Source organism: Myxocyprinus asiaticus, chromosome 1 (genome assembly GCF_019703515.2).
Source record: "Myxocyprinus asiaticus isolate MX2 ecotype Aquarium Trade chromosome 1, UBuf_Myxa_2, whole genome shotgun sequence".
Classification (NCBI taxonomy): domain Eukaryota; kingdom Metazoa; phylum Chordata; class Actinopteri; order Cypriniformes; family Catostomidae; genus Myxocyprinus; species Myxocyprinus asiaticus.
This window is the reverse complement of record NC_059344.1, coordinates 20,482,580-20,554,668: the sequence shown is the minus strand read 5'-3', so window position 1 is coordinate 20,554,668 and position 72,089 is coordinate 20,482,580. Positions and strand designations below refer to the sequence as shown.

At 38.5% G+C, this 72,089-nt stretch overlaps 5 protein-coding genes and 1 non-coding gene across 17 annotated transcripts in view; 2 read left to right on the top strand and 4 right to left on the bottom strand.

The window, feature by feature from the left end:
• LOC127440899 (RNA-binding protein 4.1) overlaps positions 1–2,528 on the bottom strand; it is a 4,251-nt gene extending 1,723 nt beyond the window's left edge. For all 3 annotated transcript variants that reach the window (XM_051698009.1, XM_051697996.1, XM_051698003.1), the window contains exons 1-2: positions 2,340–2,528; positions 757–1,199 (exon numbers count right to left, since the gene is read on the bottom strand). In XM_051698009.1, coding sequence (XP_051553969.1) covers positions 757–1,168 — 412 coding nt within the window. In that variant the 5' untranslated portion in view covers positions 1,169–1,199; positions 2,340–2,528. The remainder of the gene's footprint in view (positions 1–756; positions 1,200–2,339) is intronic.
• A 124-nt stretch (positions 2,529–2,652) lies between these two features.
• Positions 2,653–8,475, bottom strand: LOC127440934 (RNA-binding protein 4.1-like). The gene is made up of 4 exons (XM_051698022.1): positions 8,391–8,475; positions 7,332–7,762; positions 6,212–6,964; positions 2,653–3,900 (listed from the first exon to the last, which is right to left on the bottom strand). Exons 2-3 carry the CDS (start codon positions 7,741–7,743, stop codon positions 6,231–6,233), a joined length of 1,146 nt encoding a protein of 381 aa, XP_051553982.1. The 5' UTR covers positions 7,744–7,762; positions 8,391–8,475; the 3' UTR covers positions 2,653–3,900; positions 6,212–6,230.
• A 759-nt stretch (positions 8,476–9,234) lies between these two features.
• On the bottom strand, positions 9,235–13,407 carry LOC127440943 (RNA-binding protein 4B-like). Its single transcript, XM_051698034.1, has 3 exons — positions 11,573–13,407; positions 10,837–11,482; positions 9,235–10,460 (listed from the first exon to the last, which is right to left on the bottom strand). Exons 1-2 carry the CDS (start codon positions 12,033–12,035, stop codon positions 10,866–10,868), a joined length of 1,080 nt encoding a protein of 359 aa, XP_051553994.1. The 5' UTR covers positions 12,036–13,407; the 3' UTR covers positions 9,235–10,460; positions 10,837–10,865.
• Positions 13,408–15,953: 2,546 nt separating this feature from the next.
• LOC127441006 (TRAF-interacting protein with FHA domain-containing protein A-like) lies at positions 15,954–17,744 on the top strand. The gene is made up of 2 exons (XM_051698122.1): positions 15,954–16,094; positions 16,539–17,744. Exon 2 carries the CDS (start codon positions 16,569–16,571, stop codon positions 17,145–17,147), a length of 579 nt encoding a protein of 192 aa, XP_051554082.1. The 5' UTR covers positions 15,954–16,094; positions 16,539–16,568; the 3' UTR covers positions 17,148–17,744.
• A 13,527-nt stretch (positions 17,745–31,271) lies between these two features.
• On the bottom strand, positions 31,272–31,344 carry trnak-cuu (transfer RNA lysine (anticodon CUU)). The gene has a single exon. It is a non-coding gene; the product is annotated as a tRNA-Lys (tRNA).
• Positions 31,345–47,750: 16,406 nt separating this feature from the next.
• LOC127446335 (uncharacterized) lies at positions 47,751–63,960 on the top strand. 10 transcript variants are annotated; one of them, XR_007898202.1, is made up of 9 exons: positions 47,751–48,911; positions 49,872–49,991; positions 50,200–50,347; positions 59,667–60,065; positions 60,138–60,812; positions 60,903–61,425; positions 62,061–62,196; positions 62,802–63,246; positions 63,381–63,960. XR_007898202.1 is itself a non-coding variant. In XM_051707258.1 (9 exons), the coding sequence occupies exon 1, from the start codon at positions 55,505–55,507 to the stop codon at positions 56,588–56,590; it is 1,086 nt and encodes a 361-aa protein (XP_051563218.1). In that variant the 3' UTR covers positions 56,591–56,961; positions 57,040–58,283; positions 59,667–59,732; positions 59,982–60,065; positions 60,138–60,812; positions 60,903–61,425; positions 62,061–62,196; positions 62,802–63,246; positions 63,381–63,960. The 10 variants fall into 10 exon arrangements, 9 of the variants coding, with proteins under 9 accessions (XP_051563218.1, XP_051563211.1, XP_051563194.1 ...); XM_051707258.1 differs by lacking the exons at positions 47,751–48,911; positions 49,872–49,991; positions 50,200–50,347 and adding exons at positions 55,505–56,961; positions 57,040–58,283 and having other exon boundaries at positions 59,667–59,732; positions 59,982–60,065; XM_051707251.1 differs by lacking the exons at positions 47,751–48,911; positions 49,872–49,991; positions 50,200–50,347 and adding exons at positions 55,505–56,961; positions 57,040–58,682 and having other exon boundaries at positions 59,667–59,732; positions 59,982–60,065.
• The last annotated feature ends 8,129 nt before the right edge of the window (positions 63,961–72,089 follow it).

The following is a 72,089-nucleotide window of genomic DNA, read 5'->3' as shown; positions in this document are numbered from 1 at the left end:
CATAAATTTAGACTTTCGTTCCAACACATCTATCAATAATCCCCCACCACTGGAGTTCAATTGTATAATTTAAAGTCAAAGTGAAACGCCGTTCGCAATTTATTTTATTAATGTAATCAGACTCATTTCTAGGTGGGGAAAAAAAGATGTTCATTGAGCAAAAAAAGTACGGCAGAACTTGATTTTATCCTTCTGGAATTAACAGGAACGTGAAAAGTTGCCGTTACATAACAGAAAGGACTGCGGTGGTTGAAAATGTATAGGGATTTGTGATGTCGCCGAAAAGAAATGTTGTTTCCAAGGCGGAGCAAGTAATTTTACTTTGATAAAACATTACAAAGACAAACCATTTCTTTATTTGGAATAACATGTACTAAGTGAATCTTGCACACTAAGACTCTGATTTCATGTTGAATTTGTGTGGTTATACCATTACCCGATTTTCATTTTCTCATAAAATGTCTCAATTTTTCTCACTTTTAAGGAAAAAGAGACACTCACACATGATAGAAAAAAATCTGTATCCATTGCCTTTTTAGGATGAAAATAATTTCCATGAGGATTACTTTCAATGGAAATAGCTTATGGACATGCCCTAGTCTAGTGGATTCCATAAACAAGACTAACAGCAGTCCTCCACTCCTCACTTACCACTTTTTCTACTTACCAACTTGTAATGAGACTCACTTTTGGCACAAATATGACAAGATAAAAAACAATTTGGGCTACATTAGGCAAAGGACCATACTGGTTCACCTTGGAAGGCTGTGTTGTCCAAGCCACTGATGGCCTCCATAGCATCTTCCACTCGCTCCATGTGAACAAATGCATAATCCTTGACTATGTCACACTCAACCACGGGACCATACTCCTCAAACTTGGCCCTAAGTTCTTGGTTGGTGCAGTTACTGCTGATGTTGCCGACATGAAGTTTTGTAGAGGTCTTGGGTTTCCCTTTGCTCATCTCCACGTTCATGGCCAAACCATTCAGCATGTAATGGTGAAGATTTCGAATAGCTTCGTCTGCCTCAGCTTTGTCATCCATATGCACAAAGCCAAAATTTTTCACTACGTCACACTCTGAGATCTTGCCATACTGAGAGAATAGGGAGCGGATATCATCCGCTGTAGTGTCCGGTGAGAGGTTCCCCACGAAGATTTTCACCATTGTAGAAATAAAATTAAAAAAAAATCAGGCCCTGTTGCAAGAGAAAGGTAAGGATGGTACATTACCTATGTTATTGGGTCAATGATGACACACTTTTTTTTTTTTGTCTGTATCTATCAAGTTATTCAAATATACATTACAAATGCGATTCACATAAAACAATTACTTGAAAACACCTCTACTATGATGAACATGTTTTTGATATTATTTATTTTTGTTTCATTAAAAGCTGATTTTTTATTTATAAAAAAAGAAAAAAGAAATGTTGATTTAATAAGTTTGTAATAATATTTTATTATTATTTAATAATAAAGACCAAATGGAAAACATTATATTGTCGTGAAAGAAAAACCAAACAAAACAGAGTGGACCCTTTTAGACCCACGTGACTTTTTTTAGTAGTAGGAAAAAAAAAAAAACAATAGTTCGGCATTTTCATGAAAGGCACATTTTGTTCAGGCCAAATGGACTAACCCTAATAAAACATTGATTTTTGTGACAAAAATAGTGTTTATATATATTATATACACACAAAAATTACTGTAACAAATTAAAATAAAATTAATGATTGTGTACACTCACGTGTAAATAATTCTTTTCAAATAAACGAACGAACATGGATACAAATAGTACATTTCTAAAAAAAAAAAAATTATACGTGTTTTAATATAGGTTTTAAAATATTATTATATCATATAATTTGTATCATCTCCGACCATCTTAATTTGTCATCGCCCAAACATTATATGACAAAACAGCTAGACTGATAGATGACATTAATTTATATATAAATAGTCAAAATATTGGGGGAAAGGAGGTGCATGCGGGATCACCGCATGGGAGAACAATAGAAATACACAATACATTTGCTGTGTACTTATTAATGAGCTGCGTGCTACCAGAACTACTAAATCCACAATATTAATACATCAAAACCAAAACCAGGCGCAGTATCTACCATTACAGACACTAAAGCATTCATTTGACATGCTTGATATAAAGCGAGTAGGCTAGCACTGCAACTAGCTTAGCAGTGACACAAAACAGGGGACGAGTCAACGAGGAAAACCACTTAGTAACTACACGCATTTGCAAAATAATTACATGGTTCGTAAAATACAGTCCTGAGGTTATTGCGATATTTTTATGCAGTGTTATGGAGATGGCATACCTTTTCAGTGTTTGCAGGAGCCGGCGTGAGGTGAAATGGCGTCACTCTCGCATCGGATCAAAGCGAGGCTGGTTGGAGAATAGAAACGGATCTGCCCATCCCCTTTTCTGTTCTCCATACTAAAATAATAGTGTAATAACTGGCTGCTGCAGCCTTCAGATACTCTAAAGCATCACGTAGTCAGACAGACTGTAAAAGACATAATATACCCACGCAAGCCATTTCAAAATCATGTAAAAAGTGGGTATTTTTTTGGTTGTACATTAGTCATGTATAACTCAAAAGGAAATACTTTAAGATTGAGACACAGACATGTTGTCACCAAAATATTGGTTTATTACAAAAGATAATTGATAAAACACACTCCTGACTTCTGTAGGAATTAAACAAACTACAGAAAATCAAATTTATAAACATTTTCACAGAGCTTCCCAAGGCACCCATAGAAAAGAAACGCCAGCAGTCTCAAAGGTGAATAAAGCCCTGAGTGACAGTTGGTCAGCACATATTCTCTTGCAAATTCCCACTTTATTCCCGTGTACAGTCCGCAATTCCATCTTCATACATGAAGGTGCTTCTTACAACCTAAATATTCCTGACATGAAATCATTGGCGAATACAGAATAGAAGACCATTCAGTGCGCATCCCTCTGAAATCAGGTACGTGTTGTTCACCTATATCACATGAGCTGCCCAACAACTTTAAATCACATTGTTTTAAATGACTAATACATCTGTCAGGGGGTTACAATCAAAACTCCAAAACGTAGGTTGCCAAACTCCCAAATCTAGGCTATACACAAAAACAAACTTACATTGGAAGGAGCAAAAGTTGTCTCTTCTGTTGAACGTACCTAGTAGATACAGCACAACTACCAATTCAACAAGCGTCATCTTTGAGCAAATGTAAAACATGCCATTAAAAAAAAAAAACCCAGCTTTAGTGGATGGGAATAAAAGACAGAACGGAATGTTAATTTTCCCCATCAAGCCTTTTTTTTTTTTTTTTTTTAACAGCTGTAGGATTAATTACAGATTGCCACTCCCTCCATATACACAATCCTGACATTAATCACCAAAATAATTAACCCTATTGTCCTCACAAAACATAAATCGAGGTTACCAAAATTAATCACAGAACTAAGGCGGACCCAACAGCTTGAGATAAAACTAAGCATCACAAGTAAAATGTGAATAGAGGACAGAAATAGACTGAAAAATAAAACTCAAAACATCATGTTTCATTGCAATTAATAGCAACGTTTAAAAATTATGCTTAGATTAGACACAGCTCCTTACCTCTGGACAAAATTGAAAGGCAAAACCCAAAAATCAACATCAACAAATTTTGCACGCATATGTGGAAGACAGAAACTGACTCCATGGGAAAGGGGAAATTAAACAGTAGTTTTTTTTATATAGGTAAAATAATAATCATGTGCAGAGATAAGCATACTGATCAATACATGTGCCTTCTCAATCCTGCATCTTTTGAATCCAGCACAGCGTCTTCGTGGTAATATCATGTAGGTGGAGGGAAAGTCTCGTGACTTGAAAAAACCTAAAAAGGAGAACAAAAATTAAGAGGGGAAACATTTTACAGGCAAACGTCAGACATTTATACTTTCTAACACGAGTAAAGCGGCTGCTCTTACTAATGACTGACCTGCCCTGATCCACTCACTGAAATGCCTGTCAGTAGGGCTGTCACGATTATGAAATTTGGCTGACGATTATTTGTCAAACATAGTTGGGATTATGATGATTAATTGTCCCTTTAGGGCTTTCACGATTAATTGTAATATGTGCTTCATACATCTACATTTTTACATATTTAACTTTAAATATATAAATCAAATAATAAAATTGGGATATAAGATATACTTTTAAGGCTTTTAAACTACATGAATGATATTAAAATGTTTTTAAGATATCAAAATATTTCTAAATTCTTAAAATATGTCTCTTTGGTCAACTTTAGTTTTACATTTACACTGTTGTTTTTGGAACATATAAGTGCTGGGAAATTTAATAGTCTGTTTTAACATGTAAAAACAAATAATAAAAATGTACCAATTGATGCAGTATCCCCCCACACCTTCGTGAGATGGGAGAAAGGTGTCTCGAGTTGTTACTGGCAGGCTACTCAGCCTTACTGGCTCCATTTGGTTAGGAAGAGGGTGGGATCGGGATCATGGCACCTGTTGCTGTCTGGAACAAACCCAGGCACCTTTGTACAATGGGTGAAACTTCACTAATGTTTTTCCACACTTTGTGGCTAATTGGGATATATACATTTTCAGGAGGTACACACTCGACACGACTGCACATCCTAGCACAGAAACAAACTGTGTGGAGCAGTGCATGTTTCGTCATACACAACGCATGTCCTGGGCATTACAAACACAAGAGCAGATTTACTGTACGGAGAATGGAGAATTTGCATGAACCAGGCATAACGGGCAAGCTGCTGTATCTCTTCGCATCGCCTATAAATGTGCAACTGCAGTCGTCTGACCAGTTTCAAAAGCGGAACCGCGAAAGAGAGACCACGTGTGCGCGTGATAGTGTTGCCGTTCAGCAAGCTGCAGACAGGTATACTAGACTGAACCACATCCAGAGAAAAATAAGAGATTTTAAACTTCAGCAAATTAAACTTAAGCCTTCAATATGTTTTATATCTGTATACTGTATATAGTGTCTAAGATTGCATTGGGAATGTAGAGTAGACTCAATTTATCTTGCCAATAAAGCTTGATATGAATTGAATCTGCCCATATGTTCCTATTATTAAACAAAGTCCACAAGAAAGGCTAGAGGATTTTGCTCTTAAAAATGCTTTCCTAACAGTGAGGAGCAATCTCACTATAACAATAACCCTAAGCTGTCAGCATGTTGACAAATTTTATGTCATGTACTCTAAGATTAGTACCTGTGAAATTGTCTAGCGGCAAAAAAATAAATAAATTTGTATTTCATTTTAATTAAATGACTAACCAATTTATTGCGAGTTCAAGACAAAGCATAAAAATATTTGTTTTTTTTGTTTGTTGTAATGTATCATGTACCATAATTTACAATTACAGAAAATTGTCTACAATGTGTGTGTGTATATATATATATATATATATATATATATATATATAAAAAACACACCCACCCACATATAAAATTTAAATATATTATTTATATAATAGAATATTGTTAAATTTAACAACAGTAAAATATTACTCCATCAATTTCCTTCACTTTGATTTTAATGCTCTTTGATGAAACCCATAAGCCATTATTTCTCATGAAGAAAAACCTTTGAGATTTAATTTCATCATTTAATTACTCCAGAGAAATAAAGCGTGGGTCACCTCCTCTGTGTCACTATGTCATTAACAATGTGTGAATGAACCCACTTTGACCTGGAACATTTGCCATTACCCAGTCGTTAAATTAAAAGTGAAACCTATCAACATTTACCTTTGTTCATTTATATTTTTGTGGGAGATTGGCATGAGCCTCTGCTGACGGTGCAAGCATCAGAGCGTTTGAGAAGCATTTCACACGCTCTTCCAGACAGGAGCTGCTCTGGGTTGATGTCCGCGGTGCGGCTCAGTGGCGCTCGGAGTTCAATTGAATAACACACAAACGCAGTGTTTGTGGCATTTATATATTGGTTTACAATTCCCTTATTTGGGCATTAGAATGCGATTGGAATTTGAAGTGCACAATAATCGCGGTCATCTCAAATAACCACGGTCAGATTACATAACCTCAAGCAAGATTATTTAATAATCGCGACAGGCCTACCTGTCAGAACACATTACGCTGACATATCATCTCATCAGGATCATCAATGGTAACGACCCGCATTCGCTCACCTTAGCATGTGTGTGTGGCTTAGAATGCGTATCGAACCCGCTCGGTGTAGTTCTCCCTGGCTCGCGGCACAGCGTAAGATGAGCTCCTGGAGACCGGAGAAAGTCGCGAGCGCTCGTACGAGTAGCCTTCCGCACCGGCGCCCACACGTCTGATCGGGCTACGGTCCCGCGCGAAGTACGCCGATGCCGTGGTAGGTGGGGGCCCCAGAGGGCGTCGTTCATAGGGATCATGTCTGGGGGGAGCCAACCGCATCCTTGAGAGAGAAGAAGAAGAGGGAGGGGGAGGAGGAGGGGGAATAGAGAGAGGCCTATCCTCAAAAAAGCTAGAGCCAACCGGGCGAGCCCGATACTTCTCATAATAATCAATGCTTCCATAGCGATCCCGGTCAATTGCGGCCGACCTCTCTGGATAGGCAGCCGGTGGCCTGCTGGGGTACCGATCTCGAGCATCTGCGCCATACTCGCCATAGCTGGGACGGCGGGTCATAGGTGGGGGAGGGGGGCGTGGCCCTGCTGTGTAACCTCTACTAGGAGGACCTCCAGGGCCACCCATGCCATAACTTGGCCCACCCCTCGGGGGACCTCTATTGCCGCGGAATCCCCCCATGCTTCCGCCATAGCTACCATTCTGACCACGTCTGCAATCTTTGGACCAATGGCCCTGCTCCCCACAGACGAAACAGCCAGTTTGGTCTCCCATGCCGGGTGCTGTACGGAGGCGACTCGTAGACAGTTGTACTTTGACCAGCTTGCCTTTTGGGAGGAAGAGAACAACACGCAAAACAATGTAAAATTTTCTTCCGCTCACGTCACCGTATTAAAGAACATCATTGCATCACAACAGCCAAAGAGCACTTACATGCTAAGATCACTTAACATCTAGTAGCAAAACTTGTAATGAAAGCAGGCAAGCAGTTTCAGTAAATTGTGAAAAAATTAACCTCAATGCAAATGTAACTCCCTACAGAAAACATTGTCTACTGCCAATTGTTTATATATGTTACAATTACAATAAATTAAAAGGGGAGTTCTATAGTCTCCCCGTGTTCACTTTTACATTCAAAGAGTAAAATATAACCCTGGGTAAGCATGTTTTCCGCCGTCTTTTCTTATTGTTCACCTTGGAAGGCTGTGTTATCCAGCCCACTGATGGCCTCCATGGCATCCTCCATTCGCTCCATGTGTACAAAGGCATAGTCCTTGACTATGTCGCACTCAACCACTGGGCCGTACTCCTCAAACTTGGCTCGAAGCTCGTCAGTAGTGCAGCCACTGCTGATGTTGCTCACATGCAGCTTGGTAGACCCCCTGGGTTTTCCTTTGCTCATCTCCACATTTATGGCTTGACCTTTCAGCTCGTGATGGTTGAGTTTTCGGATGGCCTCTTCGGCGTCCTGCTTACTTTCCATGTGCACGAAGCCGTAATTTTTCAGCACGTCGCACTCTTTAACTTTGCCATAGTCAGAGAAAAGAGAGCGCAGATCTTCCGCGGTCGTGCTTGAGGATAGGTTGCCAACAAAGATCTTAACCATCTTTATTGCCGTTTATGTCCTGGACAAAGGGAGCATAGTTGCGAAATGCACGTTATTTCAAACGACGTTTCTTTACATTACTGTTGTGCTGGCCTACACAGCAAGAGATGAAAACTGAAAGAACAACCCAACCCTAGAACTGATCATACGCGTGAAAAAGTGTGTTACTTCAGGCTAAAATAATTTAAACACGCAGTGTATAACACACTGATAAGATCTGGTTAAAATGAGTCAAATGAGAGCTCAAGTACCGAACCTATTTTCAGCGGTTGGACTTGATGGCGCAGCTGAATTAACACGCTTTGCTAGGCCATGCCTCGCCGCTTCTCCGCGGGGTTTTGGAGCATGATACCCGAATTACCGAATAAACCCTTGCGTTTATTATCATCATTCGACCATACATTTAAGGGTTAGTTACACGACTTAAGAGCACCGGTGACCGTCGGAGGGTAGATTCGTATGATAATGCGTCGGCCAAGTGAAGCTAAGCTAAGTCAAATTAGCACGGCAGCATGGTTACCCGAGCTGTGGTCGCCATGTTACGAGACAAACTACATTATAAAAGCTTTTAACGTTATACTCCCCGCTTATGAAATCAAATGTGTAACACGCATGTAAAGTGTTGTGAAAGAATAGCATTGCCTTACCGTAGCAAGAAAGCAACCTCACCGCCTGCAACTGCTAAGATGAATGAAACCTAAAATGGAGTCTCGCGCCTCCTCAACAGTCAACAGCACTTCCGGTCTACGGAAACCCACTTCGAAAACAACGTCGAGTTGAATCATTTGAATTTTTAGCTTAAAACAAAAAAATCCCAAGGCCTTAAACTCTTATCAGTAAAAATAATTAGAGATGGAGACCCTACTAAGCACTGGTCATTTAAGTATAGAAGAAAGTTAATGTGTTATTATATGCATTTATCTCATGTGTCGAAATCTCTCCTCGATTTTGTGCAGATTATTTTGAGGATGTTCTTCAAATGTAATATGTAAACCAAGGCTGCGTTTCCCAAAAGCATCGTAAGCCCAAGTAGATCACAGAAACCATTGGGGCCAATTGTCTGTACGATCAACTCAAGCTCGCGATGCTTTCGAGAAAAGCAGCTCTGGTCTGTATATGTAATGGATACATTTTATAAGATACCCCAATTACTGATACTGCACGTAGTCGTTAAGTTGCACTGCAGTTAATTATCAAAAGGTTTCTTATAGAATATTTTGAATCATATTTTACCAAATGAGATGATCACAGCTCATTTTAAACCCGTGTATCACGTAATATTTACAGCACAACTTTGTCGTAAAGCTTTAAATGCATTTTCCTGTAGCTTCAGTTTGTGTTCTCCCTGGTTGCTTTCAGTTTAATACAATCATTCATTCGTATGTATATCTTAATAAATCTTTGTCATTGAAACATTCCAGTTTTATATTATTTCCCATCTTCCAAGGTTTGTCCCAAGAACCAGACCTTAACCAAAACAAGGAGTCATAATTGCCAAATATAAATGTTTTATTGCAAACTTCATACATGGATGGGGAGAATGCATAGAATTGTGCATGAATTTCAAACAGAACTTACCATTAAGTTTCACCAGAGGTCATCATGAAGTGCAACCAAAACATTTGATATAGATTGTTTATCAAGAGAGATAAATGTCTGTACTCTGTGACTGCAAGTCTGGGCAGCATTAGGTGAACAGCTGCACCATGAAACAATCAAGTTGCCAGCAAGAAAAAGGCATGCTGCGGTGAAGACATTTAATACATCAGGGGACTTACCTGGTTCAAATTAAACCTTTATAGATTAAGTGCAAACAGTCAAAAAGGACCAATGATTGATAACATTTAAAAGTCTATCCAATTAGTGATGTCAAAATGGCAAATCAAACTGACAATGTACACAGACTAGGAATGGTAATACGAGTTATCATGGCGCTCGTTTAAATTTCGCGGCACAAGCAGTTCTATGGCTGCATAGCGATATACAATCACTAAAATGTTTTGAAGTTTTACTTTCATCTTTAAAAAGCTTGGCAAGTAAAACGACGCACCCAATTTCCAGTCTTTATTAAAATGTTTTAATCAAGTGTTCTTAAGAAAGAAAAACGGTACACAGTTCTTGAATCACTATACTCTGCAATTAAAATTCAAACTAAAACACAATTTCACAAAAGCCAGTAGACTAAAAGTTATATTGCAGCGGAGATATTTATACTTGCATGGCGCACGTGTATCTGCTCATTTCAGGCTTTAACAAAGGCCTAATAAAAACAATTCGGTTAACACAGATGTATTGTGGGCTTTGTACCAAAACCAATTCCTTGCGCTCGTTATAGTTTAATAACAAACGATACGCTTAAGCATATTTATAAAAAACAAAAAACAAAAACAAAAAAATACAGAGTAACACAGAAATTTGTTGAAAGAAATTTTTGTATACGTCCCTTTAACAGCTTTGACCAAACCACCAAGTTAACCTATTTTTTTTTTTGTACTCTTTACCTTTCAAAAACTAAAACACAAGCAGAACAAAAAGAAATGCAGAGTTAACAATTTAGCAAGAGAATGAATTTTATGCGTGTAAAAGCGTTTGTTTTGTGCAGTCCGCGACAGAATTCTTCCACTATGGTGCGCAGGCGAACGAAACGCGCTCTGGCAGACAACGACGTATCGCATCACGGGCACCTGGAGACGACGACGATCTGGAATAATTTACACCTGGAAAGAGAGCAAAATCACATGAGTCAAAAGGTGCCACCTGTGATTACTGAAACGACAAGCCTAGTTAGAACATCTGTAAAACAGTTTATTTTGAATTAAGCGAAGTGAGATTTGGCTCACTGGACCACAAGGTCATTTAAATTCACAATCCAAACACTTCGATACGAAGATCAGTGTAGCTCGAAAAGTGCTTTAAAAGACTAGAAAAAGGTAATTAAAATATACGACCCAGACACAATTTACATAACTGCTACTTGCGCATCCCTTACTCTACACTGAGCACTGGACTGAACAGGGCAGTACTTGAACTCTGGGCTCTATATTAAAAGGATGCTTCAGAGCTTATTTGGGGGTTGCGAGACCCTATTCTCACCTTGGGTTACAAAAGCGCAGAGATTCACTTTAATACGCGTAACGCGCAGGAGGTGGAGGTGGCGCCCTCTCAGCGTAGGGGTCTCTGGGTCGAGGCATGCTGTACATCGGGTTCCGAGACATGGAGAGAGGGGAGAGACGCGAGCGCTCGTACGAGTAACCGTTGCCTGCGGGTGCTGGAGGGGCAGGAGGAGCACGTCTGATAGGACTGCGGTCCCGGGCAAAGAATGAGGATGGTGGGGGCGGGAGGGGGCGTCGTTCATAAGGGTCAAGGCCATTGCCAGCCATTCGCTCTCTCATAACGGCAGATGAGGGGGGCGGAGGGGGCATGCCACTAGGACGTCGTTCCTCATATGAGGATGCACCATAAGGGCGAGCACGATACTTCTCATAATAGTCGACGACACCATATCCATCACGGTCATATGCAGATGCTGCACGTTCTGGGTATGGGGGGCGTCTGGGGGGTGGTGGTGGTGGAGGAGGGGGGCCAGGGGGATAGCCAAAGCGACCTCTAGGAGGACCAGGTGGCTCGGGACGATCACCAGGGAAACGGGGTGGCCAATATCCTCTGTCTGGGGGGCCGAAGCCATCGTCTTCATCCCCTCTTGGTCGACTCTTTGAAATCTGCACATGAATTCTTTTGCCTGCAAAATATTTATGAAATTAATAAATCCTGTAAACAATGAACTGATGACTATTAAAAGTTTGTGGCTAGGGTAATAAAGGCTTCCTACCTTGGAACTCAGTATTGTCCAAGCCCTTGATAGCATCCATGGCCTCATCAGAGTTGCACATGTGCACAAAGGCGAAGTTCTTGATGATCGCGCATTCACTAACAGTACCATACTCTTCGAACAATGCTTGGAGCTCTTCATTGGATCCCTTCTCCACATTGGCCACATGAAGCTTCACCGGGCCCTGGCTCTTGCCACGACTTGCTTCAACATTGATGGGTGTTCCATGCAGCTTGTACAAATGCAGGTTTCGGATGGCTTTTGTTGCACTTTTGCGATCATCCATGTGAACGAAGGCAAAATTCTTGATGATGGCGCACTCAGTGACATTTCCATATTGCGTAAACAGAGACTTTATTTCTTCTACTTCTGCCTGCTGAGGCAGGTTGCCAATGAAGATCTTCACCATTTTGGTTGTGTTACTCAAGAGCCTGAAAAATACGGTCAAGAACAGAAGACACATTAAATTCAGTCACCAGCAACACTAAATAAATTAGGGCTGCGTTAAAGGGATAGTTCGCCCAAATGAAAATTCTCTCATCATTGCATCATCCTCATCCCAGATGTGCATGACTTTCTTCTACAGGTGATTTTTAGAATAATTCAGCTCTGCTGGGCCTCACAATGCAAGTGAATGATGACCAGAACTCAGAAGGTGCAAAAAGCACAGAAAGGCAGCATAAAACTAATCCATAAGACTCCAGTGGTTTAATCAATATCTTCTGAAGAATTTTGATAGGTGTGGTTAAGAAACATATCAATATTTAAGCTAGATTTTTATTATTACTATTACTGTAAATCTAGTCACATTCTGGTGTGGAAGTGACTTTTTACATTCAACCACCTACTGGTTGGGGCTGGTCAGAGTTACAGTAAAAAAAAAAATTAGACATATATTGATCGTTTCTCAACCACACCCATCATCCTGTTCTGAAGACATGGATTTAACTACTGGTGCTGCATTTGTCCTTTTTGGACATTCTGAGGTCTCATCGCCATTCACTTGTATTGCAAGGACCTACAGAGCAGAGATATTCTTTATTCAGTTTTCGTTTGCGTTCTGCAGATGAAAAGTCATACAGATCAGGGATGGCATGAGGATGAGTAAATGAGACAATTTTCATTTTGGTGAACTATCCCTCAAGTCTTACGAGTTGTTAAAATCAACGCTGCGTTCAACAGAATAACTGGAACATGAAACTTGAGCTGAAGCGAAATCGAAACGGGTTATTCCATACCAATGGGGGCATTCGCATTTCCTGAAAAGCCAGCTAGTCAAACCAGTTTCTTATGCAAATAAGAAATTTTAATGCCTTACGATTCGAAAACGTATATAGAATGTTCCATTTTTATACCGATGTTACAATATTTAACCAATACGGTTTACTACTAACAAAAAACAATTCGGTTTATTACACACCTATAAACCACGGCCTCGTGTGAAAAATGCTAGCTAACTAGCACGCTTCGTCGACCAAACAATACATATTCTCTCAAAAGTATTGTGTACATTTACTTTCGTAAAATCACTACAGATCGTAATAGGAATTAGATTACTACAAGCAGACGTCGTTTCACATTTACAGCGCACTGAGTGAAAACATAATTTTCGTTGCGAAGTTTGAATAAGCTAACAACGCTAGCCTATCAGCCGTTGCGCGCCGAGATAACCGCGATGTTTGCGAATTTAGCACATAACCAAATAATTTATTTACATTTCTACACTGACACTATACACGTCAGTCTTATATCTAAAGTACTTTCAAACCAAGCACAAATTGAAATAAACGCTAATCTTGCCGCTCTAAAGGTCACAGATCACCACTCACCGTCTGCTTCGCACCGCAATGAGAAAGAGGGTGGGTCACTTAATTAATACGCTTCCTTAGTCCCGCCTACATGGCTGATGACACCAATCACATAAGAGAATGCTGCTGAAGGGAGACGTGACAACGAATAGAATTTCGTTCTTTAGAATGTTCGGGATTTCGGATTTATTGAATGGATGAAATGACAGTCAATCAAAAATAGTAATGGGCAGGCGTATGTAAGTTTTCTTGTATGTTGAGGTCGTGACTTTCTGCTTATCAAGTCTGGTATTTGCCACAGTAAACACTTGATTTCTTGGAATGTATGGTGTCTTTCATACTTAGTTCATTAGCTTAGCTCATTCTGTAATTTATAGAATGTTTTGGGAAGTTGATCTCAAACCAAACCAAGCCCAGATTAGTCAGGGAGTAAATGTAAAAAAGCTCTTTGGGACTGCTTCCCAAGTCAGTGTGTTTATTTAGAAAATGAATAAATAGATTAGATGAAATGGTTATCTGTTGACAGTGCTGGGAGGATTACTAGTGAATTGTAATCATGTACTGATTACAAATTAAGCTGGCTCTACACTAGCAGACTCCAGTGCCAGACCTAATAATCTTGCCCTCCTAGTCAGTGAGCCTGTCACATTTACCGATTAAAAACAGAGGGAAGGTGTCACACTTAACGACTGCTTTTGACTTTTCTCATTGCTTCACTCTCACACCCCATTTCGCAGCCAATCATCCTGAATTTGATCTAAACAATTTGCATTACTTCAGTCGTTGATATGAACTGATATTCATTAAAAGCACTTTTCATCCAAAAAGGTCATTAAACCAAGCATTTTTCAATAACTGTCCAGTAAGTGAAAGAATGGTATTTGGGGTAAAAGCCCCCCTGTTGCAGGGGCTAAAGGCCCTTATAAAACACATTGGGTTTTCTTAAGTGGGGCGAATAGATTTGTTATGAAAAATGTTCAAAGTGGGCTCACATTGACTGATCCAATCATAGTAGAGATTAATTTGTTTATAGAATACTTGAGATGTAATAAAATGCCAAATGTGTTTGTAATTAACAGGAAATGGTTGACTTTTTCTGAAGTAGATATTTTGAGGAAGCATCTTCTTAATTTGTTACTCAAAAAAAGCATCTTGGTGTCTCAAAAGTATTAGCATTAGTTGACAAATTTTGCACTAACTATTGCCCCAGTATCTACACTATATCACTTTAAACCCCCTAGGGGTCTTTTACCCCAAGTGAGGGAGCCTTTTACCCCAGGTGTGGGGTAAAATGTTCCCTCGCCACCTTTTTTTAAAAACTGAATTTTAATCGAAACAGCCTTCTGTTATTATTTCTTTTCACACGTATTATGTTGCTCCAACAATATTGAATACAAATAAATAATTTTTTCAACCTTGATACATTTTGTGACCAGAAAAAAGCAACATTTTGCCCCGTTGCACCCTATATTTAAACGGTTCCTTACCATGCACATTGAATTCGGCAGCGATCTCCGGTCACTTTTTTTTCTTTTAATGGTCTGTCATAATTAGGGTTGGGGAGTAACAATATACATGTAATGGGATTATGTATTTAAAATACAAAATATAAGTAACTGTATTCCACTACAGTTACAATTTAAATAATTGGTAATTAGAATACAGTTACATTCAAAAAGTATTTTGATTACTGAAGAGATTACTTTGCATTTTATTGTCATTTGTTTCATTTAATATTTAGTCCTTTCAGATGGAAAACATTCATACATATAAATGATGTGATCCAAAGTGCATTTGAACAGCCGTGAAACACTTTCTTATGATGTGTTACATTACAACTAAACTGTGTAAAACTGTGGAGCTTTTTCTTTATAAATGTTCAGTAAGATCAAACAATGTATACATAAAATCATAAAGACAAGTACAGGTGAAGGAAAAAAATAAACAAATAAAATAAATAAAAATTAATAACATATAAATGATGTAATTGTTTTTTAAAAGTCATGGGTCAGGAAAGTTCTCATTTTAGCATTTAAGAAAAGATATACGATTTTTATTAATAACGCATTTATTGCTAAAACTGTGGAGGATATGGTTAGGGGTGTGATCCCCCATTTAAGTGTCCCTTATTTTAAAACTTTAAAAGTGGCAACCCTACAAACAACGTAATATATATGTGTGTGTGTGTGTGTGTGTGTGTGTGTGTGTGTGTGTGTGTGTGTGTGTGATGTACGTGTGATATCAGGGTCGAGTTTTACATTTCTCGACAACTGGCTGTCTTTGAACACCAGTCACTAACTAGACCAAATGATGACCATAAAGGTTTTCTCAGTGGTGTTTAAACCGGCACTACATCCGGTCATTAAAACTACGCGATTTTACAAGATCCATCCAAGTAGGCTTCATAATATGGTAACAGTCTTTAAATGATAATATATTTTCTTCATTTAAATGAGAAGAATGCGTCTACCACTGTGAAGGTCAAATCATCGGCCAAAATACTATTTTGGGACATAACATGAAATCGATAGTGAAACAATGGAGGTTTGTTGCGCAACTCTGGAGTTTTGGAGAATCACATGTCTGGCAGGCGGGGACTTCAGCGCTTCTGATGCAATCCCACTTTGTTTCCTCACCTCTTGTTGTTATTATAGTGAGCTCCGGTTTAGAGCAGCAGTCCGTTAGTTGATGATCGTGGCAAACAGCTTCAGAAGGTGAGCTTCTGCTTATTGCTTAGTTTTGTTAATCTGGTACAACATTTTATTAGAAGTTGCTTATAATTCGCGGACCGTAAAGCGATTAATTAGATCTGTGTTAAATAATCATGAGATTAGAACCTCAATTTACTTACTTCATTTCCAATGTAGATTGAATTTATCTGCCTAGCTGTAGAATTAAAATGTGAAGTATACACTGACTTAAGTATATGCCACGTAACGAGTTATTTCTTAATCTTTTCGGAGGTTTTAGCAGAATTAAATGAATGTAACCGGTATGATTTTTACAGCATTTATTAATCTTAGAAATTTGCATTAACCAAGATAAAAAAAAATACAGTAAATGCATGTTTTTTTTTGTTAGTTCATGTTAACTCTTGCATTAACTAATTTAATAGTGTACACAAGCTTATTGTAAAGTGTTACCATTTAACCCAACAGAAGTCCCTAAGCCTCCATTTATCAGACAGAATGAACGAGATTAGTAAACTAGAGACTGAAGAACTGCTCACATGTCTGCATATCCAACTCTTCCACCCTGATCAAGCCTGCCGTCCTATCTTCCACAACCTTCCCCTAAATCAACCACACAAAATGGATGCTGAAGATCCACTAAGGCTTGGTCGGGATGGACAGACCTGCACCTTTGTCCTAAACGACACCTGTGTCTCCAGAAAACAGTTCTCCATACAGGCGTATAGGAAAGTCGGAAACCCTACTTTGAGCTTTATGATTCAGAACATGAGCCAGAGGGGTAAACTCATGGTCAGTGGGTCTGAGCTGAGACACCTTGAAAGAGCAGAGCTTGATGACAAGGCCCTTCTCCGGTTTGGGAGGTATGAACTGCTGATTTGGCTGGAGCCCGGAGAGTCTCAGAGTAAATTTGAAGTCCTGTTTGAAACATGCATTAGGCCTCCTTCACAGGAAATGGGCATAGATGTGCCATGCAATCCAGCAATTCTGGATACTGGTGCAGCATGGAGAATCTTTCAGAATGGAGCACCGCTAAGCCAAGAGCCACTGGAGTCAGATGAGACAATACTAGTATAGGTGTTTTCCTATTGCAGTGATCCAGTGGTCTAGAATGGTTTTGGCAGGGAAGTTGGTGCTTTCTCTCCCAAAAACAGAGTCTAGAATTTGTTTATTATTATCTTTATTATTATTTAAAAAGTCAGTGCATTTTGTATGTAATAGATGCACTGAGATCGAGAACTAGATTATCCTTTAAGTATACACATTATTATCTTTCTTTGGAATGCCACTGAACCAGTTTTGTTGCCTTTTGTGTTTTTTATTGTTTGGCTTCCTTTGTACAGATATGTTATCATTTTTCACTGAATGTTATTGAATATTTGTCATACATTTACTATTTTGGTGCCTTCTATTATTTTTAGTGTTACATCAGTATGTTTAGTGTATTTTGACTTACTTGATGAAATGTTAATCACATGCTTCTGAAAATGTGAAATCACAGTGATTGAAAGCTTATTCACAGGGCCACCAAGTTTCACCAAAAGTTCAGAGTGAGATTACGTGGTGTGGCATGTGATCGTGTTAAAGCGTGAGACTTGGCAGCTATGCTTATTCATATATACCACTTATAACACTTTATGTCTATTTTAATGAAATAAACTTTTTTTAAATGGTCTTTGTCCATATTGCTTTGTAGAATAGGTACTTAAATCTAATGAATAGTTTTCAAATGTGAAAAAGTGTTTTTCTGTAAAAGTAAAAAGTAGGGTTGAAAATTAACAAAGGAATTCATTTCTGTGTTACAACCCCTTTTCACTTGTTAAAACAGTCCTCGTGCATTCCATTGCATACAGAGGGTACTGATAGTGATCTCTCAGCCTGTTGGCCGAGGTGTTTGTGTATTGTGAGTCTGCAAATGGTCGCAACTTGAGTGCAGTGAGGGTTAAAGGTGATCTGCTGATTGGTCAGTTTAAATGTATGAGGTTTGGTTTGATCACATGGTCAAGGAATGTATAAATGAGGATTGCAACTTGTGCTCCTCTTTTTGAGTCTTTTCTCTGGGCAGTTGTACGTAGCCAGTAGTACTCAGGTAATTTATGTAATGGTTTCGTCTACATGTTTCTAATTTTTAACTATTTCATCTCAATTATAACCATCTTATGTAAGCTTTCAAGACATAACTATTATAAAAAAGTACTCTTTTATCCACGTTTAGTGTAATGCCACTGTGTACACTATATTAAGATAATCATTTAAGTGCCACATATTACGTTACTAATAAATTGTTACACCTGAAAAGTTTAGGTAATGTTAATCAGCCTATCCAAACACTAATTATTTACCTCTGACTATTGAAAATGTTACTTTAATCAAGTGTATATGGATCAACAGGACTTAGCAAAATTTCTGTTTGGAAAAGGTAAGCTGGAGCAACATATCTAAGTATTAGTCGTTGACTTGTTTATCTCTGGCTACCGACCCAAAACTCATGCGCCAGAAAAGACAAACACAGAGAAATCTTCACCACTCTACTCGATTCCGTCCTTGGCCCAGTGGGTACGTGACCCGCCTTACAAAAACTAAAAGCTAAGGACTATATTTCTAGTGTTTGTGTCATTCTGTGATTTTATATATATATATATATATATATATATATATATATATATATATATATATATATATATATATATATATTTACACAGTATGGTGCAAAAGTCTTAGGCACATAAGATGTTTCACAAAAGCATTTGTCTAAAGATGGTTATTTATATCTTCAGCTTTAGTGTGTCAATAGTAAATATAAATGTTAGACTCCCAAACATTAATTTTGCAAATAGAAAAGATTAGAACAGAAGAACAGGGAGCCCTGCAACAGATGTCATTGCCCCCACAGAGCCCCCCACTGAACATCGTGTCAGTCTGAGATTACATGAAGAGACAGAAGCAATTGAGACAGCCTAAATAGATGGAAGAACTGTGGCGAATTCTCCAAGAAGCTTGGAACATCATATCTGCCAACAACCAGGTGTACCTAGGAGAATTGATGCTGTTTTAAAGGCAAAGGTGGTCACACAGAATATTGATTTTGCTTTTTTAAGTTTACTGGACTTTGTATGACATTAAGTGATAAATGAAAACTATTTATTTCATTATTTTTGAAGACATCCTCACTATGCAACATTTTGTGTTGGGGCCTTTTTCAGAACATTAAAATAGGTGATCTGTCCACCTGCTTTTATGAAAAATACAACAAAATACTCTGAACACTGAACAAATACGTACTCTTTGTTTTCAGACATACATATATTTTGCCTTTTCCTTGAAAAATAAAATCATATAGATTTATGATATGAAGATGAGTAGATGATGATGATGATGACGACAAATTGTTCATGTTTGGGTGAACTTTCGTTTCAGTTTCTAGAATATGCAAGATACCAAATTTTTTTTTTTTGCACATACAGTATTTAACATATTGGAAGCTGTTGTAAATAAATTCACATTGACTGCATTATTCTGAAAATGAAAAGGGTCTTTTAAGAATTGATCAAAAATGTTTGCAAGGTATAGGGGTGCCACACAAAGGGGGGCGCCAACAGGGCTGTTTCTAAAACAACCAAAGACCCCCACCCTCCGGAAGTCAAAAAGGATTACTTCTTCAGCACTGGCAGATGTTTTCACTTGTTTTGACTATAAACAATTAAATAAAGTAAGAAAATACACTTAAATATAAAAATATATTCCCCAAAAAAAAGCCTAAATATCTTATGCAGTTTTTCTACTCAATTAAATGTATCTTGTTTTAAGGATTTTTAGATATTTTTACAAGAAAACAATATCTAAATTCTTTAAGAATAAGATCTTTGCTTTAATATCAAAGGTCTTACTAGAGAAAACGTTATGCTCCAGCGTGCATTTTTGTCATAGAGTTCATTATAATATATAATTGTGTCTGCCGTATGGTAACAGATGCATATAAAGGCAAGAACTAGCATTTTAGCTTAAAATTAAATGTTCACATGACAATTTACACAGTTAACTATTTTTGCTATGTCAAACTCCTAAACCCCACAGCGTGTACACAACAACATCTTTTTCTGATCGTATGTGGATTCTGTTCAAAGAATTATTATATATATTATTTGCAGATTTCTATATGATGTTAAAGGCTACAACTGCATAAAAAACGTTGACACGGCATGTAATTGTGTATTTATTGGATTTATGTTTCATCTGTCAAAGTGTTTCTAACTGTTTTTGGTTAAGCTGTCCTCTATTAAGCTCCCAAGGGAATGTTCCTCAGTGATGTCGTTTCACTCACAACAGTGTGAAAGCGCTCGTATGAATTAAACAAATCATAATAAAGTGTTATACCGCTGTTTAAAAGCTCCTCAGATCGCATCATTTATATGGATACATGTTTTCCAACTGAAAGGACTAAACATTAAATGAAACAAATGATGATAAAAACAAAGTAATCACTTCAGTAATCAAAATACTTTTTGAATGTAACTATTCTGAATACCAACAATTTAATTTGTAACTGTAGTGGAATACAGTTACTTATATTTTGTATTTTAAATACGTAATCCTGTTACATGTATTCCGTTACTCCCCAACCCCGTATATATATATATATATATATATATATATATATACACACACACATACATACAGTATATATATAGCCTATTTATAAGTTTGATGCATTTTCTGAGCTCAAGATCAATCTTTTGCTCCATATCTAAAATCTTTACCCACTTCCTCTCCATGTTCTTGCATCAAAAGCACTGATAAGCATCAGCTAACAGGTAACCACCTAGGTAGATAATTTACAGTAAATTATTTCACAGACAAGGCAGATTGAAACTGTGATATAGACAAAACAATAAAACCTGTAGCACAAAATGGATGAAATGTTTGTATGTATAAGTTAGCTAAACATCACCAAACTCCACTGGTATATTTTGGGAGGTGTAGAATAAGGTTTCTTGTGGAATCTATGGTTTGAGTTGGTCAGTGGTTGCTTGCTTGATGACATGGTGACTGGTTACATTTGCTGACTTACTGGAGGCTGCAGAGGGAGTGTTGATGGGAGATTTGGTAAGCACATGTATTGTGTTTTAAACCCTTCAAGGAACAGATATTACCCAAGCTATAAAATGGGATGTGACGTGGAACTAGATGTTGCACAATGCTGAAATGGCAGGAAGGGAGAGAGCAATCTGAAACTATCTGAACTTTATGGGTTCTGCACTTTGTTTTAAGTGTAAATATGTTGAAACCACTCTTCCGGCATGCCTTAAAAGAAATAAAGTTTGTTAAAACTCTTGTACACTAACACTGTTGTTTTTTTGTTTTGTTTTTTTACATTAAAAATCAGTTATCACTCTGCCCAAACACAGAAAAAACAAGGGTGAAGAAGGGGTCAGAAGTTGGTTATAGTTCTTTCAGTTGTGGCTCTCTGTTTTGCCTTATTGTACAGACAAAAATAAAAATGTGCTCACCATTCCGAATAAAAACCATGAATTCAGAAAAATTATACTGCATCTTAAAGGGATAGTTCACCCAAAAATGAAAATTCTCTAATCATTTATTCGCTCTCATATCATCCCAGATATTTTTGTTTTTGTCTTCTACAGAATACAAATTATGACTTTTAGAAGAATATCTAAGCTCTGCTGGTCCTCACAATGCAAGTAAATGGTGACCAGAACTCAGAAGTTCCAAAATGCACATAAAGGCAGCATAAAAGTAATCCATAAGACTCCAGTGATTAAATCCATGTCTTTAGAAGTGATCTTATAGGTGTGGGTGAGAAACACATCAAAATTTAAGTCCTTTTTTGCAATAAATCTCCAACTTTGACCAACCCAAAATCAGTAGATGGCTAAATGTCAAAGTGAAAGTCACTTCTACAGCAGAATGGAGTAGCGAAAGTGTAGATTTAAAGTAAAAAATTACTTAAATATTGATCTGTTTCTCACCCACACCTATCATATCACCTCTGAAGATATGGATTTAACTACTGGAGTCTTATGGGTTACTTTTATGCTGCCTTTGTGTGCATTTTGGACCTTCTGAGTTCCGGTCGTCATTCACTTGCATTTCATGGACCTACAGAGCTGAAATATTTTTCTAAAAATCTTAATTTGTGTTCTGCAAAAGAAAGAAAGTCATACACACCTGGGATGGCATGAGGGTGAGTAAATGATGAGAGAATTTCCAGTTTTGCGTGAACTACTTTATAATTTGAAGATTTTGACTCTAGATATAAGCATTCAGGCCATAAAGCTTGAGAAAATGCTTTTTCTCAAATTCTTGTCTGTTTCTTTCTTCTGCGCTAGCTTCTGTACTTCTCCAGTCACTTTGAGAACTTGGCAGTGCGATTCTGCAGATACTTTTGACCTCTGTATGACATATTGCTTACTTATATGCAGGGTTGTGAGGGTTACTTTTGAAATGTATTCCACTACAGATTACAGAATACATGCTGTAAAATGTCATTTGTAACGTATTCCGTTAGATTACTCAAGGTCAGTAATGTATTCTAAATACTTTGGATTACTTCTTCAGCACTGGTAGATTTTTTCACTTGTTTTGACAATAAAAACTCTGCCAGTACAGTAAGACAAAATACACATGTTAAAAATACATTCTCTGAAAAACCTAAATATCTTATGCAGTGTTGTTTCTAAAACAAGATAAATCTAACTGATCTTGTATTTAAGGATTTTTAGATATTTTTACAGAAAAACAATACAAATATTATTATTAAGAATAAGGTTTTTGCCCTAATATCAAAGGTCTTACTAGAAAAAAAGAAATTATGATCCAACGTGAATTTTCTTGATAAAAAAATATGATCATGCCTGGTAACATGTGCATGTAAAATGGCTAGAAATAGCATTTTAGCTTAGCGTTAAGCTGATAATTTGCACAAGTTTTATTTCTATTTCTTCTGCTCCAAACTTACTTCAAACTTACTTCACTGTCTGCTCGTACGAATGTAACACATCATAAGAAAGTGTTTCACCGCTGTTCAAATGCACTTTGGATCGCATCATTTATATGTACAAATGTTTTCCATCTGAAAGGACTAAATATTAAAAGAAACAAACATGTAACTGTATTCTAATTACCAATGATTTAAATTGTAACTGTAGTGGAATACAGTTAATTATATTTTGTATTTGAAATACGTAATCCCGTTACATGTATTCCGTTACTCCCCAACCCTGCTTATATGTTCTTCATTTGTAAGTCGCTTTGGATAAAAGCATCTGCTAAATGACTAAATGTAAATGTTTAACCCTTAAGGCCCTGGCACACACAGCGAAGTGCTTCATCATTTCGAAACAGCTGACCAACTGTACACTGTTTGCGAACATTCAGAGGTACATTTAAATATGCACCTAATCTTATGAATAAGAGGATGCTTAAGACTTCATTTAAAACATCAATTCATTATCATTAAATTAATCATTATCACTGTCATTATATTTTATAAAACTACTTGCTGTTTTAACTACTCAGTGCTGATTTAAGGTGACATGTATGCAGTAGATAATGTGTAATTTGTAATGTTTACCTTTTGCATTCATGATGCTAACACGCTATACGGGCCATAATATGTGACGGTTATGCACTGCTATTGTAATTTATGATGACACTAATACTACTGCAAAGATTGGTGTATAAAAGAGTGTTAATGGGCAGAATACAGACAAAAGGATGATGGCATATCTTTGGGTAGATGTGTAAATGGGTTTCAGCTGCATACGGTACATGAGTGAAGTAGAATATCAAACAATAGTGTGAATGGGCACTTAAGAATATTTGAGTAGATTTTATTCCTTTTGTAGACTTATTAAACAAACAAACAAAACAAAAAAAATCACATGACATGGTCTTGTAAAATGTCTCTATGCAAACTATCATACAGATGTTGGTAAATTTGCACCAGCTCGCTAATAACTCTGCACGGTGGTGTGTTCATGTTGACTGATCTTAACTGACTAAATAGGAATTAGCTGTCGGCCTCAAAGTAAGTCGAGCTCCAGGTCACACCTACTGATGACGTGGACCAATGGCAGTAAGAAGGTGTTTTAGGAGCCAGTAAGAAGTTTTCCTTAAAATACATGCTGGCAAGCTGTTACAAACCACTGAAACAAACTCGAAAACACCTTCTTTTTGCCCAGAGTTTGTTCTATGTCACACAAGTTTGTTCTTCGATTTTGTAAGAAGTGTGCTGGGGCCCTTTTTCGGAACATTAAAATAGGTGATCTGTCCACCTGCTTTTATGAAAAATACAACAAAATACTCTGAACACTGAACAAATACGTACTCTTTGTTTTCAGACATACATACATTTTGCCTTTTCCTTGAAAAATAAAATCATATAGATTTATGATATGAAGATGAGTAGATGATGATGATGATGATGACAAATTGTTCATGTTTGGGTGAACTTTCACTTCAGTTTCTAGAATATGCAAGACACCAAATTTTTTTTTGTTGCACATACAGTATTTAACATATTGGAAGCTGTTGTAAATAAATTCACATTGACTGCATTATTCTGAAAATGAAAAGGGTCTTTTAAGAATTGACCAAGAATGTTTGCAACGTATAGGGGTGTCACACAAAGGGGGGCGCCAACAGGGCTGTTTCTAAAACGACCAAAGACCCCCATCCCCTGGAAGGTGAAAACGACCAAGTGGTTTCTTCCTACACCCAACCACCCCCCATTAGGCACCAACACTGATGTTGCATACCCCTGTAAATGGGTATTTAGGCCCTTGTAACTTGGGGATAAATTGATTTAGCTGTGGCTATTGGTGACTATCCATTTTTAAAACAATATACAGTACAGTACATCCAAATATAATGGACAAACTGAGATTATTCCAGAAAACTTTTAAAAAGACCTTAATGCAGGAGTGGATACCTGCAGTGTATGAAAATGCTATAATTAATGCATCTTTAGGAGCAACCCCTTCAATGTGTGCCATACAAACGGAATAGGTGCATTTTAAATGATCAATTGCTATGATTAAGCATAATGATAAAGTTTTCAGAAAGCACAGTGGATTATAAAGGGATAGGATTTCCAAAACCAAAGAGAGGAAGCCATCATGGAGCAAGCACTTGACTTTAATCTTTGTGTTGCTTCAAAAGCAATAGGCTACACCTCAAATATTGTGCATTAGACATTGAAAAAATTGATACCACTTGGTATAGAGCTCACATGTACAACTGACAGTTTTGGTTGTGACATTGGGACATTTTAAAGAAGACTGTACAATTGCTATGAAATTATTTTTGGTGTTGCTCTTTGGCTTGGCAGCTGCCTTCTTTCCTGGGTTCTTTTGGGAAGGTTTATTGGGGACATTATCTTTGGCTTGTATTGGTTTCTTGCATGTGTGACATAGGGCCTGTGGCTGCTGGTTGAGCACTTGGGGGCTGCACGCATTCTCAGCTCTCTTGCCATTTGACACCGTACACACATAGTTCAGCAGGTCACCATAAAGCAGTCATTGTATAGTGAACCCTTAGAGAAAAATGAAATAAATAATAGATATAAAATGTGATATGAAGAGAGAACAAAAACACACGGGGAACATGGTGTACAGTATATCAACAAAGTTATGAGAGTTAAATCAGTCGTTGAATGAACGCATATTCTCTATTTAACATAGTATTTCAAATTCTCTATTGAAATATAGAGGAAATTTGCATGTGTGTTCACTAGTGTGTTGTTTATTTTAGTTTTTTCAGAACTTCTCTAGATCTGACCTTTAATTGTTGCCATGTTGCGCTTTGAAGCTGTGCATACCTTAACGTTGTACCTCTCTCTCATATTGCTTCTTAGAGAGAGGCCGAAGGAATGCAATATGCAGCCACAAAAAAATCTCCATTAAGGTGAGATAGAAACTCTCTCCAATCTCATGAGTGGTCCTACACATTAACCCAAGGATCTATGTTCACTTGATTTAACCCATAAAAATGACTTTCGCTGGTGTGACCTAATTTGTCTGGTTGATTAATTCAGATTAAATAATTTTAGCTCCTTAAAGTAACAATTGCAGTACCACTTTTTACAGTATAAATAGTGAGAAAAGAACAAGTATTTGGCAGAGACATTCAAAACCTGCTGTACATTAATATTAAGGACAGCACCCCTAGCAAAATGTAGAAAGTGATTTTAAATGCCTTACTAAATGGCACAGTGCCTAAAGTTTGTGGGTCATGAATCATGATTACTTTTGATCACTATTAACTTTTAACCTAAGCAGTGCCAGAATTTTAATCCAGGTGTTACATACATAACACAGGGTTCCCGAGGGCCATAAAAAGTCTTAAAATGTCTAAAATTCAGTTTTCTAACATTTAAGGTCATAAAAAGTCTTAAATATCTTAAATAAATCTTAAATATCATTAACATTTTGGGACAGAAAGACAGGAATCGTAATATGGCCTCATGTGATTATTAAACTGCAAAAAGCTATGATGTAATTATATAAATAGCATACATAACCTGGCTGTGCTGCATGCTTCAAAGTGATACATGATTTATTTTGATATTGTGTAGGTTTGTTTCTGGTATGGATTCATGGTATTAATTTTATTTGTTCAGGTCATGAAAAAGGTCTTAAAAAGTCTTTTGTTTGTTAAAAACAATAATTTCACTGTAAAAAATTTAACAAAATCAACAGTAACTTACTGGCAACAAATAGCCAGCAAGCTGCTGTATTCCATACCACAGTAAAATTACTGTAAAACTATCTACAGTAGTTTACAGAATCCTGTATAATGATTTACAGTATGTGCTGTACTGTAAAATTAATTACAGTAGTTGTTTGTATGACGTGTATTAAAATAGAGTATATTAGCTGTACATTAAAATTAATTACAGCAATTGTTTATATGTTGTATATTAAATTGCAGTATCCATACCATAGAATTAATCACAGTAAGCACAGATTTAGAGTAGAGTAACTAATGTCTATTTATCACAAGTAAAAAAAAAAAATGAAGCAACAGAGGCCTTTTTGCAAACAGAACATTTATTACACAATAACAACTCAAATATCACATAAATGTTACTCATGAATGTAAATTAAGTCTACTCATATAAAAGCCCAATCAAAAACTTCAATATTAAGTTCACCAGATGTCCAAATGACTGAAAGACACCCTCAAATTCTTTGCCTGTCCAGACCTAGAGAACAAAACAGAAAAATCAATTCATATCATGTAACTTGTTTTTACAGTCTTGCTTTTATATCAACATGACATTTAAACTACAAGGAAGAGAATACACTCTCAACAACAAAGGTTGTGTATCATTCAGAAAGGACTGAAATAGAAGTTAATACATACATATCGAATAAAATTCAGAGCAAAAAATTTACACGTAATATTTTTTATATATCATAACTTTATTTTAAATGGATGAGTCAGACTCTGAGTTGTGCATGTTTGACCGGTGTAAACACAACATTTGTTCACAGACAAATTTGGTTACTTTGTACTTCAAAATTTGTAAGTGCTTACTTCAGTACTAAACAGAATGAATATTTAAGTCTTTTATTTTATTTTTTTTACTATAAATTCTCCTCCCTGTTCGGTCAATCTCCACTTCACTTTCACATTTTTCTTCTCCTGTTTTTGGTGATTCACATTCTTTGTGCATATCACTCAGACTGAGCAGATAAAAACAAATTACTTAAAATGTATCTGTTTTTCACCCACACATATCATATCACTTCAGAAGTCAAAGATTTAACCACTGGAGTCATATGGATTACTTTTTGTGGATTTTGGAGCTTCTGAGTAAATGTGAAAATTTTGGCATCCATTCTCTTGCATTGTATGGACCTACAGAGCTGAAATATTCTTCTAAAAATCTTCACTTGTGTTCATCAGAAGAAAAAAAGTCTTCTGGTATGGCATAAGTGTGAGTAAATGATTAGAGAATTTTCATTTTTGGGTGAACTATCCCTCGAAGGACGTCACACTCTGTCTTGTGACTACTGTCAGCTGATTGAGACATCCTGAACTTACAGATCTGGGACACACACACATCATCCTCACATCAACCTCAGCATTCCTCATGAGAACCTGATCAACTATTCAGATCTGACAGTAAAAACACTTTTAAACACTGTTTATCATAAACTTTACAAAGTATACAGCACACATATAACTACAATAAAAGGTCTAATTTTAACCCTTTTTATGGGTTACAGTGACATGAATCCATAAGACAACAACACTTGATGAAATCATGGGGAAAACAACTGATGCAGATAATGAATCCCGTAATAGAAAATTGCATACCTGCCCAAAACCTGATCTTCAAAGGATGTGCAGTGTGTTTATGTACTGTTGGTTACAGAGAGGTGTAAAAAAATCACACAGATTGCACATGGCCCAAGTCAAAGCATACAAAGTAAGTGCAGAAAAGACAATAACAGAGCACATCAGAGTCCCTCTGGAACTGCACGATGTGCCATATATTTCGACCCATGTAATATGATATGTGCCATTTGTATTACTTTTTTGAAAATTGACAATACAGAATTTCATCCTGAAAAAGACCCACAGACTTATTAGCTCTGAATTGAATAAAGCATTTATAAACAAAGGTGTGGTTAAAATGTGATAATGGCAAATGGGAAATTATACCAATTGGAAATCCACAGTGAAAAAGTCATCAAGTCATGATAAACTGGTAAAACATGCACAGATCAAGTTTGTTCCATATGATCGCATCTTTTAAAGGGGAACAGATAGCGTGAATAAGAAGCTGGTAAATAAGAAGCTGGATTCAGCCTTGTCCTTCAGCAGCTGAATTTGTATGTTTTCTGAATATCAGCACTGTTCTACATTTCTAGCTTTAAGATTTTTTAAAAAGGAATATTCCAGGTTCAATACAAGTTACGTTCAATCGACAGCATTTGTGGCATAATATTGATTACCATACAAATTAATTTCAAAATTTGACAAAATCCTTTCTTTTAAAAAGAGCAAAAATCAAGGTTCCAGTGAGGCACTTAGAATGAAAGTGAATGGGGGCCAAATTTTTGAACATAAAAATACTCACCGTTTCAAAAGTTTAGGCACAAGACACAAACAATAAGCATGTTAACATGATTTATGTGTGATAAAATCACTTACTAACCTTTTATGTGTAAAGTTATAGCCAATTTTACAACTCCGTTGCCACGATGATGTAATGTCAACAAACACTAAAACCCTAAAATGACTGTAAAAAAATGACAATTTAAACAACTTTACACCTCAAATAATACATGAGTTTTAACAGAAGAATTAATGAAAGTGCTTTTATAAAATTATAAGCTTCACATTTCTGCCCTCCAGAAATTGGCCCCCATTCACTTCCGTTGTAAGTGCCTCACTGTAAACTTTTTTTTTAAAGAAAAGGAGGGGCAAGTAGAAATACATTTTTGTGGTAATCAATATTATGCCACAAATGCTGTCGATTGAGCTGAACTTGTATTGAACCCGGAAAATTCCTTTAAGGAACAATGGTGATTGAGGTATAAGAGAGATTAATTAAGACATATGCACTTCTTTTTGTATAAAAAAACTGAAATGCAGAGAATAATGATAATTTATTAATTTGATGTTATTTGTTTAAACTAATATTGTTATATGTATTGCACTGAAAGATAGCAACTTACTATATGTCGTTTAATTTCACCGTTTCTGCCAGTCTTTACAGGCTGCAGTTACTTCGGCACTACATTGATCTTCCCTTTTCCCCACATCATTTTTGTCTCAGATATTTAAGAGCATTTACATCTGGCATTAACATGCGTTTCCGGATAATATCTGGAAATTCTGTAGCTGGATTGCATATACACTTTGATAGAGATAGTAAACTATGCTATTAGGATTTAAATGTGAAGAAAAAATTCACTAGACAGGTTTGGAAGATGTGCTCCTGAACTCAATCGTTCAATCAAATCAGTCAAAATATTGATTGACATAAAATGTGCTCAATCCTATTAAAAGCAATGAGTTGCCACACCCACCAGTGAACGAGTGCGATTTGGAAGTCAATTGCTCGTTGATTATGGTGACAAAAATTACCTACATCGTACTGTAATGCAAACGTGGGGACATATATGGATGCAGGAGTGAGAGAATGACCCTGATCTCTAGTTTGATTTGCTCAATGCTAGGACATATTCGAGGTGTTTTTGTTTTGTTTTGCTTTTTGTGTGTCCAATTGACACTCGAACCCAACGGAGAAACATGTGATCTTTTCCCTTGGAAGACATTTAGAGATACTGGATGATATACTGTATGAATGCTCTTCCTATATGCTCTTCCCAAATTCTTTTTTTCCAATATATGCAGTTTTACAAATGTCACTGCACGACTCTTGAAATCGGGATCAGTTTCAGGAGTGAGTACATCTCTAAGAGTTTATTCTAGGGTAGTTAAATGCATCTCACCAAAATTATTGCATTTAATTAGATCTCAACATAGTTATCATATGATGGATGACATGCTAAAAGTGTTAATTTTGTGTGGTCATTTTCATATACACAAATGCAAGGTTACTGATTCAAGACCCAAGTTTAGGCTGTTCAACTCCCGCTATTGATGTAATTATTTTACGACTCCCGGTGCTCATTATCTAGTAAAAAAGCAAATAAAACCTGTCTTTTGTTGAGAAGATTGGTTACATAAGATTAAGATACCTCAAGAGTGTATTATGTCCATGTATTTTATTTACTATTGTTATTTTATTATACTTTTATGTTACAGTTTTATAATGTATTAATGTGACGTTACTCTTACTGAATTTTTGTGTAACAATGTGTTGCCTTTATCTTCAAATCCCCTGAAAAATGTTTAATAAAAAAAACGAAACATTAATTTTTAATTTTACAGTTCCTCTCTCAGGCCTACACAGGTGGACATAAACTCATTTCAAAGACTGACTCTTCCATGTATCAATTCTCCAGGCCTAACTGACTTCTTACAATTAAGTTAAAGTTGGAATTTGGAATGATTGTGGACCTGATCGACCTTTTTTAGTTTTTTACAGCGCGAGAGCGAAATACAAAAAGAAAAATAGCAAAAGTGGTCACATCACAAATACTTGTGCCTTGTGTACATTTACATCTTGCTTCAAATGTTTTAGTGCCAAAAAGATGACGCCCAACGTGGGGCTCGAACCCACGACCCTGAGATTAAGAGTCTCATGCTCTACCGACTGAGCTAGCCGGGCTGTGATGAAAAACACTCCGTAGTATTTTATTCTGTGTGCTTTAACTCTAAATATATATCCAGAAAAATAGAAGTTACTTGCTCCAACGTAACCCTCACTCTCCCATAAGGAAAAAACGTAAATAATTCCGACATCTCAATGAGAAATTGAAGGAACAAACAAGATTCTCAGAAAATAAATAGGCTACATATATAACGGGAATGTGTTGCTGCATACACGTTTACAAATACCTTATACTCTATATCCCCCTTTCTCCAATAAGTAACCTTTCCAATAAATTCACATCAATAGAAATTATTATGCATGAGTCATACGGTAGTGTGCGTGTATCCGGTCTCTGTTGGATCGTCTGGTTCAGCCGTCCAATCCGCGTTCGCCGAATCCTTCACGTGACAAAAGAACGAACGACTCGGACCAAAAGACTCGAGAGGTGAACTAATCATTTATGTTATCTATACAGCACCTATACGGTTTTCGCGTAACAAACGAACGGAGGTTGCGCAATGCACATGTGCGATCAACACAAAATGAATGAATCACTCTCTGAGACTACTCGTTCTTCTGAGTCACATAAAAGATTCGTTCAAAATGAACAAATCGTTCATGAACGACCCATCACTACCGTCTGTAGATGATAAAGGTTAGGAGAGAAATATGTGAGTGTGTTTGCCTGCTGTGCTTAGGCACGTTGCCTAGCGTATAAATAGCTGCATTTGTAGTTATTGTTAAAGGTTAGACACTCTGTAAGAATGCCAGCCAACAGGGTTGACCAAACTGCTACCCTTCAATTATTTTTATTTGTAAGCTAAAAGTACTTCGGCTTTTTATATTAGAATACAAATTTAGAAATATAATTCTAAGTTGGATTTCCTGAAGAAAATACAATGCTCGCAAGGCTGCACTTTTCAGCACTTGGTTCAAGTTTTAGGTTTGCAATATTTTTAAACACTTCTTTGCCAGTTTTGCACTGTCAAGGCTGCTAAGGATGGTTAAAGGTGCTATAAGTGAATTTAACAGTTCTAGAATTGTACATAGCAAAATAGCTTTCTCAAACAAACTGACAACCGTCAATCTGACTGCGGCCAGCGGGCAATTATTTTTTCCGCTGTTTACAGAGACTAGCGCTATTACATAAACAGGTGTGATATTTCATGGCACCCATTTCAATTATATCTTTCAAAGAAAAAATAACATTTTCTCAGGGCTGTTTCTAAACATATGGGGGTCCTTAGCTAAATCCTACTTAGAGCCACAACTCTCTCCTCGCAGTTACTTTCTCTCTTCCTCATCGGGCCACAAGGGGGCCCCCCACTACTGTCTAATTATAGACCTTTTCACACTTGGGGTTTTGTGACGGAAGTAAATGTTTGCAGTGTAAACTTTGACAGCAGTGAATGGTAGATCACAGCAAATAATATTTTCACTTACCCATTTGATCCAAGAGCTAAAAAAAAAAAGCATAATATTACGTTTGACTTTCAAGAAGAAAAAAAAACAGAGAGTGGTGGATTAAGATATTTTGAGTCACCCACTTTTTCAAATACAGTGATTTGTTGCCAGATAGTACATTCTCATTATTCCAGATGATACATGTGTGGGGGAGAAATTATATTTGAACTCAAGAGCTTGTCTTTGAAAATGTGAGAGTTTGATGGGTAGTTTCTTGCATTTAAAATTACAAGCCAATAAGAATTTAAGGTCACCACATTGCTCAAAAATCAGGTTAGGGATCCAGAACCAGGGCAAATCACTGCCAGAAATACATTTCTTAATCCAATTAAATTCGAACACCTGGTTGATTGTTTGAAAATCGAATGCATTAAGACCACCCTCTTTATAACTTCTTATCAAAGTTTTCCTTTGAACACTGTCCGTTTTATTTTTCCAAATAAAACGGAACAGCAAAGAGTCTATAGACTATGTTTTTTTTTTATCAATATATAGTGAGAGAGCAGGGTATACTAAACGTGATATACCCTCCCCTTTAGATAAGAGAACTCTCCCATAGACCGTTAAGTCACTCTGCAGCCAGCAATTTAGTATCTTTTTCGTTTTATCCAATTTTGGTTTAAAATATTTGAGAAGCCGATCGGAGCCTGATTTGCAAACATCAATCCCAAGATATCTAACACACTGTTTCACATCAACTCCACTTACAGAATTTTTTACTGAATCGTGCACATACATAATTTAACTTTTCCTGGGATTCACTACCAACCTAAAAGCCTTCGAAAAAAGGTCGAAATTGTGTAAGGCAATTGGAACTTGTGACTCATCTCTTAGATAGAGACACGTATCGTCAGCTAGTTGACTGATTATCAGTGTGTTTTCTCCAGTATTTATACCATCAATGGCTGAGTTTTTTATGTATAAGCTAAGAAGTTCAGCAGCTAAAAGGAATAGAAATGTAGTAATGGGATATCTCTGACGGATACCTCTACCAACAACTATTAATACCATTATAAAGAGTGTGTATCATTTTTATAAATGAACTGCCAAAACCAAATTTACGTGAAGCTTCAAAAATAAAAGAATGCTCAACAGAGTCAAAGGCTTTGTAAAAGTCAATAAATAAAAATATAGCGTCTTTATTTATCAATTCAGAATAGCCTAAGATATCTAAAATTAGTCTAATGTTGTTGGAGATATGCCTATATTTTAAAATCCAGATTTGGTGTTAGATATAATATCATCTAAACGGTGTTTGAGTTTATTTGAATATAGAGATTTATATAATTTATAATCTGAGTTCAAAAGCGTGATCGGGCACCAATTGTCTAAGTATTTACAATCTTTATTAGGTGTGGGAAGAAGTGAAATGAGATCCTGCTTCATCGATTCTGCCAATTCACCATTCACAGCACATACTTTGAGTGCTTCATATAGAAGTTCCTTAACAGAGTCCCAGAAGATTTAAAGAATTCAAAAGGTAGGCCATAGGGCCCTGGAGATTTGTTGTTTGGCGTTCTTTTCACTACATTATAAAGATCTTCCATAGTAAAAGGTTTCTCACAGAGCTCCCTGAAAAGGTCAAAGATTGAGGGTCATATAAAGAGGTATATTTTATGATAAAACTCAAAAACATGAGATGATATCAGACAAGAGTCATGAGACAAATTATTATTAATATATAGAGATGAAATTTTCCTATTGTTTCCATATTTCTTCTCTAGGTCAAAATAATATGCAGAATATTTCTCCCGAACTCAAGCCATTTCACTCTCGATCTGATAAACGCACCCTTTGCTTTTTCTCGATATATGTCATCCAGTTTATCTTGTAAAACATTAAGGGATTCCTTTTTCAGCCATTTTAATTTTTCCAAATTTAATGGAGAATTTTCTGCAAATTGCTCCTATTTAGCAATAGCTGAGATATCTGCCAGGGATTTAAAATTCTCTGCTATCTTTATTTCCTTACAATATGCTTCAGATAGTAGAAAGGAGCAGTTTAATTTTCAGTAGCCAGTGTTTATCTTTTTCCTTTGCACTCTAATATCAGACGATGTTAGCGATGACCTGTTATACCCATATATGTTAACCATTACGAGAACATTACTATCAATATGGACAACTATAATTATCCATCTCCCTATCCCTGAAGAGAATGTTTCAGTGACCTTTCCTTGAAATCCACCACTGAGTAAAACAGAGACCCCACTTGAAGAGCTTGACTGAACAATACGGTGCTCCCCCACTGGTTACGCCAGAGCTTTTCATCCACAGAACATGAATGTGATTCTTGTAGAAAATATATGTCCCTTTTTTTGGATTTACAAAACAAAAACAAGGATTTTTGTTTGGTTATGTCACGTAGTCCCCTAACATTCAATGAAAAACAAGAAAGATTTAAAGAGAACATGAGAATAGAAAATAATATGACTACAATTAGTCTAAATCAAATACTCAAACTTAACCCTTCTTAGAGGATTTGCAAAACTTACAATCCAAATTCCTCACCCAAGAATATTTTGGCAGATCAATACCCTATCTTGGACCCAAACTAAAAGATTAATTATAAAAACTAAATAAAATCAATAAATAAAACAGCAATAATAATAAATAAAACAATAAAAGTCAAAATACCTAAATCATGAATGCCCAGTTAAATATGATCTGAGGAAAAAAAAAAAAAAAAATTTTTTTAAAGAAATTCACATGCAACAACAGCAGCCTTTTTAGTAAGCTGTAATGCCAGTCTAAATATTGTGAACAGAGATTCTTTTCCTGTTAATGAATGCAATGGGGCCATTAAACCCAGCTTTCTTCCCTTCCTTTCTTGCCTTTTCAACCAATGGCCAAAGCCTATTTCTTGCCTCCTTAGCTTCTTGTGACAAATCTTCCATGATCCGAATTCTTTTTTGCTTCAAAAGATCAGACCGTTTGGCCTCTGTCCATAATATGTATTGACATGTACGTGACAAAAATTGGACGATGATGCATCGAGGACTGGCGCTACCAGACTTTGGGCCGAGCTGATGTGCGATGTCGATCATGTCCTGGAGCTTCTCCGTGATGTTCGGAGAGAGATTCCCGAACAAATCAATGAGAAACTGCTTAACATTTTCCACTTCACACTCGGTTATCCCGGCCACACGGAGGTTCCATCTCCGTTTGCAACCGTCAAAATGGCTGCATTTCTCTTTGAGGACTTTTTTCTCATTTTCTAACACTGCCATCTTTGCCTGCAGAGTAATTACCTTCTCCATCACGTCTTCCACCTGCTTATTCATGGCTTCAAGTGAGCAAGAAAGCTTACAAATTGATGCTGTGTTTTCTTTCACAGATATCTCAACTGACTGCAGCTTTAACAATGACTCTTCTTGCATCTTGCCAATTTTTTCAATGGCCGCCAGATGTACAGCATTAGATACGGTGTTGGTATCAGATCGAGTTTTTTTCTGAGCAGGGGACTTATTAGGAGTGTCTGGTGAAGCCTTGAATTGTGATTCCAGATGCCTTGAATAGTTATGTACCTTCAGGTTGTCGCTGGCAACAGAAGCCCCAATAGCGGCTATTTCCATATCGACTTCCATGTCTTCAAAACAAGCTAACTTAATTCGGGCGAGCAGACAGTTTTGTCAAAACTTAAAACGGGTCCCGGTTATTGTTGAAACTTGGTTCTGAGAGGGTATATTACACAATAACTACATACTACAAATAAACATGAGCATAGAAATTCAAGACATCAAGACTTGCATATAAAGGTTTAGAGCGTAACAAAGTTTGCTGTTATATTGGCGCCATCTTGGCCCCCCCTACAGCATTCCCTAGCTTAAGACCCCGTTTACAGCTGGTAATAAGACGCATTTAGGATGATCCAATCGCAAAAGGTCAGTGCTAAATATAGTTGTAAACGTGAATGGATTGGATGATTGGTGTGATGTGATTGGATCACCAAAAAAAAAAAAAAAACATACAGAGGTAGTTAAAAACCACATTGCATTTGAGGTTTAAAACACCATCCCGATGCATCCCGGACAGCAGCAAAGCACCACCTCTCACCAGTCAATCACCCGCCGAACAAATGTTTAAACTTACATGTGGATTTAAAAGAAAATAACCGTCCGATCAGAAATTACATACCCAAGTATGAGATGTTATAAATGTCAAAGAATGGGACACATAGCTCAGCAATGTAAAGGTAAACTAAGATGTGCGAGATGTAGTGGTCAGCATGAGTATGGAAAATGTGAAAAGGATGCCAAAGTGAAATGCTGTAACTGTGGAGGAGATCACAGTGCAGCTTATGGAGGGTGTATTGTGCAAAAAGAAGCCAAAGAAGTTCAAAGAGTAAAGATAATGAGTAAAACCTCATATGCAGAAGCTCTAAAGCAAGTCAAGGAGAAGGGAAATACTTACAGGAATGACAACAGAAGAGGCCAAAATTATACAGGCCAAAGGGATGACGTATCATTAGGTTTTCAGGAGGTAATCCATGAACTGGTCCCTACGGTGACTGAATGTAATCACAAGTGTAAAGTTGATGAGGATATATTAGTAGTGAAGAAAGTGAAGTTTGTGGCCTTCATTTGTCACATCATTAATGTTACCTCACAATTTAAAAAGAAAAGTGATAGATTAAAAGTCATTGTAGAGGCGGCAGGTAGGTTTCTTGACATGAGAGAAATTAAAGCAGATCAGATACATGCATTGTTAACAGTAACTGAAGGTGGAGAAAATGCACATGTTGAGGGTTGAGATTCTGATTATGGTTCTGCACATATTTCAATGGAACGCGAGAAGCCTTATAGCTAATGGTCAAGAATTTAAAAAGTATATTTACGATTTGGAAGTAGTTCCAGAAATAGTATGTGTACAAGAAACATGGTTAAAACCTCAGCTTGATTTTAGAATTCCAGGTTATAGTGCGATAAATCATGATAGAGGTAACAATCAAAGTGGTGGAGGGTGTGCTACCTTTATCAAAGATGGGGTAGCTTTCAGAGTGATTACATCTCCTGAAGAATGGGAATGTACTGTAATTGAAATCTGTTGTGCAGGGAAAGAAGGAAATATTAAATTAAATAATTTATACAATCCATGTAAAAAGTTAACTATTGAAATGTTAAATTAAATAGGAGGAAATGTTTTTAAAAAGGAAATTTGGTGTGGTGATTTTAACGCTCATAGTAATTTATGGGGTGGAAATTACACAAATAGTAATGGAAGAATAGTTGGAGAATTAATGGATGAAAGAATATTAGTCTGTATTAATGATGAAAAAGGAACAAGAGTAGATGTGAATAGGGGGTCAGTTTCATGTTTGGATATTACTCTGGTATCAGATAAGTTAGTTAATAAGTGTGAATGGTATGTCATGAAAGACTCGACCGTAGGAAGTGATCATTTCCCAGTTCTCACTATAATAAATACTAATGTATCAATGCAAGTAGGGAACTCAATCACTAGATGGTGTTTTGATAAGGCTAATTGAAAAAAATGCAAAATATGTTGTAGGGAATCAGCACACATGGTTACATTAGAAGGTACCATAGAGGAATGCTCTAGGCAAGTCACAGAGTATATATTTAATGCTGCGACATTATGTATTCCAAGGAAAGTAACAAAAGGGAGAAAGAAAGTTGTACTGTGGTGGAATGAGGAGTGCAGTAGAACCATTAAAGAATGAAATAAAGCATTTAGAGTATTAGGAAAAACTTAACACACGACAACATAATTGATTACCAAAGGAAAAGAGCTATTGCCTGAAGGGCAATTAAAAATACCAAAAAGAGGACATGGAGGGAATTCTGTTCCACCATTGGTAGTGAAAACAAACTAAAAGATATCTGGAACATGTTTAAACAAGTGAGTGGTAAAAGGAAGGTAACAGTAATCCCTGCATTAGTAGACGGAGAGAAGATGGCATTAACAGACAAAGAGAAGGTGGATGTTCTGGGAATCTCATTTGCTGCAATACAAAGTGGTGAACATCTAGATGATATACATAAACAAGAAAAAGTACGGGCAATCAGAGTAAATGAAAATGTGAGGGAAAAAAGAGAAGATGATATGTCAGCTCTTGATGTGGATATTTCAATGTCTGAACTTAAAATAGCTTTGCAAGACACCGGGTATTCAGCCCCAGGACAAGATCAATTAAGTTATTCCATGTTTAGACAGATGCCTGTGGAAATTTTGAAGATTATACAGAGACTCTTTAATAAAATATGGAGGGAAAGAGTTATACCGAACACGTGGAAAGATGCGATAATATTACCATTCAACTAACCAGGGAAAGATCCTGCTAATCTGGGAAATTACAGGCCCATAGCTATGACCTCACACTTATGTAAATGGATGGAAAAAATAATAGTAAGTAGATTAACATATGTTCTGGAACAGAGAAGATTATTATGCATGTATCAGTTTGGCTTTAGAAAAGGAAGATCCACAACTGACGCTCTTGTTCGAGTAAGTAATGAAGTGGAAAAGGCTATGAAAATGAAAGAGTTAATGGCAATAGTCTATTCTGACACTGAAAAGGCATATGATTCCATGTGGAGGGAAGGGCTGCTCATTAAATTAAGTAATATGGGTATGGGAGGGAGATTATATAACTGGATACTAGACTTTTTATCAGACAGGAAAATTAAAGTCAAGGTTGGGGAGGAAGTTTCTAAGGATATTGAAATTGATAACGGTTTCCCACAGGGTTGTATAATCAGTCCTACACTGTTTAATATCATGACAATTGACATTTTCTCAGATCTTGAAGTCTGTATCAAATCTGCATTATATGCAGATGATGGGGCTATATGGATAAGGGGAAGAAATGTGAAATATGTAATAGGAAAATTAAGAGAAGCAATAAAGAAAGTGGAAAAATTGTCATTTAAATGGGGGTTTAAGCTGTCAATGAGTAAGTCCTGCCATATGATATTTACAAATAAGCAAAAGATTGATGTTGAGAAGCTGACACTATACGGGAAGCCAATGGAGAGGATGTCTGAGTTAAAGTAATTAGGACTATGGCTAGATGATAAATACACATGGAATGTGCATATTAAACATATAGAATCAAAATGCAAGAAAGTAATACATTTACTAAGAGCAGTGGCTGGATATGATTGGGGGGCTGATAAGCAGTCACTAATTGATATATACAGAGCTATTATGAGATCAACAATTGATTATGGATGTATAGTCTATGGAGCAGCAGCTAAGACAATACTACTAAATATAGACAGATTACAGTATAGAGCTCTACGGCTATTTATAGGAGCCATAAAATCAACCCCCATTAATGCTGTCCTAATTGAAGCAGGTGAAATACCATTGGAGCTCAGAAGAGAAAAATTATCACTTACATACTGGATTAGGTTAAAAGGGTGTGGAGAGGAAAACCCCACAAAATTAACAATTCAGAACTGCTGGGAATATGACAAATTTAAGAGCAGTGGATTTGAATGGACATCGAAAGGAAGAGCTAGTGAATAAGGCTTGGAGGCTATAGAGTTCACTAGGACTACCCCAATTAGTAATATTCCACCATGGCTTTATCCAGCAACAGAAGTATATATTAATATATTAGAGAAGAAAAGAGAATGGCAAATGAATGAAGTGGGTAACAAAGCAAGTTTATATGTAAGAAATAAGTATTTCAACTACCTTAAAATTTACACAGATGGGTCAAAGAATAAGCAAGGGAGTGTGGGAATTGGTGTATACATCCTGGAATTTAAAATAACTATAGCTAAAAGACTTTCCTATTATTTATCAGTATATACAGCAGAATTAGTGGCAGTCATAATAGGGTTACAATGGGTTGAAGAGGTTAAACCGGATAGGGTGGTTATATGCACTGATTCAATCGCTGTTTTGGGAAGTATCCAATTGAGGAAAAGTGATAGAGAAGATCTTATCATAGAACTATTTCAAAATTTGTATAGGATCCATAGAGATGGTATTGATGTGCAGTTTTGTTGGGTGCCAGCTCATGAGGGACTGAAAGGAAATGAGGGTGCTGACTTGCTTGTAAAAAAGCTTTACAAAAGCAAATCTCAATTTCAATTACATTAGGAAAAGGAGAAGGGAAAGCCCTGATTAAGAATAAAGGAACGGAGATTTGGCAGAATAAGTGGGATGAATATCTGAAAGGAAGGAGATATTATAAAATTAAAAAATCATTTAAAATAAAGATTTATAAAGAAAAGAACAGAAGAAAGGAAATAATAATAACAAGACTCAGATTAGATCACACAGGATTAAATAGTACGTTGGCTGTTCTAGGGAAAATAAATAGTAATACGTGTGCTAACTGTGGAGATAAAGAAAATGTAGAACGTCATTATGCATTGTACCATATATGAATCTGATAGAAAGAACTTACATGACAAAGTAAGAGAAACAGGATGGGCGTGAGATCTAAAAGGGGTATTGGGAACAGAAGGGAAGGAAGAAGGGATAAGAGAGATCAGGAGGGCACTTTTTACCTTTTTAAAAAGCACAAGATTGAATAATAGAATATGAGCTAAGTGACATGGTGATACACACTCTTGTACAGTAGGTGGCGTTATGCACCTTTAAAAGTTGTTTGCAACCCGTCAAAAAACGAAGAGAAGAAGAAGAAGAGGCTAGCTGAAATGGACTAAAAGGCAACAACTAGCTAGCAAGACACACAACAGTGCTAGCTAGGTTTAGTTAGCAGTAGCTAGCTAACCTAGTCAAGATATTGCTAATCAGGTGTTTCCTTGTGTTTTTGTACAGCAATGGACATTTTTGGGAAACAAAAATTCACCAACTGGAATCTTGAGTGCCTCGTTGAAAATTTTGCATTCACTAACATCTTTTTCAATTTCTCTCAAAGGTTTTTTGTAGATAATTATGATTTTCTCAGATATAGCCAGTGCCAGCTCCAGCATTTAAACAGTGTCAGAGTAATATAGAATGTATATAATGTAATCCATGCCTGCTTTTATGGTTTGGTTTTGTTTGTTATCGTTCAACACAATAATGACCATAACACCAGCAGCTCAGCTAGGTGTGAGTCTGACCAGGCTCCCAGTTTGGCATTTGAGGCACTTGATGCTCAAGAACATTCTTGTATGGAAATGTCTGACATTAGTGGGCTTTGTGATTTGGATGATTTAGAAGAAGAGGATATGACAGATCGGGTAGCTCTTTTCCTCGCTAAACTGAAATTGAAGTCTTCACAGACTTTCACTGCTGTGAATTTTACAGTGCAGGAAACATCAAGTCTGTTGTCTGATATTGTCTCCAAGCTTCAGGAAAGAACAATGTCTTTGCTTAAAGATCTTGGACAAGACAAAAGCATAGAAGCACAAGAATTGAACAGTCGATTCGAGGCAGATTCTGAGCCTTTCAAAGGCCTAGAAACTGAATATAGGCAAATTAAGTATTTTATGCAGTCTGGTAACTTCATTCAGCCAGTAGAGGAGGCTTTCCCTGGCATTTTCTATGTTCAGCATACAGATTCCAACAGTGGTACAGTTAAGCAAATTTCAGTGTGTGACATGTTTCAGCGCATTCCACTTAGACCGCTCCTAAAAAAGATACTTGAACTACCAGGCATCATGTCTAAGGTTGTTGCATGGCAGAAGCAAGACAGTGGTGCTCTGCAAGACTTTTGTGATGGTGAGCTCTGCAAATTCCATGCCCTGTTCTCCCGTGAAGTCTCTGTTCCACTTCTTCTTTACATTGATGACGTAGAGACTGTGAATCCCCTTAGCTCAAAGACATCTGTCCACAAATTAGGATTTATGTATTTTGCAATCAAATGTTTACAGAAAGAGCTGCTTTCCAGCCTTTCCTCCCTTTTTTTGCTGGCAGTCTACAAAACCGATGACGCCAAAACCTGTGGCATTGATGCTGTTTTAAAGCCCATAGTGGAGGACATAAAATCATTAGAGAAAGAGGGTGTTAATATCAAAACATCATCATTTGAGGGAACAGTAAAAGTCAGCATCTGCCAGGTTGTTGGTGATAATTTGGGGCTGAATGCAGTTCTTGGATTTACTGAAAGCTTTGCAAGCAATTGTGCTTGCCGGTGGTACCGTGTTCCCAAAAGAAGTCCTTAGGGTACAGGTGAAAGAAGACCATGTTATTCTCCGAACTACTGAGTCCAATGAGAGAGACATTGGTCTTGATAGTGTCTCAGACACTGGCCTAAAACGTGCAGGTGCCCTCAATGATCTCCACTTCTTTGATGTCAGCAAAAACATGGCGCCAGACATTATGCATGACATCTTAGAAGGTGTAGGGAGTTATGAGATGAAGCTGATCATAAACTCACTGATTGAGGAAGGACACTTCACCCTAGACACACTAAATTACAGGATCACAAGCTTTGACTATGGCTTTAGTGATGTCCACAACAAGCCCACTTTGATTACAAAGTATTACCTGCGTAACAAAGATGGGGTCATGAAGCAGACAGCAGCACAGATGTGGTGCCTTTTGAGACTGCTTCCTCTAATGGTTGGAGATCTAGTCCCAGAGTCAAATAGGTTCTGAGAGATACTGCTTCTCCTTTCTTGCATGGAATTGATTTTTGTTCTCCATCTCTCACTTTCGAGAGCACAATCTACTTGAAGTGGCTAATAGAGGAACACCATACTCTCTTTCTTGAGTTGTACCCACATCAACATCTGAAACCTAAACACCACTTCATGTTGCATTATCCAAGAGCCATAAGACAGCTTGTGCCATTGGTGCAGTTTTGGACTATGCGATTTGAAGTGAAGCATGGCTTCTTTAAACGCATAAGCCATATCACGTGCAACTTCAGGAATATCTGTAAGACGATGGCCATTAGACATCAAATAATGTTGTGTTACAATTTCTTTTCTGGAGATGTCTTTGATCACAATGTTGAAGTGGGCCAAGGTTACAGCACTATTCTTGCTGATTTTGAGAGATGTGATGAAATCCAAGGAGGCTTGGAAAATATTACATCCTACACAGAGATGTACAGGTGCATCTCAATAAATTAGAATGTCGTGAAAAGTTCATTTATTTCAGTAATTCAACTCAAATTGTGAAACTCGTGTATTAAATAAATTCAATGCACACAGACTGAAGTAGTTTAAGTCTTTTGTTCTTTTAATTGTGATGATTTTGGCTCACATTTAACAAAAACCCACCAATTCACTATCTCAAAAAATTAGAATACATCATAAGACCAATAAAAAAAACCATTTTTAGCAAATTGTTGGCCTTCTGGAAAGTATGTTAATTTATTGTATATGTACTCAATACTTGGTAGGGGCTCCTTTTGCTTTAATTACTGCCTCAATTCGGCGTGGCATGGAGGTGATCAGTTTGTGGCACTGCTGAGGTGGTGTGGAAGCCCAGGTTTCTTAGACAGTGGCTTACTGTTCAAGTGGTGACCCACAATTTGGATGTATAAGACACTGCTTGGCTTTTAACTCCAAATTCAAATTAGTGATTGAGAAGTTAGTCACTGTTGGATTTGAAAGGCATTTATTTGCCTTTGCTGTGCAACACATTCGTGCCATCACATGTATTGATGTTACTGATCTGACTGATCATCATCCTGTTCATACAGTTCAGTCATTCAGAAAGAATGATGTTTTTATGTGTCTCTCCGATACAGGGTGTTGTAATGGTCTGAAAAAAACTGAAATCAGTTATTGTTTAAAATGGTAAAATATAATGTCATTTAATTCTATGTAATCTAACCATATCTGGTTTAATTCAAATAAACTTTTGTTAGTGTTTAGTGTTATTGAAGGCTTTTCAATAATTATTTAGAAAATCAGTTTACATTTTGTCAAACAAATACAGTCTAGGTAGGGGAAGATATTTTTAGTTGGAGGTAAGCTTCATCATTATCTAGCTCCAAGCATGCATAGAGTTCTGTGAAACCAGAGGCGCCTATGTCCACAAACCAGCTATGAAGACGGGTCAGGACCAGTAGACCTTTGACATAGAATTTGTGCACATTTCAGAGTCAAAAAGTGCAATATGAAATATGATTTGTATTTCCAAGTCTTCCTTATCAATTTCTCAGTTCATTTTAAATGCATTAAGTTAACTTATATTCTTATATAGAATACTGTATATTGTATTTGACTAAACATTGCTTTTTTTGTTCTGTAGAACAGTATCCCACCACAGCACAGCACTGCATATGAAAATGCACAGGCCACCATTGCATCTGAAACTGCACAGCCCAGCACTGCACCTGAAAATGCACAGCCAACATTTGTTCTTAATATTTTTCCAGATGACACGTTTGTATGTTTACTGACAACTAGGAAATGCATGACTACTGACAACTATTTTTAATTTGTTGTCAGTACCTTTTTGTAAAGAAACATTTCCTATTTGCATTCAGTAAGATACTGTAGTTTACTGACAACTCTGCTATGTACCAGGATATCTGTGCAATACTGATGAAAGCACCACATGGACCCTCCATTGTGGAGAGTCTAGAGAGTAATAAAATTACCACCAAGCAAAGGTGTGCAATGGTGCGAATTACTGTTTCTTATCTTATTGAGAAATATGGCGAAACGTGAGTAAAAATACGTTGTATTTGCATGTATTTTCACCAAAATCAAGACAGAATGAGACTATCTATTTTGAAACAATGTTTTTCTTTCTTATTTGGCAATCATTACAGACCATCAGCAGAGACATTTCCCTGTCTCCGTGACCCTGAAGGAAATGGCTTTGTGAGGATATTCATCTGATTTTATTCTGCTGACCGACATTATCTATCTCAGCTGTCTTTTAACTTTTCTGTCATACTGAGTTATACTGGTCAACTTTTAGTTCCCTATTATGATTTTTTAAATTTTTTATGTGAGTATACCATTACTGGTGTTTTTTGCACATTGGTGATTTAAGGTTGCAAATGATACTATGAAGATTTTGAAACATTATATAACAACTACAACAACAAACTTTATCTTTCAGGAAGCCTGGTTCAGCCAGGGGCAAAAACACAGGTCTTCCACAGGATTTCTTGAGGAGCGCCTTCGCAATATATGAAAGAGGATGCGGAGATTAAGAACACAGCCCTCCGTAGTGCCTGTCTGTGAGGAGATAAATATAAGGAAATATAAGGAAATCAAGCTGTGGAAACATGTCTTTCCTGTCTATATTCTTAGTCTTTCATTAAAATATTTAAAATATAACCTTTAAGTAATTTAAGAAATAATTGATAATGATCCATTGAATTATTGAAAAATAATGCACAACCAGAGGTGGTAGACAACAAAAGTCATTTTTAAAAGATGTGTTTTTTTTTTTTTTTTTAGTAAATGTAAAAAGTAAATGTTCCTAAACATTCTTATAACAACATAAATTTACTTGACAGGAAAAATGCCATAAGATATTATGTCTTGTTAAGAGAGAAAATCTAAATTTTAGTAAGATTTGTTTAAAGCGGGGTAAGAAAAAAATCTACTTAAATTCATTGGGAAAAAAGTTTATTTTTCTTAACCCCATTGGCAGATTATTTTTCTTGTTGTAAGAATAAAGTCAGATTTGTCTGAAAACAAGACTTAATATTTTTTGTCATTTTGCTTGACAAGAAAATTAGTTTGGATTTAAGAATGTTTAGATATTTTTACAGTAAAATTGTAAATACTGGGTTAAAAAAAATGTTGCTGTGTAATGTGGCACAAGTCTTCATAGCTAGTTGATAGTGTCACTTTAGAAATAATAATGGTGCGTTTAATCTGTTACTGGGGTAACAAGGGTGCATGTGTGTGAGAGATCGAGCGAATGAACGGGCTTGTGTGATTACCTGCTTCTGCCATGTCTCGTCTTGGAAATTATTTAGCCACTCAAACTATTCTCCTCACTATGTGTGGGGTCAATATTGACACATGTCCTTTTCCATTCTCATTATTAACATTACCAGTAGATGTAAACTTCTTACTTCTTACTTAGAGATGTCCTGATTTGTGCAGCTCAGCAACCTTTTTTTGCACATCAATACTGTATTCTATGACTGTAGAAATTTGGCCTGTGTGTCACCTCATATTTATACTCCAGTAAAATTATATTGTGGATTTTCCCCCCACATTTATTTATTTATTTACTTTGATTTTTCAATCATTTTACTTGACTTAAAGGTTAGATTGTTTAGTAGGGTTCGGGTTTGTAATTTATGAAAAAAAAAAAAAAAATAGGCCTATAGGCCATTCGAACTTGTTTCGCGCACGAGCTCTCACTCAGATACACGCGAACGGATGAGTAAGGGGCTGTTTTTGCCTGTTTCTGCTCTGTTTTGCCGTTGTTTTCCTGTGTAAACGCTAGGAAACTTTGTAATACGGCACTTTTCGTACCACTGTCTGCTTAAGATGATTCGCTTATGTTTTCCTCTTTTGTAAGTCGCTTTGGATAAAAGCGTCTGCCAAATAAATAAATGTAAATGTAAACGCGCTGAACGAACGTCCATACCTGCTGTACCGCGTCTCACTGTTTCTTCAGTGTCTCACGGAGGACTGGCACATTTTTAGACACTGTGTCAAGTTAAAAAGAGCTTCAGGTTTCAAAAATGCATGTCGAGACACCTGTGTTCTGTTTCAGTCGTTGCGCTGCGCCTAGATTTGTTTTTTGCGCATGTGTCACAAAGATTTAACGTTCTGAACAAATTCAGGCTGCAAAGAGGGCACTGTTACGATGTTTAACATAATTCCAGATTGTTCTGCTGCAAGCAAAATTTCGGTGCCTGATAAACGGCAATGTTTTTTGCCCTTCTGCTCTAGTGTGCTGAGGGTCCGCCATGTCTTGTATGTTTATTGTTACAATACGAACGTTGCCTACGATGCTTACATAAAATACAGCCTCAACATCAGAATATAAACTCCAGGTGATAGTAAAGTAAATAAGACAGGAATATATTACTATTGTATACAACAAATCCTCAAAGTAATAATAATACTGTATCATATTATAATAAATGTTAGATTTTTGTGAATATTTGAATGAAAGAACAAGAGGATAAACAGCCTGTTTTGCTCATATTTACCAAGGATGGCAATATTTGTGGAGGGCACTGTACATGTACAGCTGATGTAAATTAACCAATATGACTTTTCACTTTGTCAACTTACCTCTCAACAGCAGCAACTTTGTCTCCTGAGAGAGCAATTCAATTAAAAGAATGGCTAAAAAACAATACCAGACCACAGGACCAGGTTGAGCAGTATATGAAAGCAACTGCTCTTTTTAGGGCTCACTGGATTCGCCAGAACAGCTCCAAACCAATATCTGAGATTTTATCAGAGTTCCCTCGTCTAATGGATACCAGGCATAGTAAATGCAATATAACCTCAGTGTCTTTTTCGCTCTGTTGCCCAGTAGTTTGAAGCAGATGAATTTTAATTTTGATTTAATAAAACTATAATAACATTAATCTTGTGATAAAGTGCCAGCCTATCTTTCATCACTTTAAAAAACTGAGTAAAATAAAAAAATATAATAAAAAATAAATTGAATTTATCACTAAAATTCTATGACGTTATAATCATAATTGTCATAATCATAATTTCCAACTACAGATATCTCAAGACTTTAGTGTATTTCACCCTGATGCTGCTGACAAATTGTGCTCATCCTGGTTGCCTAACTTTGCTGACAAGATCCTGGCCTTTGCTAAAAGAGATGGACGACAGATGGATTTCCTCAATTTAGATGCATGAACGGACAAGTTAGGGCTGTTCACACCGAATATGTTTTTGTAAGTGTCTGTTCTTTTTTCCCATTGTTTAAACACATGCTGGACGAATGACTTTGACATTTACACCACGTCTCACTTTTTCTTCAGTGTCTCGCACAGGTACGGCATATTTTAAACAACATGTCAAGATAAAAAGAACTTCAAATTGTCAAAAACCCATGCTGAGACACCTGCGCTCTGTTTCATTCTTTGCGCTGTGTCTAGATTGTTTTTAGTGCAGTTGTCACAAAGATTCAACAATCTGAACAAGTTCAGGCTGCATAGAGGGGAATGTTGCATTGTTTCATAATTTTACAGATTGTTCTGCACCAAGAGGGGACTGTTGCAGTGTTTCATTTTATTCCAGATTGTTCTGCACCAAGTGAAGTTTCAGCAAATAAACGGTAAGTCAATGCTTTTTTCCCTTCTGCTCTAGTGTACTAAGGGGTTGCTGTGCCTTGTTAAAACTGTGGATGTTTACTGTTTCAGGACTGTTATGAATGTTGCCTATATGCTTACATAAAATACAGCCTATTGCAACAGTACTTGCTAGGAGAAGAAATTAGATAGTAAGCGATTTCAGGTCGGGTTTGGGCTTAAAATCTGATGGTGTCATTCGGGCCGGGTAGGGTTGGGCCACATGGTCTCGGGTACGGGCCGGGTTTCATTTTAAGGCCTGTGCAGACCTCTATCCCTTTCCCATTTTCTATGGTCTGTTTTTCTTTAGCAGAACAAGAGGTGTGGAAATCAGCATTGTATATTGCTCTGTGCTGGGGTGTGGGAGCAGACCAGCCCTGCAGATGGGAAAGGGATTTTTCTAGCGGCAAGCTCAAGTTTCACCATGATCTATTTGTAGTGGATATATGACATTATGGCAGAACTGAAGTCTAATGTTGGTACTGCCAGTATTAAACTTGTAGCTCTTCCCTGTCTTTTCTGTCCATTTCCTTTTATTGTGATGTAATGTGCAGGTGAACTGATCTAAAATCTTAGATCTTGTGTCCATCTCATAGGAAGTTCACAGACCTCTTTTTATAATCTATTCAAGGTTCACTTACAGTATGTGCAATTTATGACACATTACTGTCATTTTGAGTCATAATGAGAATGATTGTGAAATTCTTCTCATTTAAGAGGGTAAATGTGTGTTTTTATAATCTGTTCAAGGTTCACTTTGTCATTCAGCATTTATAAAGATGTATCATAGAGAATGAAATATAATTATACAGATGGGCCGACGGTTTCACAAAGGTGGAAAGGTACACATAAAGTATATGTAATTTATGACACAATACTGTTATTTTGAATCGTAATGAGTAAGTAAAACAGTGAGTAAAACTTTGGGGGTTGATGTGTGTTTGCAGGTCAACCTTATGATAATGATGGCGTAAGTGTGCAGCCAGCCATGATAGATGCCACTGACAATGTGAAGCTAAACCAGTGGAGCAGTGGAGTGTGTGACTGTTGCGAAGACATGAGCGTCTGTGAGTGTACACATAAGGGGTGGAAAGAGGGAAGAAATTAAGAAATAGACTGTTTGTATATTTGTAAAATAAAAAATTTATAATGACGCATGATCCAGTGAGGAAAGATGATCTCCTCTTGAACTACAACAATTAAATATATGTATTTACAAGTAACACATTATGGCATGTGTCAAACATCTGACAGCTTTGCTCTTGTTTCTGGCAGGTTGCTGTGGTTTGTGGTGTCCTTACTACCTAATGTGTAAGACTTTGGAGGATTTTGGAGAGTGTCTCTGTCTCCCCCTGCTGGAGATGTGCTTTGGGGTCATTGCAAATCCTTTTATTCTCTCCATGAGGAGCACAATGAAAGCGAGGTACCACATTAAGGTATGTACAGCATGAGAGTACTGTTCCACGACAATGTTAAAACAAATGTCAGGGTGTTACCAACATATACAATTATGATGGCATTTTAATGGCATGTCAAAATAAAAAAATCTATGATTTTATGAATAAAATCTCTCTATGCTTGAAGGGTTCATTCCAAGATGCCTGCTGTGTGGCAACCTGTTGCACTATGTGCGTCTGGTGTCAAATGGCGAGAGAGCTAAAGGCTCTAAAGCACTCCCTAGTGGTCATTAATCCTGCTGTCAATGCAGCATACCAACAGCCATAAGCTTTTAACCAGCCAACACAAGCTGTCAAAATGGCCTACCAGTCAAATTACCCCATCAGTGCTCCCTGTTAATCACTGCATTGCACATGCACAAATCTGCGTTTAAAATCAAACTCCCAAATAAGCAAATCTACCTTAATTTACATAATCTGTTGAATTTATGTAGTGCTCAAGAAATCTGTCCTTATTTCATTTGAATATTTATACTTCTCTTTGTAACTATGACATAATTTTTTTACTGGACAACTCAATCATCAACAACAAATTCTTATTTTAGCACTTTCCTCTATAGACTGATTGCCAAATGTTCTTATATATATCTCCCCAATTTGGAATGCCCAATTCCCAATGCGCTCTAATTCCTTGTGGTGGCGTAGTGACTCAATCCGGGTGGTGGAGGACAAATCTCAGTTGCCTCTGCGTCTGAGACCGTCAATCCGCACATTTTATCACGTGGCATGTTGAGCACGTTGCCGCGAAGACCTAGCTCATGTAGAGGCTTCACGCTATTCTACGCGGCATCCACGCACAACTCACCATGCGCCCCACCGAGAGCGAGAACCACATTATAGCGAGGAGGTTACCTCATGTGACTTTACCCGCCCTAGCAACCAGGCCAATTTGGTTGCTTAGGAGATCTCACGACTCCAGGGGTGGTAGTCAGCGTCAATACTCACCGAGCTACCCAGGCCCCCCTAAATATATATTTTTTAATCATTAATATTTCAAATTAAATTATATGAAAAACTGGGAAACGCTTCCTATTTTATTAAATTCATATTTCCTTGAAACACCTCTAAAATCTGTTGTTTGGGAGCATTATGGTTTGCAGTAAATTACAGTAATACTTGGCAACGAGTAGTGAAAAGGATGAAGTCTGTGTGTCGGCTCTGTTTCACTGAATTCGGGTATGTCTCAAGAAGCACATCTAACAAGATGATTCATTTGCGACAACATCATCACATGTATCTCTTGAGCTTACGGGAGCAAAGCATAAACAGCCTGTGCAAGTTAGTCTCGCCATGGCGTTCAAGCAGCCTCTCGCTGCAAGCTCAGACAGAGCTAAAGCAATTATGGCACCAACAATCATCCATGCGATTATCTAATCAGCCAATCATGTGGCAGCACTGCAGTGCATAAATCATGCAGAAATGGGTCAGGAGCTTCAGTTAATGTTCATATCAACCATCAGAATGGGAAAAAAATGTGATCTCAGTGATTTGGACCGTGGCATGATTGTTGGTGCCAGATGGGCTGGTTTGAGTATTTCTGTAACTGCTGATCTCCTGGGATTTTCACACACAACAGTCTCTAGAATTTACTCCAAATGGTGCCAAATACAAAAGACATCCAGTGAGCGGCAGTTCTGTGAACGGAAATGCCTTGTTGATGAGAGGTCAACAGAGAATGGCCAGACTGGTTCAAACTGACAAAGTCTACGGTAACTCAGATAACTGCTCTGTACAATTGTGGTGAGAAGAATATCATTGTAATATCAAGCTGTGGGTTGGCGCTGTTTTGGCGGCACGAGGGGGACCTACACAACATTAGGCAGGTGGTTTTAATGTTGTGGCTGATTGGTGTACATAGCACACACACCCTATATTTATATATATATATATATATATATATATATATATATATATATATATATATATATATATTTCCTACAGTTGGAAGAAGAGGACAAACAATGGTGTTCCGCAATCTTTTTGAAGAACCAGAACTTTCCAGAGAGACCCTCACATATCATTTTCTTTTCATGGGTGACATTTGTCGCCTTGTATGTCATGATAAGATGGGCCTAAGAGTCAATTATTCTTGTGATGAGTTGTCTATTTGTTATATAAAGGTGTAGTGTTTCTGTTCAAATGTAGCTGTTGTTAAAGTTGTGTAAATTTGTTTAAATTATTATTTTTGCTAGGCTTTGAAATTGAATGTATTTTTTATTTTTTTACATATATGGCATTAAATGCCCATGCTTTGTTCCTTTTTAAGTATTATGTTTAACATCATGAACATGAAGGAAATCATATTATCTCATATAAAATAGTCAAATGGGGTAACACTTCCACTACTAAGGTTCCATTTGTTAGCATTAGTTAACTACATTATTTAACATGCATAACAATTAGCAGTAGTTTCTCAGCGTTTGTAAACCTTGGTTAATGTTAATTTCAAAATGTACTAATATATTTCTAAAATTAAAAGTTGTATATGTTAACATTAGTTCATGCACTATGAACTAACAAAGAACAAATGTGTGTTTATCCATTAAAATTACCAAGATCCAGGCCCGGTTCCAGATCAAAATCACTGAGGGTGCTTCTGAAAATAGTGGGGGTGCTCTGTATAAAGTGGAGATGTATCGTAATTACACATTTTTAATAGATTAAATCATGTTTTAATTCTACTAAAACAACATAAAGAACAGTTTTTCATGTACAAAACATTTATTGCTTCATTTGTTTTCTCTCACATGATTTGTCACTGAAAATGACAGCAAAATGCTGCACCTGCAGATTAGGACATACATTGATGCAGCATTTTGTGTATTCACAAAATGATTTTTTGTGTTTGCTGGGGTTCAAGGAAATCTGCTTGCCAATTTACAATACTAGTCTTACATACTCAACTGAGCAGATGTGTGCAGTTATTTTTGTACAGGGGCCACATCAGCCGTTAAGTAGAACATGGAACAGAGCAGATAAAACGTTCTACATAGTTTTATCTTTTAAGCCCAGACATGCACACATTCTGAAGTGTATACTGATGGGACCATTCTGCGATTGCATGAAGTTTTGCTGCTACTTTTCTATCATGTGTTAGTAAAACTTTATAAAGGCTGAGTATAATTATTAATTGTTTATTTTACCATACTTTAGTATTAAATTTAACACTCTACATCAGGAGTCTGGTTTAATAGTAAAATAAAATATTTGGAAATAATATATTCTAAAAGCTTATTTTAAAGTTGGCCGCAAAGTGGACCCGTTTACTTGTTTTATTCTCAAAATATTATCAATCTGTTAACACGCTCATGGGTCATGATGTGGGTCTTGTCAATGTTTGGCATCCCATTCAGCACACAACTGAATAAAACAGGCTGCATGACACTGATAAATGATTACTACCAGAGTAACATTCACATACAGGTGTGAGGGACATCAGAATTTTACAAATAACACAAAGAACAAACATATTCCTCTCTCACTTGGTTTTACTCACGTGTCCTCTCTGTGTGCAAATGATGTGAATATCTATTGGGATTTACTAAAGTTCATCACTGAAAAGGTTTGCTCGCTGATTCGGCACTAAACAGCACATGTAGCCTCACGAATGGACATGGAGTGGCTGCATCACACTTTTCTTTGAGCATAATTAGCACTATAATAAAGTACTTAGCACTATTGAGGGCTAAGTACTTTATTATTTTTTTCAAAGAGGAGAGAGAGAGAGAGAGAGAGAGCTCATGCTTCGTTGCCAGATTACATAAATTAAGTATTACATAAGGCGAAATATTTCCTATTTGTGCATGTATAAATCTCTGATTGGGGTGTTGCATCAATTATCTGGCAACCCTGAGCATATTACAAGCTTGTGGATGCGCGATAGGTCCCAAAGCCAGATAAATGAAAGATCTAATAAAAAAACGTTCTTGATAAATCGGCCCACGGGCCGTAGTTTGCCCTGGTCTGCAATTGAGGGTGCACTAAGTGGCTTAGCACCCTCAAGCACCCCCATAGAACTGGGCCTGCCAAGATCCTTTTTTTGTTATTAACAATTTTTATTGATTACAGTCACAGATTAAATAAACATGACAGAAAATACGGAATCAAATTATATGAAATTAAAACCCCACCTGATCTATATGGCATAACTTTACTTAATCGGTTAGACAAAATTTTTGACAATATTTTTACATTAGCTGGATCAGGGAAATTGGACGGTAACACTTACACTCGCTTGGATCTTTGTCCTTTTTTTTTTCTCCCCTTTTCTCCCCAATTTGGAATGCCCAATTCCCAATGCGCTCTAAATTGTGCATGCTGAGTGACTCCAGCCAGGTCTCCTAAGCAACCAAATTGGCCCGGTTGCTAGGGAGGGTAGAGTCACATGGGGTAACCTCCTCCTGGTCGCTATAATGTGGTTCGTTCTCGGTGGGGCGCGTGGTGAGTTGAGCGTGGATGCTGTGGTGGGTGGCGTGAAGCCTCCACATGTGCTATGTCTCCGTGGCAACGCGCTCAACAAGCCACGTGATAAGATGCACGGGTTAACGGTCTCAGATGCGGAGGCAGCTGGGATTCGTCCTTCGCCACCCGGATTGAGGCGAATCACTACGCGACCATGAGGACTTAAAAGCGCATTGGGAATTGGGCATTCCAAATTGGGTTTGAAAAAAAATTAAAAAAAGAACAACTGACTGCAAAAATGGATCTAGTGGTGTACTTCGTACAGCTGAGCCAGGTGGACTTATCAATAAGAGAGTTCTCCCATTTCTTCTCCACCGTTGCCGTCCACACAGGTTTTGATGATGATACCCTGAAATGCATCTACCGAATTGGATTAACAACACGCCGGTGGAGGGAATTGCTGGAGTCCGGAGATTGCACTTGGGAGGAATATGTGAGGCTAATCTTAGCGACACTCACTGCAGAGGATCCTCCTCTTTCAATCCCAGTTCCGGCTTCGGAGTCTTCCACGCCTGAGTCCGCTCCACGCCATGTCACAGCCACGCCTCCGTCTGCTCCGTGCCCTGTCACAGCCAAACCTCAGCCTGCTCCATGCCATGTCACAGCAATGCCTCAGCCTGCTCCATACCATGTCATAGTCAAACCTCAGCCTGCTCCATGCCATGTCACAGCCACGTCTGATTCTGCTCCATGCCATGTCACAGCCACGCCTCAGCCTGCTCCATGCCATGTCAAAGCCACGCCTCAGCCTGCTCCATGCCATGTCACAGCCACGCCTCAGCCTGCTCCATGCCATGTCACAGCCACGCCTCAGCCTGCTCCATGCCATGTCACAGCCACGCCTCAGCCTGCTCCATGCCATGTCAAAGCCACGCCTCAGCCTGCTCCATGCCATGTCACAGCCAAGCCTCAGCCTGCTCCATGTCATGTCACAGCCACGCCTCAGCCTGGTCCATGTCATGTCACAGCCACACCTCAGCCTGGTCCATGTCATGTCACAGCAACACCTCAGCCTGCTCTGTACCATGTCACAGTCAAACCTCAGCCTGCTCCATGCCATGTCACAGCCATGTCTGAGTCTGCTCCATGCCATGTCACAGTCACGCCTTAGCCTGCTCCATGTCATGTCACAGCCACGTCTCAGCCTGCTTCATGCCATGTCACAGCAACGCCTCAGCATGCTCCGTACCATGTCACAGTCAAACCTCAGCCTGCTCCATGCCATGTCACAGCCACGCCTCAGCCTGCTCCATGCCATGTCACAGCCACGCCTCAGCCTGCTCCATGCCATGTCACAGCCACGCCTCAGCCTGCTCCATGCCATGTCACAGCCACGCCTCAGCCTGCTCCATGCCATGTCACAGCCACGCCTCAGCCTGCTCCATGCCATGTCACAGCAATGCCTCAGCCTGCTCCATGCCATGTCACAGCAATGCCTCAGCCTGCTCCATGCCATGTCACAGCCAAACCTCAGTCTGCTCCATGCCATGTCACAGCCACATCTGAGTATGCTCCACATCATGCCACAGCCATGTATGAGTCTGTTTTGCCAGAGTCTGTGTTGCCAGCCTCGTCTGTCCCAGAGCCAGCGTTGCCAGCCTTGTCCGTCCCAGAGCCAGCGTTGCCAGCCTCGTTCGTCCCAGAGCCCACGTTACCTATGTTGGCCTCCCGGAGGAGGAGGAGGCCATGTTCTCTGCCCATGTACACGACCACAGAGGTCGTCTCCGAGTCTCCATACCATGTCATAGCCAAACCTCAGCCTGCTCCATGCCATGTCACAGCCACGTCTGAGTTTGCTCAATGTCATGCCACAGCCATGTACTAGTCTGTTTTGCCAGAGCCTGCATTGCCAGCCTCGTCCTTCCCAGAGCCAGCGTTGCAAGCCTTGTCCATCCCAGAGCCAGCATTGCCAGCCTCGTTTGTCCCAGAGCCCACATTACCTACCATGTTCATGACCACAGAGGTCATTTCCAAGTCTCTGCCCATGTTCATGACCACAGAGGTCGTCTCCGAGTCTCTGCCCATGTACACGACCACGGAGGTCGTTTCCAAGTCTCTGCCCATGTACACGACCACAGAGGTCGTCTCCGAGTCTCTGCCCATGTACACGACCATGGAGGTCGTTTCCAAGTCTCTGACCATGTACACGACCACAGAGGTCATCTCCGAGTCTCTGCCCATGTACACGACCTCGGAGGTCGTTTCCAAATCTCTGCCCATGTACATGACCACAGAGGTCATCTCCGATTCTCTGCCCTTGTACACGACCACGGAGGTCGGTTCCAAGTCTCTGTCCATGTTCATGACCACAGAGGTCACCTCCAAGTCTCTGCTCATGTTCACAACCACTGAGGTCATTTCCCAGTCATCCTGGACTCTTTCCCTCGAGCGTGCCACGGCTCTGCCTTCCACGACTCCGCCCCTCAAGCCTCCTACGGCTCCACTTTCCATGGCTTTGCCCCTCGAGCCTCTCAAGGCTAGCCAGCCATGGCTCTGCCTTCCATGGTTTCGCCCCTCGGGCCTTCCGTGGCTTTGCCTTCCGTGGCTTCACCCTTCGAGCCTCCTATGGCTCCGCCTTCCACGGCTTTGCCCCTCGAGCCTTCCATGGCTCTGCTTGCCATGGCTTCACCCCTCGAGCCTCCTACGGCTCTGCCTACCATGGCTCCGCCCTCAGAGTCTTCCATGGCTCCAGTCTCAAGTCTGGGGTCACCACCCAGGCCTCCTGACCCTGTTTCAGCCCTGTGGCCATCAACCAGACCCCCTGATCCAGTCCCTACCCTGAGGTGGTCTACTGAGTCTCATGGCCATCTGCCTGATCTGCTCTGGTCTTCTGGGTCTCCTGGCCATTCGCCTGATATACTCTGGTCTCCTGGGTCTTCTGGCTGTCCACCTGATCTGCTCTGGTCTTCTGGGTCTCCTGGCCACCCGCCTGATATACTCTGGTCTCCTGGGTCTTCTGGCTGTCTACCTGATCTGCTCTGGTCTTCTGAGTCTCCTGGCCATCTGCCTGATCTTCTCTGGTCTTCTGGGTTTCTTGGCCGACCACCTGATATACTCTGGTTTCCTGGGTCTTCTGGCCATCCACCTGATCTGCTCTGGTCTTCTGAGTCTCCTGGCCATCTGCCTGATCTGCTCTGGTCTCAAGGCTGTCTGCCTGATCTGCCCTGGTCCCTTTGGTCTCCTGGTCGTCTGCCTGATCTGCTAAGGTCTCCCTGGTCTCATGGCTGTCCGCCTGATCTGCCCTGGTCTCCTTGGTCTCCTGACCATCCGCCTGATCTGCTCTGGTCTCCTTAGTCTCTCGGCCGTCCACCCGATCTGCTCTGGTCTCCCTGGTCTTCCGGCCCTCCACCTAATCTGCTCTGGTCTCTTTGGTCTCTGGCTTCATCTTGGCCCTGCCTCCCTTACCAGCCTTCCTTGGGCATCAGGAGCTGCCCATTAGAGGTGGGGCTATGTCATAATTCACTCTTGTTTGCCATGTGTTTCTCCCCTGTCATCTGTTCCTCCCAGACTACACTTCCCATAATTCCCTGCCCTCATCACTGCCAGCTGTCCTTGATTGTCCTCACCTGTGTTTCATTAACTTATTAGTCTTTGTGTATATAATCCCGTGATTTCTGTTCAGTCCTTGTCAGTTGTTTTGTGTTTTGACCTTCTGTGTATGACCAGTGCCCTTCGTGAATGTTTCCTTTGTTCCTGTGTTTTCCCATTGTGGATGTTTCTTTTGTTCCTGTGTTTACCCCGTTATTTTGTACTTTGTTTACTTCACGTCATTAAACTCTTTTTAGCTGCACTTAGATCCAGCTCTCGTTACTTCCTTTTGAACGTTACATCAACAGCAAGGTAAGAATTCTTTTTTTAAAGCTAAGAATATTAACGGTCGATAGCACATGTGTTTTGTGTATTTTTAAGTGTCGCAATTGGTCAGTAAACTGTTCAGTGTTTTGTTTGTAATCATTGATTCGTACTTTTCTCAGTTTTGTAACATTCCAGTGTTGGACAGTATTTCCTAATTTTTATATGGCTTTTACTTTTATAAATTGCACATTACATATTGATTACATTACCATACTGGCAACGGTAAAACATTATATTGTAATTTGCTGATTGGGTCCTTTTTTTTAATCATATAAATTAAAATTTCTACTTTAAAGCTGTCTGAGTCAGAGCCAAAAGTATGTTTGGTACGTATTCATGTATTTTTAAAGATAAAAATAAATAAATAAATAGATCCTAGTTGTAATAAGTCTCTTTTAGAATTACACAAACAGTGATTAATTCGTATCAATAAAATATTATATAATTTATTATGTAGGTGTATGCTTTCTGTAATGATGGATCATGTAGGTAATCATTTTGCTAATTGTTTAATGCAACGATGTGTAAACTGATTTGTCAGTTTTAATTTAATTACTGTTCAATTTGTGGGCTATAATGCTGATCAAACACAAGCCAAAGAAGGTAAAGCTGGAAGGTGGAATAAAAGACTGTACTGATATGATAATTGCATAATTTGTTTTTACAGATTTTGATAAGAAGTCAATATAGTGGCCAGTGCATTGTGATATGATAATTATTACAGATTTAAAAGATAAAACAAGGATACAATATAGTGGTCAGTGCAATGTAATGTGGCCAGTGTTTATTTTTAGCAGGCATTTCTAGTCTCAATTGTTTTGAGAGCTGCCAAATGTCAAACCCAACATTTTTCAGAGGGTACGTATTGGCAAATGTTAATGAAAAACATGAATGAAACCATAGAACGTAATATAGAGATTGCTTGTCAACAGACAATTGTTGTTGTTATTCTGTAAATTATTGTTACAGTCTGGCCCTGCCTCTACCGAGACCTCTCCTCATACTTCCAGATGGCCTCCGCTTAGCTTATCATTGGTAACTTATAAGTCTGATTGATGTATAGACTACCCCCACCCCCCTCACGCACCTATCGGCTGGCTGGGGGGTTGTGTATTGAGCTGAATTCTACTCTCCTAAATAATTTTTTGTTTTTGTTTATGTATGTAGGGTTGATTTGTATGTACTGTAATTCATTGGCTCTGTACTTTAAATATGCACAGTTTGTAAGAAAATGTAATCTGATTTTAAATGTATGTCATTCTTCTCTGTAACTCCCACTTTTAGTTTACAAAGCCACAGTTTAGAAGGTCCCACAGTGCTGCAGCCAAGCCTAATATAAACGTACCCAGGAAGAAGCTGGAGATTCAGGTAATTAAAAAAAACATATAGTTTATTGTTTGATAATATTTACAACAATAATATGCTCTTTATATCTTACAGACCTCATTTGCCTCCTCAACTACATTGTCTGACAGTGTCAACCCTTCTTGCACACCCTTGGTGACAAGCAGCCCTTCTTCTTTCAACTCGATGAGAGCCAGCCTTCTATGTTCTTCTGAACTACTGAAAGCCAGCACATCCCCTTCAGCATCTGTAACCCTTTTCTTTGATATAGACAGCATTTATAAGCGTGGAGGTTGCATAGTGAATGCTGTACATGCAAACTTGACAGAAACAATCTTTCATCACATGTTCAATAGGATGCATATAATATGCATACACAGAAGGTGTTTTTATACATACAGTATAGATAAATAATGAAGCAAATCTCCTCCTGTACTCAAAGTTATGCATGTGACATTCATGTCATACGCCTGCTAAGGGAGATGACCTTGGGTAATAACCCCACCAGACTGGCTAAGGAGCTGAAGGAGAACCATGGGGAGGAGTGGCTTGACCACTTGGCACACTACATGGGGGAGTGTGCAGTCTTTGCTGACCACTCCAGCCTCTTTCCAGTTACTTTCCAGGAGCTCCTGAGCCTATCGATGTCCCTACCAGCAAGTGGCTGCTGACCGTTTACGGAAAAGACATTGTAAGCCGAATGGATCACATTAAGGCCAGCATTACCTCAACCTTTGGGTCCATCTTAAAAATGGATTCAACAAAAAAGGAGTTAGTAGTTTCACACTTTTTTGAGGTTATGTGCATGCTATACAGTGTGTTATAATTAATGCTTTATGTGTATTTTGTTCTTGATATCAGATCCCAAAGAAGCTGGCGGGCATTGCCAAGGGCACTGTCCTCTGTTGGCAATGAGAGGGGCCAGATCCTAATCAGTGTTCTGACTGACCTGGAAGGACCCGCTTGATGTTGCTTTTTTGTTTTTTCAGGCGAAGAGAGAGCAGCTGGAGGAGGAAAGGCTGCCTCTCATCACTGATGACCTGGTGAACAGACACATTACAAAGAAGGAGCTGGCCCTCTATTGCCGTCGGAGCACTCGTGGAGTGGAGACCGCTATCTGCCTGATTGAGCACCTACTGCAAGAGTTGGAAGAAAGAGGAAGAGACCTTCTGGGTGTTCCTCTGCTGGATACAGTGAGGATGGAGCACATCTGGTGTATTCAGAAGAGGCACGTGCAGTGTAACAGGACGTCCTGGGTGTGTCTCTCTACACTGCGACAGGCACCACCACCAAGGGAGAAATAGTGCTTACCAAGTACAGGTGTGCTAGGGGCTCAACATCACGTCAACGTCGTTCCACTGCCATCTGCAGAGGTTTATTCCAGGTTTGTGGCTCATTGGCATTTCAGTGTTCTGCACATCAAATGCATTACAATAGAATATCACTTCATAATTTGCCCAGTGCAGCACATTCTTTTTTTTATTTAATTGTTTTTAATTTGATCCCCTTTTTCTCCCAGTTTGGAATGCCCAATTCCCACTACTTAGTAGGTCCTCGTGGTGGCGCGGTTGCTCACCTCAATACGGGTGGCAGAGGACAAGTCTCAGTTGCCTCTGCTTCTGAGACCGTGGATCCGCACATCTTATCATGTGGCATGCTGTGCATGACACTGCAGCGACTCACAGCACGTGGAGGCTCATGCTTCACGCCGCGATCCACACACAACTTACCACAAGCCCCGTTGAGAGCGAGAACCCCTAATCGCGATCACGAGGTGGTTACCCCATGTGACTCTACAATCCCTAGCAACCGGGCCAATGTGGTTGCTTAGGAGACTTGGCTGGAGTCACTCAGCACACCCTGGATTCGAACTCGTGACTCCAGGGGTGGTAGTCAGCTTCAATACTCGCTGAGCTACCCAGGCCACCCAGTGCAGCTTAGTTTTATATATATATATATATTTATCTCGTTAAATAAGCTCTCTAATAAAATATTCTCTTTCTAATTATTTATGTATAGGAACCAGTGCAAACACCCTGCATTTTCAGCTCTATCTCCTGGAAGGCCTCAACAGGTGGAACCAGGATCGGGCATGAGCTTTCCTGGCCACCAAGCCATCCTCTCTCCTCACCTATCCAGGCTCTGAACACTGACAGTATGAAGCTGTTAAGACTCTAATTGTGGAGCAAAAACACTTGATTACCACTGATCCACCATTATTAAACTGCAAAATGTTTGTCTTGATTTTCAGAAAAATATCTAAAGATAAAAAGGTATTTAAGATAAACTGACTTGAGAAACAGAATGACATAAGGTATTAAGTATTGTCTAAGATTATCTAAGCTTAGACAAGCTATCTAAGCTTTTTCTTCCTGTAAGCAATCCCACAAAATGTTGTCAGATTTCTCTAAAAACAAGAAAAAAATATAATACATCATTCTGCTTCTCAAATAATTTTTTTCTTGTCTAAAGAATGTTTAGATATTTTTACCTGAAATATAAAATAAGAAAATAATTTTTGCAGTGTAGATTAGTAATCTGCATTATTTTACGACCTTTTGTTATACTTTTTTAATTTCTTTGGAGTAAAATATATTTGTTTTTCCTCATTCATTTTATGTTCTTACAAGATTATACACTTGATTTTATACGTCTTTATATATCCTTTTGTAAAACACTTTGAATTAACATTGCGTTTGAAATGAGCTATATAATTAAATTTGGCTTGCAATGCATCAATCTGCATTTTGCTTTCTTTAGGGGAGCTTATTGGAGTGAATTACCTACTCAGCCAGACAGGACAGCCACTTCAGAGGGTGGACCCAGATTCAGAGGACACAGACCAGTTGCTGGAGGACGTTAATGTGGAAGAGCAGGAGGATGAAGGATTTCAAGAGGATCTCACACTGACCCTACTATATCCTTACTTCTTGAAGACCTCACTACCACTGCTGGCGGGGAAACACCAATAATTCAGCTAGCTGCTGCACCATCCTCCACACTGCCAGCTACTGCTTCCTCTATCCTGCCTGCCTCCTCAACCATCCTGCCATATAAATGCACACAGTTATCAGATTTATTTTATTATACACTTTCTCAGGCTGTGGATGACCGAAATGTGCCAGGGATGGACCGTGTGGATAACCTGGCAGAATATATAGTGGAGCTGAGGGACACAACAGGACTAAATCTCAGCAGTTAGCAGGTCAGCATTTGTTTTATAAATTGTGAAGAGGAGAATAAAGTATCTCTTTACTTCAAAACAGTGTGGCTGCTCTGACAAACCATTTTGCATGTAACTCATCTATGTTTGCTTGTTTTGTCTTTTGTTTTTTTCAGGCCAGCGATATTGTGGGCCTCTGGCAGAACATGCTTGATGATGACAAGCAGCAGGTGGTGTTTTTTGCCAGACACCAGGACAGACTGACCACAGGGAGAATTAGGTCTCTGAAAAAGAAGGCAGTTTTCACTCCTGGGGTGGACAGTCTAAAGCGTTGTGTGTTGGGATCAACAGCTTTGCCTGTCCAGTTGCCAAACTGTTGCTGGCTTGTGGAGGCCGTTTTTGTGTGACTGTGCTTAATCCACAAAAATTCCAAGAGGAAGGGGAAGGGCTCATTGAGAAGATGAACTCTGATCTTGCAGGACTACCTCAGGATCGGGCAGCTGATCCTGGATAACAGGGCCATTATGCAGAACACAAATCTGCAACTGGTGTAGGTGAATCAGACCACTCTAGTCCAGTGGCACAATGACAGAGTGAGAAGCATAGGTGGGTGAGGCTTAACCTTCACCTGGCCAGTAAACTGTCTCAGTTCCCCCACCTCATATAGCCTACAAATTTTAATTACTGGCGGGAAGGGAAAGCTGACTCTAGATCAGTGGCCTTGGCCAAATTCATCATTAAACGTAAATCGCTTGAGTCACTGTGTGAGTTGTCTTTATTTCTGAAATAATGTAACATTTTAAAACAAATATAAAATAACGTAGTGCATTTCTTACATTAATACATATTTATTAGATTATAGTTGCATTGAAACGAGTGTAGCCGCATTTGTAACATTCTATTCCTTTCATCCATTCACATTTAAATCAATAAGCATCCAATCAATCTTGAAAGGATCCTGCATGGAGATGACTGAAAATATTTTCATCATTGTTCCTTGAGCTTGTGAAGAAGACTCTCCACTGGATTTTATTTTAGTTTCCAAAACTTTAAATCAACTGCATGACATAAGCCTATACTGTAGGTGCGGGACCACTTTTAACGGCATATGCAGGTCCAAATGGTTCAGTTTTTTTAATTTGTTTTTACATTTATTTTATTTTGCTGTGTTAGCAAAGAGTGCTTACTACATAGCATTTAATTTGCTGTTATGCCGATAAAATTAATCGTGCATATTTGTTTGCTGAAGCGTAATATTGAGTCACTAAAATAATTATTAAAATGAGTAGCCTACTGGCATCTGTGTAAACAACAATAATAACCATTTATTAATCTGGAATGTTTTGTATGGAGTGTGAACATTTACAGTTGGTAGTAGATTACATTTAATAAAATATTTTTCTTGAATGCAGCGGTTAAATTGAGATTTCAGAGGTGGGTGGTCTAAATAAGTATATTCATAGGCCTGTATGGTATTTCATAGAATATATAACCCATTTTATAAAAATCAGATGACAGCTGGAACAAGTTTATCTTCTTCTTGCCCAAGGAAAGGTGTCATCTTGCCTTTGAACATGCTAAACTATCCACTTATTTTATAATTTAAAGTAGGCTAAATGCGCATTCTTAAGGGGTATACATCTTTGAAATAAACAAAATTGCTACTGCATATTGATCTCAGAATGGGTGAGCAGTTGATTTCATACAGTATTTAGTGATTTCTATGAATAAGAGATTGGACCACAGAACAATAGAAGTGCAACGCGAGTCTGTATGCGGTGGCGCGCGGTCTCATGCCGTTCTTGAATAGCTGCCTCTACTCGCATGCGGAACTGACTAGAGAGAAGCATAATGAACTTGAAAAGTTTCTGAGCAACTATACTTGTGAAATGGAGCAAGAATGTGTGAAATGTGTCAAACAAATACGGTGTCAGAGCATAAAAGAAATAGAATAGACTGACAAACAAGCAAAGGTGCTGTACCCTGCAGTTCGTTTACCTACAGCCTATGGTGAGAAGGCAAGACCTGACCCTCTCCCTGTTGCTGCTGAGCTTCTTCCACCTGCCAGTGTTCGCCCTGCTGCACCTCCTTCCCAAACACAAAGGTCAGAGCACACCTATAGCTTGCCACAAAGCACAGAAGGCCAAGCTAGACTGAAGAGGCATATCATCTCCACGTCCCCCTAACCACAGCTGAGGTGGTCAGACCAAAGCTGGCAACCCAGAGGCAGCTGCTTCCTCAGCCTCAAGGCATTATGGGACCAGCCCAAGTCCTTCCCATTAGACCCAGTCCTTCTGCTGCCATTTCATCTCACATGAGGGCCCTGCCTTCACTCTGTTTGTGGTCCCCACACCCTCAGCCACCCCTTTGTTTTGCAATTAACATTTTTATTGATTCATAAGTTAACACAAAGAAAAAACAACATATAATGAATCAATCACTTTTAACATGAAACCCCCACTATAACCCCTACCCCTACCAATCTCCCACCCCACCCTGACCCCCCCATGAACACCCCTGTGGTCAATAGAATATAGACACACACACACAAAAAAAATAAATAAAAAAATAAAAATAAAACAAAAACACAAAACTAAAACAATAAAAAAAGAAAATACAATAATCAAGTATAATTAAAAACTATACTCTTAATTACTCTCTCCACCACCCCTCCTCGAGAGTCCCCAAAAAATGCTAAATAATTGCCCCATTTCTTATTGAAAAAATTCCTAACTCCCATCCTTCTGCTCGACCCCTCCTCGAAGGCAGCCACACTCCCCATCTCCGCACACCACTCTGGGAATGAGGGTGCGCCATCTGACTTCCATCCCCTTAAAATAACCTGCCTACCAATCATCACACTGGTCAAAACCCAATTTGTTATGTACTTATCCTCCAAATTTATGACCTCCCCATCTCCCAAAATACAGAGTCAGGGGCAGAACAAGATTTTAGTGTTCAACACATCACATACAAAACTTTGCACCTTCAACCAAAATTCTTGAATATTACGACACCCCCAAAAAACATGGGTGGTGTCTCCATCTTCTGAATGGTATCACCAGCAGGTGGGTGTGTCCTTAAGACCAAGCCTATACAATTTAGAAGGGGTCCAATAAAATCTATGTAAAATCTTAAATTGCATAAGGCGCACCCTTGCATCTCTAGATGCAGACTTGACGTTTTTTAGAAACCTAGCCCACACTCCCTCCTCCAATAACAAATTTAAATCTTCCTCCCATAATCTTTTGAGAGAGTTTAAAGCTCCGTCCCCCACACTCTGAATTAGCAGGAAGTAATACACTGATGACTCATGACCCTTCCCAAAGCAGCAATCACCACTCCCAGAGGATCTGCCACTCTAGGGGGGTGCGTGGTACTCCCAAAACAGTGCAGAGCAGGTGGCACAGCTGAAAATACTTATATAATTGAGATCTGGGAATCCCAAAATGTTGAATCAAATTTTCAAAAGATCTCAATAATTCACTCTCATATAGGTCACCGAGTGTATTAACCCCCCTCACAATCCAATCTGACCAACAGAAAGGGGACTTATTAATACATAGTTTAGGGTTCAGCCATATGCTCGAGGTTACGTTTAAATAAATATCTGAGTTAAACACTCTGGACGCTTTTGTCCATATCGAGTGTAAATGTGAGATAACGGGGTGAGACTTAACTTCTCCAATTAGTTTGATAGAAGGGCTTTGGAGTGGTGAGATAAGGCAAGAACTTCCTTTTCAATACAAAACCAGGGAGGGGCTCTTTCAGGTGGAAGCGACCAATAAGCCAAATGTCTGAGACCGAATGCATAATAATAAAACAAAATCTTGGGTAGGCCTAACCCACCATTGTCAATCGGCCTATGTAACTTATTGAAATTTAACCTGGGACACTTACCATTCCAAAAGAAGGACTTTGTTATGCTATCAAATTGCTTGAAATAAGAGAGGGGGACATCTTTAGGGAGAGATTGTACAGGTAGTTGAATTTTGGAATACAATTCATTTTAATTACATTAACCTTCCCAATCATAGATAAATGTAATGAAGCCCACCTTCCCACATCATTCGAAAATCTTTTTATTAAGGGATCAAATTAATTCTGACTAAATCAGACAAATTTGCTGAGAATAAAATGCCCAAATACTTAATGCCCTGTTTGGGCCACTGGAAGGCGCCCGGCTGGAAGGCCGTTACTGGACAGTATGCTGTCAAAGCCAAAGCTTTGGATTTAGACTAATTGACTTTGGATTTGGATTTAGACCAATCCTGAGAACTTGGAAAAGGAATTAATAATTCTGTGGAGGCAAGGCATAGATCTAGTAGGGTCAGAGACAATAAAATATCATCTACGTAAAGCAGAAGCTTATGCGCCACACCTTCCGCCATCACCCCTGGAAAATCATCCTCCTTTCTTATCGTGGCTGCTAATAGTTCCAGGGCAAGACAGAACAATAATGGGGAAAGAGGGCAACCCTGCCGAGTGCCCCTATTCAGAGTAAAATAATCTGAAATTAATCAATTTGTTTGTACCGCTGCTACAGGGTGTCTAAAAAGTAACTTAATCCAACCAATAAACGTACTCCCAAACCCATACGTTTCCAAAATCTTAAAAAGATAATCCCATTCTACCATATCAAATGCTTTTTCGGCGTCAAGTGAGACGGCAGCGACCGGAGACTGATCATTCACTACTGACCACATGATATTGATGAAACGCCTAATGTTATCAGAAGAGCTACGGCCCCGAAAAACCCCCACCTGATTTATATGTATAAGAGATACATAACTTTACTTAATCGGTTAGCCAAAAGTTTTGCCAAAATTTGTACATCTAGCTGGATCAGGGAAATTGGACGGTAACTTATACACTCGCTTGGATCTTTGTCCTTTTTGAGGATCAGACTGATCCGGGCTTGTGTCATGGTTGGGGGAAGCTTTCCATTCTTTAATGATTCCATATAAACTTCTAACAAAAGTGGAGCCAATTCTGTAACATAAGATCTAAAAAATTCATGGTTCCACAAATTGTCTAATATCCTCATCAGTAGACGAAGATGTGGAACTATAAAGATCAAGATAGAACTCTTTAAAAGCATTATTAATATCAATGACTGAGGTAAATATTTCACCACTAGCCGTTTTCACTGAGGGAATGGTAGAAAAAGATTCTCTCTGCTTTATATATCTAGCCAAAAGCTTCCCTGCTTTGTCCCCCAACTCAAAGTATGACTGTCTAGCCCTGAATAACCAAAACTCCACTTTCCGTGACAAAATATTATTATATCTGTATTTCAATCAGGTCATTTCTCTGAGGCCATCAGATGACATTCGGTGCTTCAGCTCTGCCTCTGCACTTTTAATATTCCCTTCCAACACCAAGAGTTCTCGTGCTTTGTATTTTTTGGTAAATGAGGCATAATGTATGATCCGACCCCTAAGAACTGCCTTAATTGGACCAGTTGGTCTCCATATAAACATTGATTTCAGTCTTTAACATTTGTTGGAAATCAGGATTTTGCAAAAGGGTTACATTAAAGCGCCAACTATATTATTTCTTTTTCTCCATTTGTGGCAACACCTCTAAACTCACCAGGGTGTGATCTAAGACTAAGATGTTTCCAATTGAGCACTCCACAACAGATGGAATGAGGGACTTAAATATAAAAAAAAAATCTATTCTAAAATACATCTTATGGACTGATGAAAAAAAATGTATAGTCCCTACCAGACGGGTTCAAAAGCTCTAGGGGGCTTACACACTTTTGCTTCACTATGATCAAGGACTGAGTCCATCAAAAGATTAAAATCTCCTCCCAGTATTTTATCATGAGGGGTGCCAGCGGCTTGCAGCATCCCTTCAAGATCAATAAAAAAGCCCTGATCATCAACGTTAGGCACGTAAATATTAGCCAAAACCAACCTTTGCCCCAGAATTTCTGCTAAAACTATAATGATTCTCCCTAATTTATCTTTAATCTGTTTGAGACATTTGAATTGTATATGTTTATTTATCAATATAATGAACCCCTGCTCTTACTTGAGCCAGCAATAAAGTATGTCCACCCCATATCTTCCCAGATTTTTCAGCTTCCTGTGAGGAAAAATGTGTTTCTTAAAGAAACACTATATCACATTTCTTACGCTTAAGAAAAGAAATAACCTTCTTTTTTTATGGGGTGCCCCAACCCATTCACATTCCATGTGGAGAAAGATTACCCAGTCATATTAACATTTGACATTTTGATATAATAGACAAAATAAATTGTGTCAAAAACAAGATTATACAGACCACATGCCAACATTAGTGCAACAATCAAACCCCGAACTTCCCCCAGAACCAAACAAACAGAAAAAAGAAAAACGAGCGCATTAACCCCGCACACGACAGCACCAACCGGCGTCAATCCCTCTAAACTCAAAAGGTCCACGTATGCCTACGAGAGCCCCCGCGACAACTTTGCCATTGGATTGCTCAAGTCCGGTGCTTCTGCACAAATTTTGTAAGGCAAAACTAAATAACAGAAAATACTTTGTAAAACAAACCTCAGCCAATAGGCAGAATAAACACAAAGAACGTGTAGATTCATTCACAGAAATGCCTCGAAGGTGTGTTCCTCCACAAAACAAACTCCAACTGATATAAAGCCATTCAGTTTCCTCAGACAGACAGACAAACAAGTGTTCAGTGAGCCAGCTGTTTATGAGTACAGCAGATGACATAATCATTCCAATGTCCTGCAAAAACACTCCACAAAACAAACTCCAGCCAATAGGAGGCATAAGCACAAGGAATGAACAGATTCATCCACAACTGTCCCGAAGCAGTGTTATTCCACAAAACAAACTCCAGCCGCTAGGCGGAACCATCACAAAAAGAAACAAAACATGCATCCCCGTTCCTCAGATGGTCAAGAGTCAAATTCAATCGGAGGCCGCATAAAAAAATATACCATGACTTACTCAGTCCATCAACTTTATAAAAGACATCCTTTGTGTGGGCATGTAGATATTTTGCAGCCATCCCCAGAATCCACTCTCAAGCTGACCGGGAACCCCAGTGCAAAAACGATCCTCCATCAATGCAAAGGTTTCTTGAAGGAGAAGTGTTATTCCATAAAACAAACTCCAGCCACTAGGCGGAACCAAAACAAACAGAAACAAAAATGGCGCCCAGCTTCCTCAGACTGTTGAGTGTATGTTCAGTGAGTCAATCCACTCACATCAGAAACACCAAATGGCTTACTCACTCCAATGTATTTATGAAGGACAGTGCTTGCTGTCATTAATAAATACATAGTAATTTATTACTTATAATAATATTAATATGAATTAATATTAATAATATTCTTTATTATTATTATATTTGACTAATATACAGTACTGTGCAAAAGTCTTAGATACATAATGCATCAATGACAGCGTGCAGTCTTTTGTAATAGTTGTCTATGAGGCCCCAACTTCTTGCAGGTGGTATAGCTGCCCATTCGTCTTTGCAAAATGCCTCCAGGTCATGCAAAGTCTTTGGTCGTCATGCATGAACTGCACGTTTGAGATCACCCAAGAGTGGCTCGATGATATTAAGGTCAGGAGACTGTGATGGCCACTCCAGAACCTTCACCTTTTTCTGCTGTAACCACTGGAGAGTCAACTTGGCCTTGTGCTCAGGGTCATTGTCATGCTGGAAAGTCCAAGAGCGACCCATGTGCAGCTTTCGTGCAGAAGAATGCAAATTGTCTGCCAGTATTTTCTGATAACATGCTGCATTCATCTTTCCATCAATTTTCACATGATTCCCCATGCCTTAAGAGCTCACACACCCCCAAAACTTCAATGATCCACCACCATGCTTCACAGTAGGGCTGGTATTCTTTTCACTATAGGCCTTGTTGACCCCTCTCCAAACATAGCGCTTATGGTTGTGACCATAAAGCTCTATTTTGGTCTCGTCACTCCAAATGACAGTGTGCCAGAAGCTGTGAAGCGTGTCAAGGTGTTGTCGGGCATATTGTAACTGGGCTTTTTTGTGGCATTGGCGCAGTAAAGGCTTCTTTCTAGCAACTCAACCATGCAGCTCATTTTTGTTCAAGTATCGTCGTATTGTGCTCCTTGAAATAACCACACCGTCTTTTTCCGGAGCAGCCTGTATTTCTCCTGAGGTTACCTGTGGGTTTTTCTTTGTATCCCGAACAATTCTTCTGGCAGTTGTGGCTGAAATCTTTCTTGGTCTACCTGACCTTGGCTTGGTATCAAGAGATCCCCGAATTTTCCACTTCTTAATAAGTGATTGAACAGTACTGCCTGGCATTTTCAAGGCTTTGGATATCTTTTTATATCCTTTTCCATCTTTATAAAGTTCCATTACCTTGTTACGCAGGTCTTTTGACAGTTCTTTTCTGCTCCCCATGGCTCAGTATCTAGCCTGCTCAGTGCATCCACGTGAGAGCTAACAAACTCATTGACTATTTATACACAGACACTAATTGCAATTTAAAAAGCCACAGGTGTGGGAAATTAAACTTTAATTGACATTTAAACCTGTGTGTGTCACCTTGTGTGTCTGTAACAAGGCCAAACATTCAAGGGTATGTAAACTTTTGATCAGGGCCATTTGGGTGATTTCTGTTACCATTATGATTTAAAAAGGAGCCAAACAACTATGTGATAATAAATGGCTTCATATGATCACTATTCTTAAATAAAAGACAGTTTTTTGCATGATCAGTCTTATTTTCACAATCAATGCTGCAAAATTTCTGCCAGGGTATGCAAACTTTTGAGCACAACTGTATGTGTATATATATATATATATATATATATATATATATATATATATTATTATTAATATTTATAGGCTTATATTATATATATGTAAATATAATT

Excerpts from the sequence above, each read along its gene's own strand:
- LOC127440934 (XM_051698022.1), bottom strand. The coding sequence starts at position 7,743 with ATGGTTAAGATCTTTGTTGGCAACCTATCCTCAAGCACGACCGCGGAA. Across the intron at positions 6,965-7,331 it reads GGATAACACAGCCTTCCAAG|GCAAGCTGGTCAAAGTACAA; the intron begins GTGAACAATAAG and ends TCCTCCCAAAAG.
- LOC127440943 (XM_051698034.1), bottom strand. The coding sequence starts at position 12,035 with ATGTGTCTTCTGTTCTTGACCGTATTTTTCAGGCTCTTGAGTAACACA. Across the intron at positions 11,483-11,572 it reads GGACAATACTGAGTTCCAAG|GCAAAAGAATTCATGTGCAG; the intron begins GTAGGAAGCCTT and ends AATATTTTGCAG.
- LOC127441006 (XM_051698122.1), top strand. The coding sequence starts at position 16,569 with ATGAACGAGATTAGTAAACTAGAGACTGAAGAACTGCTCACATGTCTG.
- LOC127446335 (XM_051707206.1), top strand. The coding sequence starts at position 55,505 with ATGTCACAGCCACGTCTGATTCTGCTCCATGCCATGTCACAGCCACGC.